Source organism: Chanodichthys erythropterus, chromosome 17 (assembly GCF_024489055.1).
Source record: "Chanodichthys erythropterus isolate Z2021 chromosome 17, ASM2448905v1, whole genome shotgun sequence".
NCBI classification, from domain to species: domain Eukaryota; kingdom Metazoa; phylum Chordata; class Actinopteri; order Cypriniformes; family Xenocyprididae; genus Chanodichthys; species Chanodichthys erythropterus.
This window is the reverse complement of record NC_090237.1, coordinates 40,723,403-40,795,491: the sequence shown is the minus strand read 5'-3', so window position 1 is coordinate 40,795,491 and position 72,089 is coordinate 40,723,403. Positions and strand designations below refer to the sequence as shown.

Sequence of the window (72,089 nt, the reverse complement as noted above, 5' to 3'; positions counted from 1 at the left end):
GCTGTATGTCCTACAGCTTTCCTATTCTAAAAATGAAACTGGTGCTGTGTTCGTTCCGTAAGTTGAATAGGAAAGGTGTAGGACATACAGCGTTAGCTTTTTGAAGAATACGGAAAGCGGAAGCACTTGGAAGGCGATCTTTTGTTTATAAAGCATATACAGTTGTATTTTTTTCTGAAAATGTCCAATGGTTTCTCTAGATAAGACTCTTATTCCTCGTCTGGGATCATGTAGAGCTCTTTGAAGCTGCACTGAAACTGACATTTGGACCTTCAACCCGTTGAACCCCAGTGAAGTCCACTATATGGAGAATAATCCTGGAATGATTTCATCAAAAACCTTCATTTCTTTTCCACTGAAGAAAGAAAGACATGAACATCTTGGATGACGTGGAGGAGAGTAAATTATCAGGAAAATTTAATTTGAAAGTGAACTAATCATTTAAAAGGCGATTATAGATTTTCAAATAGTTGTATCTCGGCCAAATATTGTCCCATACATGAATGGAAAGTGTATTTATTCAACTTTCAGATGATATATAAATCTCAATTTCAAAAAATTGACCCTTATGACAGGTTTTGTGGTCCAGGGTCACATATGTGCTTGTGTGTAATTCTCACAAAGAGATCTCGCTCAAGCGCGCACTGTTTGTTTGGGATAGCAATAGGTCCTCACATAAAACTTGACACTTAAAACTTTAAAATTTGAAGGTAGGGTAGCCAATTTATTTCATAAACTCTATTTGTGTCTGAATCTCTGTTTCAGAAGCATCAGATTGCCTTTACAAAAAAGCCGGTCTTGTACTCTCCCAGGTTCAGGACACTGTCCTCTGTTAAAAAAATACACTGCACACACACAAACATTTGGGTTGTGCTGTTCTGGAACAGTGTTGTAAATAAATCTTGTAATTTTCAGTCGAAGGTCAACAAGAGAAGCGATGTAAGTCTTCACTGCGTAGGCTTTAACCAAATGCCCAAATATGTATAAATAACGTAAATCTCTCATGGGTTTCTAGCACATATTTCAGTAAGAGACATAATTTACATTATATTGAAACATACAAGTCTCAACACCAGGGGATCCCTTTAATCACTGATTCCTAATTGCATCCACTTTCGGAAGGCCAGATAAAGTACTGCTTTTGCTTTTGCAATGAAACACACAGTGTCTCAATGCAGCATTATGCAGATATTTTCACCTAGTGATGTCGGTCAGTGAGGGGGACTGTGATCGAGGCGTTCTGCCTTCTCTTTCAGGTGGAATCAATCTTTTTGTGAGAGCCTTTAACTCTGATACATGGCTGGGTTTGTATGCGATTCCTGCAGGTGTTCGACAGTGAATTTTATCTGACTCAAAGTACCCATGGGTTATCTAAAATAAACTGTGGTCTGTTCTTCATTTAACTCACAATTGCAGACAAATATGTGAACCGTGCCTCAATCCCAAAAGCATTCGCAGGACTCTTAAACCATATTACAGAGATGCACAAAGCTGAAACAGGCTACAAAAGCACTGCTTAAGACCTGAGTGTTTGTGAACCCACACCATTTACAGATTTAGAAGATTCTGGACTGTCGCTCCTCTCTGTAGACCCTCCTGAAACAGATGAGAAAGAACCCAAGGATCGCAGCACAAGACCTGCAGAAGACTGTGAAAGTCTTTGTTCATGCATCCACCGTCATGAAAACACTGAACAAGGATGGCGTTCATGAAAGCCTTTTTTCATGTTTTCTGGGTTGGTAGATGTAGCAGGGACCCGATTATAACACTTAAACATGGAAAAAGTCTGATTTTCATGATGTGTCCCCTTTAAAAACAATAGAGAAGTCTATGATAAAATAGCATTTTCCTAGTTTCACATTGGTTGTACCAGCTGACAAGGAAAGGCCACAAGGATCAGTCCTCTGGATGATTCATCATCATGTTTACTGTTATTCCCTCATCAATTCATAATAAAAGTGCCATGTGTGCAGTTGTGCCATTTGAGAAAAATATATAAACTGCCGGACAAAAGTTATTCTATTATCTCAACAGCTTTAAAACTACTGATATTTGTACAATTTGTTTATATAAAAGGTTTGAAACATAAAATTATGCCTTAGTCTGTTTATGTGTGCAGACGGATGCGCCACATGATGATTTGGGTTTAAGACACCAAAACATAAAATAATATTTATTATTTGAATGTGCTGAAATGAATTCAATCTAAACAGGTTTTATAGAATAAACTGATACATGTCATGAATTTATCAAATTATTTTAAAAGGATCACAAAAATATTTTTGGAAGCAGGAAGAAGCACATGGATTGTGATATTCTCAGATGGCTTTAGACCTCATGCATATGTGGAAATAAACCTGAAATTAAAGAGATATTTGCATTTGCATCGGTCACGACAGATCGGATATTCCCATCAATCGTACTCGAGTCGTACGCCACTATAAAAAGTGAGGCCAGCAAATGACGTCAACTCAGGCAGACACCAACCATGATCACATGACTCGTTTTTAACTGCAGTGTTTTACTGACCTTTAAAGATGGTGCACAAAGCAAAAGCTTGTATTATTATTTTGTCCATTTCAAATCGCTGCATTTTTACATTTATACATACTCTGAGTTGTTCTGCCACTGTATAGTGTAAATGGGATAGTCAACAAATGGGAATTGTGCATCGAGTTTTCGCTCAAATGCTCACACACACACACACACACACACTCTCATCTCCATTCTCCTCCAGATGCTCGCCCACACCTCATCAAAGCTCACACATGCTCATCTAAACACAAGCGTTCACACGTACACTCGCCCACACATTCACCCAGACACTCGCAAGGCCTAAAATCTCTGCTTATGATGGGGGAAATTCACACAAATATTGATAAACTGTAACGAGTGGGCTGAATGAGTACATTCATCAGCTTCAGTAACGCATACGTAATTACCTGAGGTTATTGGACTGGACCAGGTTTTGTTCGGGAAGATAATATTAGGAGGACTCTTCATTTCACACACCTACATGAAAACAGTTCATCTGCCTTATTAGTGATGCTGAAGATCGTCGTGACTCATCTGGTTCTCTACCAGGAGATGTGAAAACTTTCAAAGTACACTTACTCCAAATCATTACAGTAGACTAAAGGGTCATTTATAGGATCATTTACTTTAAAGTGAAGCACAAAACAAAGCCATTTCTATCTAATAATGCCTAGATGCAGCACTTTGAATTTAAATTCAACAGGTATCTCCAGGATTATATACGAGATAAGAGGGATTGTGTATATCTTGCCTTAACAAAAATACCTGGTCATGTCTATAGTCTCAAATCTTTTTAAAGAAATGCAAGAGTTTTGTTTTTTGGCAGCTGCATATTCTTGTGCTGAACCATATATTCCATGTTTCAGATTTGGCACCATTTTTGCATTCGAATGTGGATTTTTATTTTAAATTCGATGAAGATTCGAAACTATGGTTTCCATATGGTTCCATAACCACGTAACATGTGACTATTTTATTCCAGCTGTGCTACTTGTGAAAAAGAATAAGCAACACACCGAAAAACAGACAATCAATTTTACCTGTGTTCAGTTCAGGACAAAGGACAAAACTTTTTCATTTCTTTTTAATCTACTTCACAAGATCCATGCATTGCTTGTTTAGATGATGCACATTATTATCGGTCGGCGCTCACGGATAGTTCTGGATCCACACTGATGTCAGCGTCAGTCGACAAGCGTTAGTTTGAGGAGCGCGAGTCATAACTGTGATGATGAATGATGAATGTAGAGGATGATCATCACAGTATTTACCAGGGTTAAAATAAACCTGCCTGTCATTTAAATCAATAATAATATGGAAAATTTCAGAAATCTGGTGATCTAATACATACAACTCATGTGTAAAGCAAATAAATAAATAATAATTCTCGTTAAGAGCCGTGAAAAAGAGCTTTATGCAAAAAGGAACTTTATCATTTAGTAAATGAGACAAACCACTTTTCACCACAAATCACTTATGCACAAGAAAAATTATATCAAATAAATGACTAAATCATGATAAAAGGGCAGAAACCGGACAGATATCTGCTAACGCTTAATATATGGGTCATTGACGAATAAAAAAATGAAAATGTAATTAATTTTTTAATAATCAAATCAACACTGCTTTTGTCTTTTTAAACAAGATGGACAAAAAAAAGTCATTCGGTTTAACCAAAATTTAAGTTTTACCGAATGACACTTTTGGTTACACCGAATGACGACATTTTCAATCAATGCTAACAGGCTGATATCTAGCTAGCTAGCAAAAGGACAATCAAATTTATATTTAGCACAAGTTTTTAAAATATTGCAACATTTTTCATGTTTTATAGCGGTTGAACCGAATGACCTGATGTTTCGGGACGTGTGTATGATCAAAACATGAATTTATCAAATAGTTAAGAGAGACAGGTGCCTGATTGATCCTGTCACGTATTGGTTATTGGTTACTCCAATATTATATTATATTAATTATATTATTATATCGATTACTCCAAATGACAACAATCAAATTCATATTTCTGGACATTTTTCTCATAACAAAGCAACGACTTCTACACATTAGTTTAATACCATTTTGCACTGATGTTGATATATGATGTTATAAAATCATACCAGAATAAAATATATATACATTTATTACATTTTAAGATATTTTAACCACAAATGAAATGGCTGTATTGGACAGTTAAACTGAATGATCTTTTGACACTTCAAAATCTTTGCAATATCTTTATATGTAGCAAAATATAATTAAAACCTTTTGGATTCAATAAAAGAGATCTAGTTGTACTACCTTACACACTTTGGATATCATATCTTTGTTTTTTTTATTATTATTAAGGCCTTTGAACAAAAAAAAAAATGACCCGTCACGTCAGTGACCCGTATGAAAGATAGAGAAATCAACATCACACTGACTTACACAAATCAACTCTAGAGAGAAAACAGAGTGTGAGCCACACTGAACTCAGAACAGCTGCTCTTTTCTCCTCAAATCAAAGGCCACAAACATACACACCGCTTGATGCAATGAGGCGTCCAAACCATTCCTACAACCCAGGTGAGAAAAGTGCACTGAAATACACTCTATTTCACTTCCATAATGTACTTAAAGTGCTCTACTTTCACACACTAATTTTGTACTTAATATATTAAAAATTCATCTTAAGAACATCTAAGTGTACTCAACTGTGCTATTTTGAGACACCATGAAATATGAACTAAAATGTGCTTTTAATATACTATCTCTGCATTAAACAAATATATTTAGTTTCCACCTGTAGCACACTTTTAAATATACTCATCAGACATAGAAAATAGACTTATGAATTATTTAAAATATAATACTATAAAATAAATACAAAATGTATTTATAATGTATTGCTCAGGTATTTTCATGTATCATAACTAGGTTAATATTCCCTTCATATGATGTAGTTAAGTATGTGTTAATTGTGTTTTACTGTAATTAATAAATTTATACTGTATTTTCGTGAAAATCCATTAAAACAGAACTTAGTGACAGAAAAAATCCACTAAAATATCATGTAAAGCGTTCATAAAATTCAAAAATACACAAGTGTTTTATTAGTGCATTACTTAAAAGTGTACACTTTTAAGTAAAGCACTAATAAAACACTTCTGTATGTTTGGTTTATTTTATCTGATACACTTAAAATCAATTTAAGTGTTAGTGCTAATTAGTGCATTTATAGTAAGTGTACTGAAGTACCACAGTTGGGAAAATGTACTTATATTTTAAGTGATATATTTTTAACAAAATCAATTTAGTTTAAACTTAGGATTACTATATAAAAGTCTACTAAGACTGAACTCATTTTTAAAGCATTCAAAGCACACTATTAAGAAATACACTAATAAAACTGTCTATATTTGTGTGGTATTTTTGCACTAAAAATCAAATGAAGTATTAGTGGTATAAGTGCACTGTACTACTGAAGTAGAAATATACTTTAATTAGTGCATTTTGTTCAATTTATAGCATACAACGTTTATACATTTTATTAAGCCCTGCTACAAATGTACTTTTATTTAAGTAGCTATTTTTTAGTGCGTTCAAGTATACTTTATTTTTATCTGGGAATATTTAGTACTTTTTGTAATATAGTGTGTAAAAATAATCCTTGACTTTCTCTGAAACATGTTCTGTTGTTCACAGATAAAGGTTATTTTGTCAATATTTCCATAAACACCGAGTATTCAGCATCAAAGCTGAAAAACAAATATGGCACACTCCTCAATTATAATATCAAGACCACACTACTGAATCTGACACATCCAGCTGCTTCAAAGGGATTCTATATGGGATTATCTTGGACCCCTATGCCCAGGAAACCATCCTAATGGAGTTTGCATGTATCTGGTGTGGCTCTCACCACTGACACACTCCAGATGTCAGCAGACAGACAGATGTTTACCTCTCCACCATGCCCATCGAAGACGCCGAAGATGGTCGGATGGCTCTTGTTGAGCGTGTCCGCGAGGATGCCGAACCTGTCCTCCATATGGTCCCTCCTGCCCTGGATGGAGTACACCGCTGCGCCGCTGCTCCGGTACTGCCATGTCTTCGAGAACTCCTCGTCCAGCGCCGCGCGCTCGCTCTGCATCATCTCCGCCACCTTGCCCTTCATCAGGTTCACCGCGTCGCGGCTGGACTGCACGATGGTCTTGACCTCATCCGTGTGGAAGAGGAAGCTCCAGAGGGCCAGACTGACGCACAGCAGCAGCAGAGCCTCGGGCCGCAGCAGCAGACAGCGCATGACTCGAGCCAGCAGCGCCAGCAGACTCATGCTCTCCTCCGGCGAGCGCGCACACACACACGGACCCGCAGCGCATCAGAGGCGCTCCTCCACCGGCACACACTCCGCGCGGGTGACAGCACACATCTGTCAAGCTTGATACTTCCCCTTCGAAGACGATTCGCAGATGAGATGTTTTCGCTTTAGGAAATAATAAGCACATGCAACGCTCTTCTCTTTAAATAAATGGCGTGTGTGTTCAGCGCTCCTCCGACGCGGCAGCGCGTGCAGGTGTTCCGCGTAGTGTGTGCGCGCATCGCGCGTGCTCGCAGCTCGGTGCAGCGCTCTCTTGTGTGTGCGCGTGCGCGTGCATGTTTGACAACCAGATGCCAGAGAGACCCAAGTCAAGCCAGTACCTCTGTTTGTGAAATACACTAAATCAAACTGCCTGTCAAAATAAAAGTCCGAACTTTGTGCTAGAAGAGTTGATGATTAAAAAGGAAATGGATTGTACATTACATCATCTCTATTATTATGCAGCTACCTACCGAATTAATAAATAAATGAACAAAATATTGGACTATATATGCATGGATCGTGCTTAAAGGGGTGATGAACTGAGAAATCAACTTTTCCTCGAGCTTTTGACATAGAAGAGGTCATCATACTTTAAGAATATCCTGTAAACTTCCTTGTTAGTCCAATAAAAGCTGCTTTAATTGACACCAGACCCAGCAAACGACAGGATTTACAAAGTGGGGATCTATGACGTCAAAGGGCAGCAAGCACCGCCTCCGCAGAAGAAGATCAACGCCTACTTCATCACTGCCTGTTTAGCCCCGCCCACCGAATCACACATGACATGCAATAGAATAGGTAACCTAAGTAACATAGGCCTATGGTGCTAAACCTGATCGAGCTACCGATAAACATGCAGTTGAGGATTACAAAATATTGTGCAGTGCATGAACTCGACAGTAATGCAACAACATGTCAGTAACTGTGTTCATTCTAATGCCTGATCTGATATTAATGATTCATGTACAGTCACATGATCTTTGTCTGTGTTTCAGTAAATCAAACCAGTGACTAAACGCTCAACTTCACCTTGTTTCTCTTAGTAGGATGAAAATAATCTGTTATTTAACTGTGATTAAATCATATGAAGAAAGCGATCAAAGAACGCTCCCTTTACAATCGCTGGAGCTGTCAATCAAACAGCACGAGTTTATCAGTGACTGACGTGTAAAACTCCCGTTTTATTCAACGAATCTCTTAGTTATATCGCGTTTGCACTGTTGGTGAAGATGAAAGCATTCGTTAGCGTGCAGAAACTGAGTTTCAATGACGAGATCACTGCTTTCATTCGCTAAACATCATGTCTGTGATCGACTACAATGATCATCACTGCAACCTTTCATGCCACGATCTAAATATAATGCCATAGATCTAAATGTAATGCAGCACTTTTCATGATTAGGAAACCTTGAGAGCTGTAACAGTAAAAACGCACTAAAAGTTTTCGAGAGAGTAATACTTGGATATTTCATATGCAAAGATGTCAGCCAATGACAGCAGTGGGCGTTTACACTGCAGTCTCACAGCAGACACGCCCCTTAAAACAGAGCGTTCAAATCAGAGGATAAAATCAGGGTAGGGAAAATGCCTTTTATTCATTAATTGTGACAATGTTGGACGTAAAAAGCATACTAACATTATAAGTGCACCCCAGAAAACATTATAAAACAATAAAACAACGCAGTTCATGACCCCTTTAAAAACTTCTGCAAATTCAATAATATAAGCCAGCTGGAAAACTTGTTGGTGTTTTAAGCATCAAAGGGCGTAATACTTAGTTTATAATCAGAATATAAGAATTCTTGATATCTTAAATATAGTTTCCATGGAAACGTCAAACTTTTTTAATATTCTTGGGTGTTTTTTATCTCTTAGAATACTTCAAATTGCATGAAACTCGAAACACGCTTGACAGATGTCAGCCAGTAGACATGGGCAAAGCCTTAGAAATGGGCGGGAGGAGGGGCTCTATAGCGCCACCTTTTGACAAAAGTTGGGGGGTTAGTTTTATCTACAGTTACTAAACTCGGTACACATATTGTTCTCATCAAGTCGGACAACTTTCTAATTTACACTCATTAGCTCCGGCCAACAGGAAGTCAGATATTTTGGTTTAAATGTGGATTTTTTTGAATAATCAGGCTCTGAGTTTTTAAGTACTCATCGTAGGAGATTCATGCAATCGCCACCAAACTCTGTCAACATGAAACAAAGACACTGAAGATGCTAAATTGCAAACAATTATAGGATATCCTGATCAGTATTGCCATAGCGAGGGATTAAAGTAAGAAGTATGAAAAAAAAAGGGAAACAGGAAGTGTCTCATATCATGTAAAAGCATTGTTTGATTTAAATTATACCTTAAGCCACAGGGGTGGCGGTGGAGCCAGCTATATTTTGCCATTGTTTCTCCCTTGTCAGAAAAAATCCTAAAGGATTCATACAAGACTTTACAGTCATATTACAATACGTTGTTATTACAGTGTCACTGTCTTTGAATTATTTTTTCATTACAATTTTATTAATTATGAATGAATTATTAATTATAATTTTTTTAACACTAGTTAATTAATATTTACCTTTTTATTTAAAGAGGAGATTTCCGATTATAAATAGCATTAAAATGCGGTATGAATAATACCCCTATAATAAATACAACACATATCCTGACTGTGGGGGGAAAGATGACAGACAAGAGGTGTCCATTTCAAACCATGCAAACATTTTATTAAAACACCAAATCACACAAACAATTAAAAATTAATTAAAACAAAACATTCTTAATATTGAACAAAAGGTGAAAAAAAAAAACACTGAAGTAATGGGATTTACCGAAATAATACTGAAAAAATATCAGAAAACAAGGCAGTGTTTTGGCAATGTAGTCCATAAACTGGGCCACATTGTGAATGTAGAGGTAGAGTCGGCTCTTTCATCTGTGCTTTGTGGAGAGATGAGATCCACCTGCACACAGAAATCAACAGGAACGGTTAGGAAGCCTGATGGGAAAGTGGTCTACTCTGGTCTAAGTGCAACCCATGCTGACTGATCACGAGGACCTGGGTTCGAGCCCCATGTGCAACAGTGCACAAACACTATTGACACACACAAAAACGGCGTGTTTTTGCTCACACCAAAATAGGGGCAAATTTGACAAGCTATAATAAATGATCTGTGGGGGATTTTGAGCTGAAATTTCACAGACAATTTCTGGAGACACCAGAGATTTATATTACATCTTGTGAAAGGGGCATGATAGGTCCCCTTTATTATTATTAATAATAATAATAATAATAAAAGCTATTTTGGGCATGCCATGGACCTAACACCTAAAAATAAGAGTCTTTAGAGTTTTGTAAAAGTTATTCTTGTTAGATTACATTTGTAATATTGTTCTTGAATGCATTCACTAAACAAACTTATCAATTAAACTGGATTACTTGTTTTAATTTTCGTTTGATATTAATTTTAGGATAATTGAGCTTAAAATTAAGAATGCTAACCAGACTAAACTAAATGGCATTAAATTAACCTTATGTAATAAAATAATAAATAGTGGACATAAAAAAGTAAAGTAAATCCAACATATAAATTTCAGCTTGTTGGAAAGGTCAGGTCCTCCTGATACCAGCGGTCAGTGTTAGGAAAGTTACTTTTAAAAGTAATGCATTACAATATTGCGTTACTCCCCAAAAAAGTAACTAATTACGTTACTTAGTTACTTTTTTTGAAAAGTAATGCATTACATTAAAATGACTTTAATTTGAATATAACTTTAAGTAAGTCACTGTAAAAATTACTGCAAATTTTACTGGGGGAGTGAGGCTGTAAGTTTGAGTAAGTCACTGTAGTTACACACATAATTACTTGAAAATACACTCGTAGGTATAATTCTCAGTAATTCACTGGAATTGCATGTGAAATTACTCGAAAATATACTAGGGCTATATTTTATGAAAGTAATGCATTACATTACTTTTGCGTTAACTTTTTTCATCTGGTCTGGGCTTGTTTGTTTTTTAATAACAACAAAAAAAAGTATATATTTTTTGTGAAATGTTAAGACTCTTTCACAGCAAAAGTGAAATGAATCAGCCTCAGGCTGAAGGAAATGCATATTTACTCCTGTACAGTAGAGGGCGCAGCTCAAACAAACCTTTCAGCTGATTAAAGAAGAATAGATACATTTCTAAAACTAATCTAAAGTCATTTTTGATAATTAGTATGGTTGGATTGGATCATTGAAGGTCAGCAGCAAAAACATTGATTAATAAAGTGAGATTAAATCCATAAAGCCCTGGTCTAGAACTGCAATAGCATCATGTTCACACAGCGACACACACCTCTGACCTTTATTTCTCTCTACATGAGGACAGCAGAGCTGCAGTCAATTCATGAGGAAAAGTAACTTGTGTCACTTATTTTATCACTTAACCAACTTAGATATTTTGTTGTAAACTGAAAAGTAATGCGTTCCTTTATTAGTTACTTGAAAAAGTAATCTGATTACGTAACTCAAGTCACTTGTAATGCGTTACCCAACACTGCCAGCGGTAACTCTCTGCATTTGACTAAACACCAAGTTGAAAGAGTCGAAGCCTCATACTCACTCATTGGCTCAGCGTGAGGCGTGATTTCCTCCCCCGGCTGACGGAGAGATCCTCGTACGGTTCGTTCGGGGCTCTTGCAGGGGCAGAAGTGTCGTCCCTCTCTTCCTTTGGCCCGGGAGACAAGAGGAGTCTCTGGGTTTCCTGCTTAATACTCGTTGAACCCTTGGCAGCTGACCGCCTCTTGAGCCGGAGGTACCGGCGGGTGACATTTTGCAGGGCTTCTGTCAGCGTGTCCAGCTGGAGATTCAGGTCAGAAATCTGGGATTTCAGCTGATCTGTCTGGCTCTTACACGCAGCATTGACACACTGCTCCTCTTCCCTTTCCTCTTCCTCCAAAGACATCGAAGTGTCTTCCGACTTGGGCTCTTCCTCCAAATCGAGACTGGAGACCATGGGTACGTCAGGGTTAGATGCCCTCAGTGCACTCAGCTGCGATAAGACCTTTTTACGCTTGCAGCTCAACACCACATCCATCCTGGCCGTCATGGAAAGGTCGCTGTGGGTTTGAACGTGCCGGTCCAAACGACTCGTTAGTTTCCCGCAGCCCGGCAGGGGACAGCGGCCCTCACGCACGTTCACACGTCCAGACTCCAGCGAAAGCAGAAGCTTTCTTTCCTCCTTATTTTTGACGTGGTGCCACACCAGCAGGTGCTGGCCAGGCCTGGCATACATGCGGAGGCAAAGAGGGCATAATCCCACTGGCATCTCTGCAGGAAACACTGGAAAGTTCTCCGCTGGGATCAGGAACAAGAGAGTTGTGTTGTGACAAAGTCTGTGAACGCAGGACTGATCACAGGAGTTCCCTCCCACTGGAGGCTTCATTTGAATAAAACTTCAAGTAAGTCACTGTAAAAATTACTGCAAATTTTACTGGGGGAGTGAGGCTGTAAGTTTGAGTAAGTCACTGTAGTTACACACATAATTACTTGAAAATACACTATAGGGGCGTGGAGGTGTAATCCTCAGTAATTCACTGGAATTGCATGTGCAGTTACTCGAAAATATACTAGGGGTGTGGAGGTACAATTTTAAGTAAGTGAACAATTACTTGCAAATGGAGTATAATTTAAAGTAAGTTACTGCATGATCAATTACTCTCTCTATATAAACACTTCCTGACAAAAGTTTGTTTTTTAAATGTTTTTGAAAGAAGTCTCCTATGCTCATTAAGGCTGCTTTTATTTCATTTACATTTATTCATTTGGCAGACGCTTTTATCCAAAGAGACTTACAAGTTTTATAATATAGATATTTCACAATAAATACAGAAAAAACAGAAATATTATTGCAATTTATAAATTTGGTTTTCTATTTTAATATACTTTAAAATGTAATTTATTCCAGCATCATTACTCCAGTCTTCAGTGTCACATGATCCTTCAGAAATCATTCTGATATGATGATTTATTATCAATGTTGGACACAGTTGTGCTGCTTAATATTATTTTATAACCTGTGATACTTTTTCAGGATTCATTGATGAATATAAAATGCTAAAAAGAACAGCATTTATTTAAAATATAAATCTTTTCTAACAAAATAAATATTTACTATCACTTTTTATCATTTTAACACATCTGTGCTGAATAAAAGTATTAAGTTCTTTCAAAAAAAAAAAAGAAAGAAAAAAAAATCACTGACCCCAAACTTTTGAACGGTAGTGTATATTACAAAAGATTATATTTTGAATAAATGCTGATATTTTTAACTTTTTATTCATCAAAGAATCCTGAAAAAGTATCACAGGTTATAAAATAATATTAAGCAGCACAACTGTTTCCAACATTGATAATAAATCATCATATCAGAATGATTTCTGAAGGATCATGTGACACTGAAGACTGGAGTAATGATGCTGAGAATTCAGCTTTGATCACAGGAATAAATGCAAAAGCCTCTAAGTGCCGTCTGAAATTTTCTTCTAAAATGAGCATTTTTATCAAGCTCGTATGTTTAGGTTCAGTAATGCCACTTTAATGGCAATTAATAGGTCCTGTTCATTACCATTAAAGTGAAATAACCGAACATAATCATACGAGCTTGATAAAAATGCTCATTTTAGAAGAAAATTTCAGACGGCACTTAGAGGCTTTTGCATCTGAAGTCTTCATATATTCACATAGAAAACAGCTATTTTGAATTGTAATAATATTTCATAATATTATTGTTTTTGCTGTACAACAATGCATTTGGATGCTTTTTAAATTTTAAGATTCCCATTAAAACACTATGAATCCTGACGCTCTAAAGTTTCATTCCCATGATTGTTTTCATTGTATAAATCGCCTTCATCACTATCTCCAGGCTTGATTTAATGACATTTCCCGATAATTACCTGTGTTTGTGCTTTACTGGTGTTTAATGTGAACTCTGTGTGATTTCAGCGGTGAAAATGATCACACTCGCATTTACATTCAGGCCTATGTCGGGCAGCAATCAGGGGTCCTGTCATTCTGACAGCGTGTCGTGGCGTCATCAGCAGGAGACATCAGCGCAGACACATGTGCATGTGAGGAAATATTGATGTGATTGAATCGGTTATCGCTGATCCTCCGCCACAGTGAGTATTGAGCTAGTGTGTGTGTGTGTGTGTGTGTGTGTGTGTGTGTGTGTGTGTGTGTGTGTGTTTATACTGACAGTCTCAATATAATCAGGCGTGATACCGTCATCTGCATTGATGACAGCAGTCGTCTGCTCTGTTAAAGTGTTTTCTCTGTTGTTGTAGTCATGGAGTACATGCAGGAGCCGCCCTCCAGCAGCCACGGCAACATGTGAGTATCATTACACTGATTCCTGACTCCTTACAGTAGTGACAGTCCAAATAGTGCTGTTTGCTGGAGATGTGTGTCTCTTCCTCTGCAGTCTCTGCTGCACGTGCGGTGTTCCCATCCCTCCAAACCCCGCCAACATGTGTGTGTCCTGCCTGAGGACTCAAGTGGACATCTCTGAAGGGATCCCCAAACAGGTCTCAATCCACTTCTGCAGGCAGTGTGAACGGTACGCCTCACGACTGTGACCCTCTCGAGGAGCTCTGCTGAGAAATACACTCACAACTGATGAATGTCAAAGTGTGGGGGACTTTAAATTTTTGAGTGAGCTATTCCTTTACATCATTAAAAGCAGGAGAAGGAACTAGATCTAGCACTTAATATTTATGTGATACTGTCATGTGAGAGTAGCCAAACAGCATAGATCAGTCACAAAATCAGATCCCGCCCCATTGTTTGGATGCTCAAATAAGCTCCTCTGATTGGCCAAAATTCTCTGATCTCAGAACAGTGCCGCCCTTGCCTCTATAGGTGCACAAACCACTTTCACTCCACATTTCACACAGTTTGCCGGCTCATTCTGTGTCAACTTAATCAGAGGTCCTCATCTCAAATTGTTGATTTTTGTTCACATTTTTTTCTGTAGAAAGGCAAACAGAAATAGTGATCAAAATGACCATTTTCACCTGGAGCCAGATTAGAGGGTGTAAAAATGACATTATTTTATTTTTACACAGTTTGGAATTAGTTTTTATACTTGTTAACACTGGTTAGGAAAAAGTCAGGAGCACCAAAACTAAAAAGCCTTGTCATTCACTTGTCCGAGTAAAAAAGTTGCTTGTCTGGAAAAAATAGGATTTTTGTGTTGTAAATATAATTGTGAATCAATATTCTCCTCAGTGTTCACTCAGCTTTGACTTTAAATCTGCATATTTGTGATGTTTACCCCCAAGGGCGTTTGTCTTTTTACCTTTTTATAAAGGGCTTTTCCCAATAATCTTATGATTCTTCCTTCATTTTAAACTCTTAAATCTGTTCAGTAAATTAAATGTGTAATAAGATACCAGTCAAATTAAATAATTTATGCTGAAAAACTGCATGAAATAAAGTTATGAGATTGATTTCTTTTTTTTTAAAAAAATATACAAATAAGAAATGTTGGAAAGAATGATACTTTCAAACATGACACTAAACTGCCAGTAGGTGGTGGCAGGTGACTGTTTTAGTGAGCGAGTCATTAATTCAAAAGATTCATTCAAATGGACGATTCATTCAAGAATGAGCCAGTTGTTTATGAATGTGTCATTGAATCTTTGACTCAACCGATTCGTTCAATGAAAACACGAGAGTGGTTCTGCTGTGTAACTATTTCACTGCTCAAACAGAACAAATATATTCACTAGTTCGTCTAAAATGACGGTGACGGTCACAATTTCAAGACTTGATTACACAGATTGGTAGATCTATCAGTAAAATCTGTTGACTTTATCAATCTTTGTTTCATTATACGTCAACAGTGACAGTTCACAAAACGCACTTCTTGTGTTTTGGATGCCTGTAACTCAAGAAGTATTAAAGATATCTTAATATCCTTCTAGATTCATATTCTTAACAAACTTTCCTTTTGCAATCTTCATTTTAAAGGCCCTCGATGGTTCTCATATCTTTTTTTTTTTCTATTATCTCAGTTGTATAGCTGATCTAACACACCTGTCTGAGTGCCATAAATACTCCTTTTCCAAAGTATTCAAGATATCTTAATATCCTTCAAGATTCTCATTCTTAATAAACTTTCCTTTTGCAATCTTCATGTTCAAGGCTCTATATAGTTCAGTCCCATAGATATGAGGATCTCAAAGCAGCTCCATGATCAATATGTTGAATTTTACACATTTTCATTGGTCGAAAACCAAATGTGGTTCACTTTGCACACAGCTGATACTCAATGCATTTAAAGAGGAATATCTGAAGAATAAATCATGTTGAAACTAGAAATATGAGTAAATGTGTACAATTGATCAATTTACTCATGGAGCCACATTGAGGCCTTTAAAATTAAGACACCAAAAGGAAAGTTTAAGAACCAGTATCTAAAAGGATATTAAGATATCTTTAATATTATTTGAGTTACAGTCATGCAAATGTGAGGAAAACAACACAAGTGCTTTTTTCCCATTTTTGAACTGTCACTGTTGGCGTATAACGCAGATTATATGATTATAAGATTGATAAAGTCAACAGATTTCACTAATAGATCTACCAATCTCTGTGTAAAAATAAAATAAAATAATGATGCTCCGTCTTTCTAAAGTCATTTTAACACACCTGTAAATTGGCTCCAGGTGAAAATGGTCATTTTGACCCTCCTCTAGTGCATTACTAATAAATAAACATCTGTGATGTTTAATATTCGGGCTTTCATCACTATTTATGTTTGTCTTTCTACAGAAAAAAATTAACAAAAACTTTGAGCCGGGGATGTTTCTGAAATTTGGTTGATTTGACACAGAATGACCCTGGAGTAAAAGAGGAGCGCGCAGAACTTGTCATTTGTTCGTGAAAAAACGTTTGAGACTCGTAGTGGCAGATTGAAGCGTTGTTCCTCAGTCTTTTTTGGAGCTGATTATGGATTGAGAAGATGACACTGAAGCCCTGAGCGCTGGGTCTGACTGTGAGATCATGTCTGGACGAGGTTTTCTTGTGTTCGGCAGGTACCTGCAGCCTCCGGGCACGTGGGTTCAGTGCGCTCTGGAGTCCAGGGAGCTTCTGGCTCTGTGCCTCAAGAAACTGAAGGCTTCCATGACGAAGGTTGGTAACTTACACATCTGATCAGGGACAGCTGCAGGTGACGCTGAGTTCACACTGCGTTTCATTCGTTTCCATGCAGGTGAGGCTCATCGATGCTGGCTTCCTGTGGACAGAACCCCACTCTAAAAGAATCAAGGTGAAGCTGACCATCCAGAAAGAGGTACTGTAAGAGTCTGCGGTCAATCCAGGTCTCCAGGCAGAGCTGTGTTTCACTGAGACCCGTGTGCCCGCAGGTCCTGAACGGAGCCATCCTGCAGCAGGTGTTCGTGGTGGAGTTCGTCATCCAGGCTCAGATGTGCGATGACTGCCATCGAGTGGAAGCCAAAGACTTCTGGAAAGCAGTGGTGCAAGTCAGGCAGAAGGTGAGCGAGGTTTCCATCAGCTCTCAGACCGATGTGTTTGAACCCGTTAGGCCGTTCCAGGGTGACACACTAGTATTTAATACTAGGAGAAGATCCACCAACATGTTCTTTCTGCCAAAACTCTTTATCATTGAAGTATGTTTTATTAGATCGTGCTGGTTTCAACCCTTTGAGAACCTTGTTTTGAAGAGATTTTTAACAAAGTCAAACCAAATATAGTTTGAGTTTTTAGCAAAAATAAATGGTAAAAACCTGATATTGTTACCATAAATTTTTCTCGCCATGAAAATATATTATAAAACTAACAAACAAAAGGTACGTGAGGGATGCAACACAGGATTAATATCCACTGATATATCCATATAACCATTTTTAGTTATTAGCAGAGTTGGAGGCAGGACGTTTATTTTGACAACATCAAACTGTCCTGAAATATTTAATACAACATTAAAGAGGTCCTCGATTATGATTTGACTTTTTTTAACTTTAGTTGGTGTGTAATGTTGCTGTTTGATCATAAACAACATCTGCGAAGTTACGACGCTCAAAGTTCAATGCAAAGAGAGATTTACTTTTTAAAGACTACAAAACGGCTGGTAGGGACTACAATAAGCTTCTTCCTGGATTAGTGACATCACTAGCCCTAACATTTGCATAAACCCCGCCCCTGAGAACACACAACAAAGGGGGCGGGGCCATGTTGTGCTGCTTTAGAGAAGAGGAAGAGTTGTTGTAGTAGTAGAGTGTTGTTCATGCCGTCATTTTACGCCGGACTGCTTCACAAACGAGGGTCAATTCAACACAAAAGATGAACATGACAGCACATGCTAGTGGATGAGTTGAATCAACTCCACAGCAACTACATCAATTTATCCACTAACCATTCAGAAACGTCTAAAAGTTGTAACTTCTTCCTGAGTCTCTCCATCAGTATCTTCTGTTTATTATTTAAACCGTCTTCATTATTGTTCATCTTGTTTTTTCCTTCAGACTGTCCACAAGAAGACGTTCTACTATCTGGAGCAGCTGATTTTGAAGCACAAGCTGCATCAGAACACCGTGCGCATCAAAGAGATTCATGGTGTGTTTCCCATCATCCTCAGTGCTGTATGAAGAGTTCCTGGGCCAGTCATGTGTCTGTTATTTAACCCTTCTTCATCTTTCCTGTGTGTGTTTTCAGAGGGCATTGATTTCTACTACGGCTCTAAGCAGCATGCGCAGAAGATGGTGGACTTCCTGCAGTGCACCGTTCCCTGCAGGTCTGAGTCCAACACAATTCACAGTCATACTCAAGAAATATTCTACAGTTCTTATAATTCAGGGCTGATTTTGTTTGTGCACCTGTACTGTGTTCTGTTCATGAGCATTTGAATCTAAACACGGCTTTTCAGTTTAGTGATTTAAATTCACAGAAGATTGAATTCCAAACGAGCGGTTCACTCGACAGAATCAGTGTGTCAGAATTGAAGTGAAGCATTATGGGAGTTGAGAGAGCGAGCTGATGGCTTGTGAGGTTATTTTGATCTGTTGAACTGACAGTGGATGTTGTTTCTGAAGGTCGAAGGCGTCTCAGCGGCTGATCTCTCATGATGTTCACTCCAACACCTACAACTACAAAAGCACCTTCTCAGTGGAGATTGTTCCTGTGTGTAAGGTGAGATCCAGACATGGACAGTGTGAAGGTCAGGAGAACTCGCTCTGCTCACTGTTGGTCAGTGAGTCTGCAGGGATGTGAACTCATTCTTTAAATGACACTGTACACATTTCTTAGGAAAATGTGCATACAGTCATTTTAAAATGCAGACCTTAAAGGGATAGTTCACCCAAAAATGAAAATTCTGTCATATACAAAGAAAATTATACAGTTTTGGAACAACCTGAGGGTGAGTAAATAATGACAGAATTTTCATTTTTGGGTGAACTATCCCTTTAATTCCATTTAAATGACAAAAGAAAGACTAAAACAAGAAAACAGCATCTCACTCTCACTGTCCCAAGAATCAAATGAACTCAATCCCAGTTATCAGAATAGCTTTGAGAAAGAGGTTTAAGTCACTCCACCCATGTGAAGGTGCCGGACCTGCTAGATTTTCAGTGATTCTTGCCGTAGTTTTGTGTCAGAGCGACGCTCAGTGATTTTGAACAAACCTGAAATGATTTGTTGTTTGAAGAGACTGAATGTATGTAGCCAAAGTCTCTTTCAAGGAAGGTCTGTTCACTCTGCAATTAATCAATCAGCGATTGGCCCTTTTGTTTAGACTGCGGGATCTGTTCCGCCATATTGCGTGTTGTGGTTTTTCCCATTCATACATAATATGAGTGCCGTCTTCGTATATATAAAGTCTTTAAAGGTGCCCTAGAGCCAGTTTTCACAAGATGTAATATAAATCTAAGGTGTCCCCTGAATGTGTCTGTGAAGTTTCAGCTCAAAATACACCATAATGTTTTTTTAATGACTTTTTTTAACTGCCTTTTTTGGGGCATCATTAACTATGCGCCGATTCAGGCTGATGCCCCTTTAAATCTCGTGCTCCCTGCCCTCCGAGCTCTCGACTCTATAATACAGTGCATAAACAAAGTTTACACAGCTAATATAACCCTCAAATGGATCTTTACAAGATGTTCGTCATGCATGCGTCGGATCATGTAAGTATAGGATTTATTTTGATGTTTACATTTGATTCTGAATGAGTTTGATAGCGCTCCGTGGCTAAAGCTAACATTACACACTGTTGGAGAGATTTATAAAGAATGAAGTTGTGTTTATGAATCATACAGACTGCAAGTGTTTAAAAATGAAAATAGTGACGGCTCTTGTCTCCGTGAATACAGTAAGAAACAATGGTAACTTTAACCACATTTAACAGTACATTAGCAACATGCTAACGAAACATTTAGAAAGACAGTTTACAAATATCACTAAAAATATCATGATATCATGGATCATGTCAGTTATTATCGCTCCATCTGCCATTTTTCGCTGTTGTTCTTGCTTGCTTACCTAGTCTGATGATTCAGCTGTGCACAGATCCAGACGTTAATACTGGCTGCCCTTGTCTAATGCCTTGAACATGAGCTGGCATATGCAAATATTGGGGGCGTACATATTAATGATCCCGACTGTTACGTAACAGTGGGTGTTATGTTGAGATTCGCCTGTTCTTCAGAGGTCTTTTAAACAAATGAGATTTATATAAGAAGGAGGAAACAATGGAGTTTGAGACTCACTGTATGTCATTTCCATGTACTGAACTCTTGTTATTCAACTATGCCGAGATAAATTCAATTTTTCATTCAAGGGCACCTTTAATGTAGCACAGTCAGGAAGTACAGTATAATCATCAGAATGAGTATTTTAAAAGCAAGGCACCTTCTTCTGTCCTGTACGTCCAGCTCTACTCACACACACGTGTAATGTCCTGTTTCCTGTTTATATCTCTTCATCCTCTCACTATGAGCGTGTGTCTTGCAGGACAACGTGGTTTGTCTGTCTCCACGGCTCGCTCAGAGTCTGGGTAACATGGGTCAGGTGTGCGTCTGCGTCCGGGTCACCAGCTCCATACACCTGATAGACCCCAACACCCTGCAGGGTGAGTTACTGCCCGACTATAATGACAGGAAGACGGGAATAATACTTTTCTGTCAAGTATAACTGTAGAGCATGGAGTAACCGAGACGCTGTATGTGTTGGGTTCCAGTTGCTGAGGTGGATGGAAACACATACTGGCGTCACCCGTTCAACAGCCTGTGCAGCCCGCGTCAGCTAGAAGAGTTCATCATCATGGACATCGACATTATCAGAGGCCAGAGGTTAGGAGCGGGCGCTGGTCTCACGTCCAATAAGGTATGCTTGTGTAGATATCGGAGTGAGAAGCTCCAGCACACTCCTGTCCAGTGCTTTACTGCTGCGGCCCATTCTGTTACTGCAAGTTATGGATTCAGCTCAGTGAACTAAAGTATTTCACATATAAAAACAACCATGATTTAGGGACTTTTGTTAGTGAATGGACTTAGAAATGCATGAAGATGCAGTGATGTGTGTGTTTGCAGCACACGCTGGCTGAGGTTTGGGTTCAGAAGACGTCAGAGATGGACTCCAGTCATCAGTATCACTGCAGGACGTTCCTGGGTCACCTGCTGAACATCGGAGACCTGGTGCTGGGGTCAGTTTACATGCTTCTCTTCGCTGAACTGATACAGAAAACATCCAGATACATTGATCGTAACACGCTTTTGTTTCTGTACCTCAGCTTTGATTTCGCCAATGCCAATATCAATGATGAGTTCCTCAATAAAATGAACCCTCACCATGTTCCTGATGTGGTAAGATCTTCATCATCACTCTTCATCACATGCACATGTGCTCTGCAGGGCCAGTACAAATACAGCAGCCTAAAAAAGTGTTCTTAATGGCATTGATTAAATGAGACAACATCACTCTCAGGCATTTGGGGGTCAGAAAGAAATTAATACTTTAAATTAATCAAAAGTGACAATAGCCGCGTTTCCATTACAGATTTATGCAAAACTTTTTCAATATTTTCTAAATATCGATAAACTATTGCAAAATGACAGCGTTTCCATTAACCAATTTTTTTTTTTTTTTTTTTGATTCTCGTGATTCCAAAACTCACGGCAACGGATGTTGGTAGGTTTACATATATCCCACCCCTGCACTAGCCATTATTTTTAATTAAAGGAGACATAGGCATGTTATCCAAGCATTTATGGCAAGGAAAGCCCCTTATACTTGGTAGCAACCACGTATGAGGTGTTTCTGGGTGTTTCTCCCTCTTATCTGCTTCGAGTTCTTGATCAAATCAAATTGTGGCATTTCTTTGTTGTTTAAAATCCAGTATTCTCGTAATACTTCAGTCTTTTATGAGTTTAATGAAGAACTCTCATCTTCTGTCCAAATATACCGCACCCTCTTTAAAGAATCAGGTGACCTGTAAATGCAAATGAAATACAAATTTCCATTGCATTTTTTGCGAAATATTCCTTTTTTCGAATTGTCTGAAAAACCACCTCATGTGAGCATAAATCTTTTTTGCGATTATATGGGAGTTTTTGTGAAATTGATGTGTTTTTAGCGTATTTCCAATTTGCAATTTTAATTTGCGCAATTTTAAAGGGTAATGGAAACATGGCTAGTAAAGACATTTAAAATTATTTTTATTTCAAATAATAAATGCTGTTATTTTTAACTTTATATTTATCAAAAAATCCTGTAAAATACATTTCCACAATAATCTGAAGCAGCACAAACATTTTCAACATTTACAACAATCATAAATGTTTCTTGAGCAGCAAATCAGCATATTAGAATGATTTCTGAAGGATCATGTGACACTGAAGACTAGTAGTGATGCTGAAAAGTCAGCTTTGATCACAGGAATAAATTACACTTTACTATATATTCACATAGAAAATAGTTATTTTACATTGTAATAATATTTCACAATTTTTATTTTTATTTATTTTATTTTTTTTGATCAAATAAATACAGCCTTGGTGAGCAGAAGTGAAACCTCTGTATGTGCTGAAAAATATTCAAAAAACATCATCCTTGATATTTGAACATAATATATACCACTGATGATTGAGATAAGGGACAAAACATGTTTGAGAAGTTAGTGTTTATTTAATAATACATTATTTTTATATAATGATATATTTGTGGACAAAGGTCTCAACTAATGATCCATGTAAGGAAAATGTTTTTTTCTAAAAATGCACATTTATTCACTTCAGAACTTGTTTCAAATTCCTTAATTCTCTAACCTTTTTAATATTAAACATATATATATATAACGAATGTTCTTTGGTAAATCAGACATTATATCGTATAGTTCAGTTGATCTCTTAATATTTTAACACAATGAATGAAAAAAAGAATAAGACATTTCCTTCAAAATTAGCAAAAACCTTCACCTGACGGTGTTGACACACACTGACAAATACTGTCCAGCTGGGGCCAAATATACTATATGTAAATAAACAACATTAGAAGAATGCAAAATACATATTAAATCACATTATATAGACTTATTGAGAGCACTTATCAAGCATCAGACATTAAACCTGACGGAGTTGACAAAACAGATATTTTTCCACCTTAACTACGTGTTGTTCAGTGGAGCAGTTTGGTCTTCTTTCTCAGTTTTAGATGCCTTAATAAACATATCAAAAATGCCAAGATTTATCCCACAACTATTTACACAAACTATTACACCGGGATGACGGAGTTGGTGTCCTACTGTGAGATCATCAATGAGCAGGGCAAAGGAATGGGGTCCTCAGAGTTAATGATGACCATGACATTGCCTGATTTATACACAATTATAAAAAATCCTGACAGAGTTGACGCAAAGTGAGGACACAACTTTGATAGGCATTTTTTATGGAAAATATAATTCAAGACTTTGATATAATACAAATCTCTGCCTTTGAATTTAAATGTATATTTTTTTAATTTGTTGCATTTTTAAACACACTGTTTGGCAATTTTACATTGTGACCTCATGCTGAGGACAGGTTAAATTAGTATAGAGCATGTATTTAAAATAATACTAACAAAATTATTTAAAAATGAAAGCAGTAATTGTCCTGAGTATCCAGATTTCCTTTAGATGTAACATTTAAAGCATCTTTATTTTGATGAATTTATTTTTAACATAAAGAGGGCTTTTGTGTGTAGGACATGTTTTGTCCCTTATCTCAGGAATCAGTATTCGTTAGGGCAGAATTTTTCAATAATTTTATCACTCTTTTACCCAAAGCAAGTTACAGTGTATTGAAGATCTACATCAACTCTTGTATTTCTTGAGCGTGATGTTGCTAGCAGGAGTGTTAACCGTGAGCTGCTGGTGTTCAGGTGCTGATCAAGAAGAGTTACGACCGCATGAGGAGAGCGAGGAACAGGGTGTGGAAGCTGAGGGAGCTGGAGCGCGAGAGAGACGCTGCCGACACCGACGACGAGAGGTCAGTGACGCCTGAACACATGTTTAATGGAGCTTTAATAAATCATGGTTGTAGTTGTTAAATGCTGATCTGCTACAAACGTTGACAAACTCTCTTTACTACAATACATGAAAATATTTGAATTGAACTTGGACACATTACAGTAATGAGTTTCTCCTGTGGTGTTGAAATGATCAAGAATATTTATATGAGGTGTAACAAACAACTTCAAATATAATTGAAACGCCATGTTTGTGTCAGAATAGAAATCAATCATTATTCTTCCTGAATCCGCTTTTGTTGCCCGTTTGATGATGATGTTTGTTTCTCATAGACAATACAATGAGTTCCTGGAGGACCTGGAGGAAGATGAGCTTCTGAGGAAGAACGTCAACATCTTCAGAGGTGATGAAACACACCAGCCCTGACCATACATCTCTTGAATTAATATTCTCACTGTACTCTTATCAGAATCATGTTCCCTGTACAGATGCCTCAAAGATCCCTGTGGAAAGTGACACGGATGATGATGGCGCTCCCAGGATCTCTCTGGCCGAGATGTTGGAGGATCTGAGCCTGAATGACGCCACCGGTGGAGAGGGGGCCGATATGATGACTGATTCATGAACTAGTCAGATGATTGTAAAGGATGAAAGTATCCACACATACAGGATGAATTATCGAGGTCTTTACTCTGTGTCCTCGAGAGAATTGTATTGCCTAATAAGCTGATGCAGATCCACAGAGAGAATAAAATAATTGAACCCAGCTGCTGTCTATGTATGACAGGTGGTTGAACAAAAACGAAAATGCTGTCATTTACTTCATTCAAAACCTAATGACTGCTTTTATGCTGCAAGAGAAAATTCGATTGAATTCACCCTGTGAATATTCATTAAACAAAGTGACTGACTTAAACACATGATTGTCAAGAAAAAAACAAATGCTTGCAATATGATTACCATTTTCACTTGTACATTTTCAAGTGCTATAATGGGTTTTCATGATAACACAATATTTAGGGAATTGCACAGTAGTGGTAGGCAATTTTATTTATACGTTACGTTATTCACTTTGCAATAGTCAGTATGAAAGTACATCTTTCCCATTAGTAAACAAGACAAAGCCCAGCTTGAAAATTAAGGTTTTTGTTGTTTTCATATCATATATTTTCAGACTCAAGGTGGCATTGTTTATCCAAAGAAACATGGTATAATCACTGGCGCATAGGTTTTACATAGCCAACATCTCTATCAAATGAGTGTGTAAAGAGGAATCTGAAATGAAATCTAGCAGTTCAACTTGAGTTGGACAAAATTTGGAGTGTTTCAGAGTTAAGACAGGGCTTCAAAATACAATCCTGAGGAGCTATAACATCTTCAGGAACTTCTGTCACAGAAGAAGCCACAGAAACGGTTACTGGAGTCTTCTCCGACCACAGCGGAGTGAGCGTAGAAAGATTTTAACATTTCAACATGACACAGCTGGGTAAGTCTTTTCCACTCAGGAGTTGAAATCAGGTAATTTTGGTCAAAAAGCTGGCATACTACAGTATGTGGACCTGGAAATTTTGTACAAAGGATAATTGGGAAGAGGCAACCAACCCAATTCTAATCACCTGGACAAAAGGCAAGAACCTGTTTCTATCAAACACTTCATTTTCCTTTGGTCAGAAATCTTCTTTAGCCATTTGACCAGCTAAGAATAGATGTTTTGGCTTTCCTGTAAGCTGACCTGTTTAATGCAATTGTTTATATTTATTTTTCTGAGGCCAATAAAAATTGTTTTGTTAACCCCAAAGTGACCAGTTACTTCTCCGTGTGCAGTGATTAAGACAGTATTTTGAAGAGGTGTTGGCACAACTACCTGAATACAGGCCTTACCCAAAGGTACTTCACCACCAGGAAGCCACAGATCCTCATCCTCGACAATACAGCCACTTGCTGCACTCAGGCTCCTCAGGGAACAATGTGGCAGAAAACATTTCCTTCAGAGTAGGATCCTCCCACAACCAAATCCTGGTGAGAAACAGGAGGGGAAAGAAAAGAACAAACACTTTTTTTTTTGGACCACAGTCAGTCTTAGATTCCGTATTTTGAGTTTTCATCTTAACCTAATAGGGGTGGGAATATTTTGAAATAATGGTTTTGATATGAATTTTGATTTGATATATGCATAGATTTGATTCTAAAGTTTTCTAGTTTTATTTTTTAATTTAACTCTAAATGAAACTGAAAAAATAAAAGAAATGATTAATTTAATTGGGTGAGCAACTTCCTAGCGGAACCACACAGGACAAACCCCACAAGGCTGCAGGCCAGACAACACCCCAGGCCGGGTTATGAGAGACTGCGAGTGTGCACACCAGCTCCCAGAGTTATTAACTCAACATCCTGCTCTCCCAAGCAAAGGTATCATGCTTTAAATCTGCCACAATTATCCTTGTTCCAGAGACCTTAGCCTGAATGACTGTCACCCTGTTGCACTAATTCAGATCATGAATTGCTTTGAGAGGTTGATCATGGACCAAATAAAAAGGAAATTCGATAACAGCATTGACCCCCATCAGTATGCATACAGGGGGAATCGATCCACTGCAGATGCCGTCTCATATGTTGTACATCTGGCCCTCACTGTAACGTTCAGAGTGAGCAGGCGAAGGCGAGGATCTAAGTACAAAAGAAAACGTTCAATAAACAAACTAAAACAAGTCCAAAATAGGGAAACATAAGGAACCCCAAACACAGGTACATCCAAACACATGAAACTTCAAACATCGACCGACCAAGCACAAGAGTAACACAAGGGCTATATATACACAGGGGCAAACAAGCTTAACAAGATAATAAGGTAACGAAACACAACTGGGTAGACAAATCAAGGGAAAAACTACAAAGAACTGTATGTGAGAGTAAGTGGACCAGGAGATACAGGTTGAGCAGGGAACCAGGGCAGAGCGGGCGGCCAGGGTGGAGCAGGCAGAGTAGGTGGCCAGGGTGAAGCAGGTGACCATGGTGGAGTGGGTAATCATACCAACAGATGATAATTAATCATAATTAATTATATATATTTCCCTTTAAGCTGATTGTGACATTTTATTCTAAATGATCTTTGTTTCTGGTAATTCAGGGAACAGATACACGTCTATGGATCTGTGATTTATGTGACTTCTGTGACGTCTGTTTGCTCACCTCTGAAGACGTTGACAGCTGCAGTGAAACATGTCACATATGGTTTTTTATTAACCAGGTTTTAGTTTGTTGCGGTCGGATAACGCCACTCCCTACATATTCAAATTCCTTCTCTGCAGGACATAATGAATTGTCAAGATTTATCTTATGCAACAAACACCTTTGTTTGATGGATTTTACAGGGTTATTTATCACATTGAGAACATGTAATTGATAACTATTACATCTGTTCACCAGTCTGCTACAATCTGAAGGTTTGTAGCTTGATTTTTTAGTCATTCAGTTTATTTTCATTTTTTAGCATCTGGATCAATGTATGAAAGATGAGAATGATGAAGCACCTCAGATGAGTCTAAAATTGAATTAATCAAATGGAAAACAAAATTTAGTTATATAAAGATAAATCTACCTGCTGGCCTTAAAGCACCTATTTGTCTGCTCCAAGCCCTTCAGTGTTTTACTCATTAAACACATTCTTTCAAAGGTTTGCCTTGAGTCAACACTGAACGAGGAACACAGAGTGGGTGGGAATGCTGTGTTTTTATTCCCTGTAGACGGTCAGATGAATAGACAGAGTTCAGGGCATGTCTGAATTCAGCTCATTGTCATTTCATTTACAACAGGAAAGCCCAGTACATTAGTGTTTGGGTCTGTTTAATCAAATAGGGTTTATATTTGTTTAGAATCGTTCAGTGCAGCTGCTAATAATGTTTCAGATGAAAATAGCCTGTTCTCAGAGTCTCTAGCAGTCAGCATCATCTGTCCTTCCGTAGCGGGGTTCTTCTTCTTGGCTGGCTCCTTGCTTCCCTTCATCAATTATCGAGGGCTCAGTGACATAACCTTTAAGAAGAGGTACCCCTGCCTTTTATGTCATTAGCCTTCAAAATCTTTCAAGGATTTTAGCAAACCTTACCACTTGGTCTGGATTCGTGAGGGCGATGAATGGAAGACAGCCTTCAGTTCTCTCACAGGACACTTTGAATTTTTTTTGTGTTATGGTCCTGGCTGACAATGATTTTTTGCTCGTCTGCAGCTACCAGGCTGCTTTCAAAAAGTTACAGTCCCATATTACCTCTGCTCCTATCCTTGCTATGCCTGATCTGGTTTGACCGTTCATGGTAGAGATGGATATCAGAGCAGTTCTTTCTGAAAATCCCCTCATGATTATAAGCAGTCTTTCGATGGGGCCATTCCTCCAGATTGACCTGCCACCTGAGACCCCAGTCTCATTTCTGGAGGAAAATCTGTTGGTAGATTGGTGCTAGTCTGTCATCAGGATTCCACCCACAGCCAACGACCAGGTTGAGGATGTGAACCAGGATCTCAAGGGAATGGTCCAATACTTGACCTCCTATAAGTCCTCTTCTTGGAGTTGGTGTAGGCTGAGTATGCTAAGACTCCCTGCCAGTGTTGGTGACTAGGCTGTCTTTATACATGTGCAACCTTTGCAAGCAGCTATCACTCTATAGCCCAAGACTGGTCACCCACTGAAGCTTAACAGGGTTGAGCCTGGTCAGTATCTGGAGAGGAGACCTCCTGGGAAAACTAGGTTGCTACTGGAAGAGGTGTTAGTGAGGCACACCCTGTGGTCTGTGTGGGTCCTAACACCCTGGTACTGTTAAAGGTGCCCTAGAATCAAAAATTGAATTTATCTTGGCATAGTTGAATAACAAGAGTTCAGTACATGGAAAAGACATACATTGAGTTTCAAACTTCATTGTTTCCTCCTCCTTATATAAATCTCATTTGTTTAAAAGACCTCTGAAGAACAGGCGAATCTCAACATAACGCCGACTGTTACGCAACAGTCGGATCATTAATATGTACGCCCCCAATATTTGCATATGCCAGCCCATGTTCAAGGCATTACACAAGGGCAGCCAGTATTAAAGGTGCCCAAGAATGCTTTTTCACAAGATGTAATATAAGTCTAAGGTGTCCCCTGAATGTGTCTGTGAAGTTTCAGCTCAAAATATCCCATAGATTTTTTTTTTAATTAATTTTTTTAACTGCCTATTTTGGGGCATCATTAACTATACACTGATTTTGGCAGCGCGCCGCCCCTTTAATTCGCCTGCTCCCTGCCACACGAGCTCTCAACTATATTACATTGCATTTACAAAGTTCACAAAGCTAATATAACCCTCAAATGGATCTTTACAAGATGTTCGTCATGCATGCTGTATGCATGCTTCGAATTATGTGAGTAAAGTATTTATTTTGATGTTTACGTTTGATTCTGTATGAGTTTGAGGCTGTGCTCTGTGGCTAACGGCTAATGCTACACTGTTGGAAAGATTTATAAAGAATGAAGTTGTGTTTATGAATTATACAGACTGCACGTGTTTAATAATAAAAATAGCAACTGCTCTCTTGTCTCCGTGAATACAGTAAGAAACGATGGTAACTTTAACCACATTTAACAGTACATTAGCAACATGCTAACAAAACATTTAGAAAGACAATTTACAAATATCACTAAAAATATCATGATATCATGGATCATGTCAGTTATTATTGCTCCATCTGCCATTTTTCGCTATTGTTCTTGCTTGCTTACCTAGTCTGATGATTCAGCTGTGCACAGATCCAGACGTTAATACTGGCTGCCCTTGTGTAATGCCTTGAACATGAGCTGGCATATGCAAATATTGGGGGCGTACATATTAATGATCCTGACTGTTACGTAACAGTCAGTGTTATGTTGAGATTCACCTGTTCTTCAGAGGTCTTTTAAACAAATGAGATTTATATAAGAAGGAGGAAACAATGGAGTTTGAGACTCACTGTATGTCATTTCCATGTACTGAACTCTTGTTATTTGACTATGCCAAGATAAATTCATTTTTTGATTCTAGGGCACCTTTAACGTCTGGATCTGTGCACAGCTGAATCATCAGACTAGGTAAGCAAGCAAGAACAACAGTGAAAAATGGCAGGATATTTTTAGTGATATTTGTAAACTGTCTTTCTAAATGTTTCATTAGCATGTTGCTAATGTACTGTTAAATGTGATTAAAGTTACCATCGTTTCTTACTGTATTCACGGAGACAAGAGCCGTTGCTATTTTCATTTTTAAACACTTGCAGTCTGTATAATTCATAAACACAACTTCATTCTTTATAAATCTCTCCAACAGTGTGTAATGTTAGCTTTAGCCAAGGAGCACTATCAAACTCATTCAGAATCAAATGTAAACATCTAAATAAATACCATACTCACATGATCCGATCCATGTATGATGAACATCTTGTAAAGATCCATTTGAGGGTTATATTAGCTGTGCATTAACTTTGTTTATGCACTGTATAACTGCACTTATAGTCGAGAGCTTGCAAGGGCAGGGAGCACGAGATTTAAAGGGGCCGCATCCTGAATCGGTGCATAGTTAATGATGCCCCAAAATAGGCAGTTAAAAAAAGTCATTAAAAAAATCTATGGGGTATTTTGAGCTGAAACTTCACAGACACATTCAGGGGACACCTTAGACTTATCTTACATCTTTTGAAAAGACGTTCTACGGCACCTTTTTAAAAAAAAAAAAAGCATCATCCTTCGGATGAGATGTTAAACCGAGGTCCTGACTGTCTGTGGTCATTAAAAATCCCAGGATGTCCTCTGGAAAGAGAAGGGGTGTAGCCCCGGCATCCTTGACAAAATTGTCCATTGGCCTCTGTACATCATCATGGCCTCCTAATCATCCCCATATACTGATTGGTTTCCTCTCCACCAATCAGCTGGTGTGTGGTGGGCGTTCTGGCACAATATCGGCCCTGTTTACACCTGGTATTAAGATGAATTTTGGTAGATCGGATCACATGTAGACAATGCTAAATACAGGTGTAAACAAGGTGTAAAAAGTTTTGAGCTTGTCCACTTTTCAAGCAGAAATCAGGACAGAAGTGGTTGAAAGTGGACAACAGAGACAGATTAAAACACCACGTGCCATTATCACAAATCTGATTTTACTTTTGTCATTTTGGGTTTTAAAGTGTAGACTGATGTGAAAAAATATAAGCATTTTAGCATATGGTTCCAACATAACAAAATATGAAAAATGAAAGCGGTCTGAATGCACTCTATGTGCAAGCACAGCTCAGTGAGAAAGAATTATATTCAGCAAACATAGACTGTTCTCTGTGTTATTTCATTAGTCATTTAACAATGTGAAGCCTAGAACAAACACTATTATCCTGGATAACAATATAGGCTGTTAATGTCTCCCTGCTGAGGGATGCGGCAGCGCCCACTGTCTCCATCTGATTCATCAGCCACTTTATAAATTGCAATATAAAATGCTCAGTGAGAAGCCAGCATAATCCGATAGATCCAGTCATAAGCAACACATGCGATGTTCAGGTTGCTAGTCTTGTGTTGAGGGCTGAGATCGTCAGTTAACAATGAACTAAAATAGTCTTTCAGTCTTGTTCAGGTCAATTTATTTGTATAGCACTTTTCACAACACCGTTTCAAAGCAGATACATTTATATTGTTAATGTATATCTCAGTGCCAAACATTGAGCAGTTTGGAGCTGGGCGATAATTTTACATTTGATGACAATTTGCTATTAGTATATTTTGCTTTATGTATATGTTTACAGGCAAAGTTGGGTATATGTATAATTGTTGTTAAAGTTAGTAGTTTATTTTGCAGTGATAATGCATTATAACGTACATTATGAATACCTTTTATAATGCATTATCCATAAAGGCTTTAAGTAAAGTGCTACCATTATTATATTATTATCTATCATTGTTTTGTTATTAATCATGTTTTTTGTGAAAGCTTACATGTGTTATGACACCAGCTCTGTTAGAAAAAGACTATTGCAACATCCTAGAGAAAACGCAGATGCAGGTGTAGAAGTACAGAAGTGAAGAAGGAAAGAACAGTTTAGGAGAAGAGAGAAAACAAAAGCATCGTAAGCTTAAGTTGATCGTAGCTCCAATGGAGCTACGATCAACTTAGGCTTACGATGCTTTTGGGAAATGCTGCCCTGATTAGTAGTATTAGTCATTCTCTGCTGCCTGTCCTAAACAAGTTACCAGTAATTCATCCTCAGTTGAACACAAAGGTGTTGGTGGATATATGATATTTGCTGATTCACACAGTGCAGATCACGCTTCAAAAAGAAAAGCGTGTCCTAGAATGCCTTGGAGAGAATTCAGATCCGGCTGTCAGGTGTGCTGGAGTCTTTAGAAAGCCAGGTGGGAAAACCGGATTGTTGGAGTGATATTAGATAAGCCTTCAGGGCACCCATAACGTTAGACTTGGAAAACCAGTTTGGCTGCCTCCATGCTTTACTATCATAAATATATAAACAAATGCTCCCTTTTTTAGTTGAAATCAGTCTTACATCATTTTCAAAACATTGTTTTGAGGCCGAGGAAGTTTTACATCCTAAAAGTATTACAGGGACAGATATTTTGTGAAATTTGTTTATTCCTGAAAAATACATACTGATATAAAACGTGTCACTCAACATTACTTGCCGCTGCGTCATTATTTCAGAGACATGTTAAGACATCACATTGACACAATACAGTTAAGAATACAAAAATGTCACTTAAAGTTAACTAGTGAACATATATAGTATCAAAATAAGACACAAATTAAGTAAAAATGTGTTTTGGTAACTCAAGGCATAATTAGGCATAATTTTTCTGTGCTAGATTTGGGGATAAGTAGGTGGGATGAATTTAAACATGGTAATATGTGTTCAACAGAGCTGAGGGAACAACATTAACCGCTCACACTTTATATTTAAGGATTCGCTCACTTTCAAATAAAACTTTCCTGATAAATAAACTAATTATCCAGGTGTAACTGTAGCAAAACTTCAGTGTTTTAAAACTATAGCACACTAGTGTAAACGGGGCCTTAGTGTCTTTCACTACTATGTACTAACATTTAAATGGATCATCTGATATGTTGCACTCATTATTAAAATACCTGCATGAAGTTACAGCTGTAATTAATTTCTGTAATTACATCTACATCTGTTGACCTTCCCTTACACCTTAACCCTTAAACCTAACAAACATGTCCTAACCTTAATACCTGTTTTGCAATGCATCAACACAAAAAGCACATTGTACCTAACATTTTTTTTTTTTTTTACGTCAGTACATAGCAGTTAAAGACACCCAATATAAACTGTAACTTATTAACCAAAAGTATTTAATAAATGATCGTTCAAGTGCCTATGAATGTGTGAATGCCGGTTATTCCAGACCTGCGGGCCACAGATTCCATGCAAACATTAATGTGCATATCATGCATTTCTGCATCAGCGGCAGAGACTGTAGAAATGATGGAAGAAAATCCCACCACCAGAACAAAGGACTGATCAACACGAGTGTACTAATGCCCTCCACTCATTCCTGATCAAGTGCATTTAAAAAATAAACCTGCATATACCTTCATGTAAAGCATTCACATTGCATAGGTGATTACAAAATTTTCAGAATATAAAATATGTAATAAAAAAGGGGGGTATTTAACAACATTTAATTTGCATGGGGCAAATAATCTCAGTCCAATCAGGGACGCCAAATATAGAGTCAAAATGACGATTTCCATATTATCATCCACATTAATCGCAAAGTAGGGCCAAAGTGTCCTTATGAGGCGGGTGATATCATGCAAAGCCTCAGTATTGGCAATCCATCCAAAACTTTGCTACATTATTCTCATGACGGGGCAGGAGTCCAGGAAGGCGTTGAACATGGCTTTAGCCAACACCTTCTCATTTCATCTGGCTTGTTTGTTCCTGAGTAGAAAAATAAACAAGAGTGACACAGCAGATCAATGAAAGGTCTTTCCTTCATCTTTGGTTCATGAGGGCCACTGTGCTCTCCGGTTGCCCTCGCACCAGCTCAAAGAAGAACTCCAGCGCCAGCCGCACGTGAATCGGCACAAACACATAGGAGGTGTAAATGACCATGGCCACCATAGTACAGAGGACCGTGTTGAAGATGGACTGTTCCCACGGCTCCAGCACATAGATACCTGTGATCAGCAGGTACTGGTAGTACAACCAGCCCATATACTCTCTCATGCTCTTCACATCCATGCGGAGGGCCACACAGCCTCGCTATGAGCTGCTGGGGGAAGACAACAGGGTGAGGTGGTTCCTTACGCTCTGGACACACAACAACAGATCAAATGATGCGTGATAATGCTGCATAGGAGTGCTAGTATGTGTCTTTAAAGGGCCTATCAAATAACGCCACAGGAATTTATGGCTCCGCGGCATTGGATTTGGTGACGTGTGTATTCCATTGTTTATTTTTGGGACTGTAATGTGATACTATTGATAACAATTTCATCATGTGAAACTAAATAAACATGAATGTTACGCACTGGTGTTTTAATAACTTCCTCTGTGCTTCTCATGTCCAGTATAGACAGCGGGGCAGACGTGAGCATGAGATCTGACAGATATGGGCCGTTCTGCAAACTGCTGTACCACAACCAAAAACACATTTAGAAATCATTTAAGTATTCAGATTTTAGATGTTTACTAAGATTATTCTATTATCTATTGAATCCAACAATATTTAAAACATTTGGGTACTTTCAATTTGGAGGTGGCTGTCCCAAACCCCTACATTTTTGTGAAAATGATATTGAAATTATTTTTGCATTTTTTTTCATTGTTGTTTTTAAAAATATATTTTTGATTTTTTTTTTTTTTTTTAACTGAAGTTAAAAAAAATATATTTTTAAATCATGAAACTTTTTGTAAAGAAAAGTGTCCCTCATGTCCACATCACTACTGAAACGGTGTGTGTTTGAGTCGTTGTCTTTAACACACTTTTACATTTCTGATCAGGAAATATTCCTCTCACAGCCTCTCTTTCACAGCAGATAGATCATCATTCTGAGTTAAATGTGTTCAGAAGTCTGAAAATCTGTGTGGAGCTTTAACAAACATCACTAACAAACACCTTTTTCTGCAATTAAGCAAACTTTTTTGGGTGTTATTCCATAAAATTTAGTTTTTATGTTTAACTGTTCAGAACTACGATAGCTAGCCATGTGCTGATAGCTTCATTGAACTAGACTCAAAAGTGTCTAAAATTGTCATTACCAAAACATTCATGACTGAAACATCATTGATTTTTGGGGTTATTTGATATAATTTAGTTTTTTATGTGTTCAACTGTTCAGAACTGTGTTAGATAACCATGTGCTGATTATCATCTTTGAGCTACATTCAAAACTATCAAAAAATTGTCACTACCGAAACACGTGGTGAAATTTCGGTTGTGACATAAATTTTTTTGGGTGTTATTTGATCAAATTTAGTTTTATTCTGTCTACAACTGTTCAGAACTGTGTTAGCTAACATGTTCTGATTATCATCTTTGAGCAGCTCAAATGTGTCTAAAATCGTCACTACCGAAACATTCACGACTGAAACATGTCCTCATTGATTTAGTCGTGATAAAAGTGAACACAATCATTTATTTGGGGATAATAAACAAAATCCTGTAATGTGACGTCACTACAGAATACTGTCACTACCGGAAATGTGCATCACGACCGAAACATGGATGTTTTGTCAGAAATAAAGTATATTGATCCACTAAGATGTTATTATAGTGTTTGATTCAATGTTTATTCAAACTAATGAATCCTTCACTCTGAAATCAGTTTGATAAACTTTATGACTTTTACAAAGAAAGATTGTATTCAGAATACAACAAATCTCAGAAATTACACTTGAAATATTGTTAAAATTGTAATTGTTATTGATTTACCTGTGAAAACTTTTTTTTTTTTTAAAGATAGCAAAAAATATATTTACACGGTAGATGTGAACAAAATCTTAATAAATCTTCTTATTAAATGATTTATTATTGTGTTTCGGTAGTGACAAATTTGAGGAGAGGAAAAATATTCCAGAACTTTCTGAAAATACAATATGAGAATTAACCGAACAATCACTAGAAATGTGTATCTTGGATATTATACAAAAATGTATTTTTCCACAAATTTTGTAAGACGTTTCCCAACTCTGAATTTAAACCAATTCTGTAAAATGGCCCTTATATTATTTAAATCAGTCTTTTGTGTAACCATAGTCAGTCTTCAGAAGTTTATTGTCCCCCCCTCAGTATTCACATCAGGGGTCATCTGACCTCTGTAAGGGAAATGAAGAGAGTGCTATAGGATGAAACGAACCATGTTTCAATGTGCTGAGTGATAATGTGAAGCTCAAGGGCAAGTAAAGGTGAACATGTGTAGCAGTAATGCCCCGAGGGAACAATCTGGAGCACGTCCCGCACACAAAACACCGCAGGAACAGGACTGCTCGCTCACTAACTCGTGTCAACAGCAGGGAAAACATTCACTCTCCTGCTCATAACATGGAAACTAATACAACAACTGGGTTGCCTTAAAATGTTGCCATTATGGTCAATTATTAATCGCATAATATAGTCTTACTGTATAAAGTGAAAGATTACAAATAACATCCATGATTTTATTTTTTACTCAGATCTATTCAGTCATATTAAATAAAAGATGTTAGCTGTTATGAAGCACATTAGGATACCTGGTAAATCAGGACTATATTCAGTATCCCTACAGGCATATTGAATATAATAAGTGTGAAGCCAAGATGACACAAAGAAACCATAAACAAAACTGACATTCCTTAACAACAGTCATCTGATCAGAACAATAACACATGTCAACGTTAAAGCCATATCCAGGCAACAGCAGAAACATTAACATCATTTCATCTGGACCCTTTTGATGCACTGCTTTTACCAAAAAATGTGAACGCGCACACGCGTAATAACAGTTCAAACGTTCACGAGAGGGAAATAGCCGCAACATTATCGCGTTAAGACTTATTAAACTTCTCTTTCAGACATGGTTAATCACTCTGTGTCATAGTTGTTGTGACTTGTACAATAGTTGTAATAACGCGTAATAACAGCATTAGAGTTATATTTGATGATTGTTTTCAAAAGCTGGATCATTGCGCGCTCAAATAAAGCGTTAGTAAATGTTGTCAGGTGTGATGAGAGCCATGTAGAGTCACTCACCTCGGCGTAACGCTGCAGTGAGGAGTGTGTGTGTGTGTGTGTGTGTGTGTGGCTGCTCTGCCTGTTAAACACAGGCACCACTCCCACTTATCGTATTTACTCTCACCTGTGTGTGTGTGTGTGAGAGAGAGGGAGTGTAAAGGACTAGAATGGCAAGAGCCATCTCTCTCTCTCTCTCTCTCTCTCTCTCTCTCTCTCTCTCTCTCTCTCTCTCTCTCTCTCTCTCTCTCTCTCTCTCTCTCTGCGGTAATGATGCTGCAGCCGCAGTACGGTACTCTGTGACGTCACCTGCCGCATGGACGCTTTACAGCAGTGGAGAATCATCATATTCTAGTCACTAAAAAGTCCCTAATGCTTATTAGTTTAATAAAACATTATTGAATCTAATGGAGAATTTCTGTACAGTGGGATTAAGGATGAGGATGTTTACACATTAACATGACTTTTCCTGGTCCAGCAATGTTTGAATGGAGTATGCTAATTGGTTATGGTTAATTAAAAACAACAACAATAATTAATTGTAAATAAAGCTTTCTGCCATTAAACAGTGTTCTGTTTAAATAGGGTTTGACCATGCATCTCATGTATTACCCCTTCAGACTGCTGCTTGTGAATTATAAACACTTCCCTCTAGTGGTGAAACTGAAGGCATCAGGGCTGATATTCACAAATGACACCAAGAGTTTGCTGCTACATGGATCTTTCTCAGGAGGTGTAATCTGTGTACTGTGTTCCTCATGACTATCAGACTCACAGGATATAAAATGATGGTTTGATCTTCCTGACAGCACTGTTAAGGGATGGACATTTCTGACCACATGATTTAAACAGAATGGTTTATTTTATAGTTGACTTATAATGACAGAAATCAGAAATCAAAGTAGATATTTGACCTATAGCCTACTTGTGCTCCAACACAATAATCCATCTTGTGCTCCATCGAGATATTAAAGGTATCTATCTATCTATCTATCTATCTATCTATCTATCTATCTATCTATCTATCTATCTATCTATCTATCTATCTATCTATCTATCTATCTATCTATCTATCTATCTATCTATAATAAAAAAATCTATAATAAAATAAAAATAATAATTGTAATTACAGTACAGTGACCTATTAAACTAGGTTCTTATTTAGGAATTCCTTTTTATATTTGAAATATACCTTTAACTTTATTTTAACTCTTTCTCTGGCAGCATTTTTGACAAAACTTTCACAGCCCCCAGAATATTTTCTTGTATGAGTGTCTGAACATGCAATATATCAAAAGACAGAACAGAGCCTCTGATTTTAAACAAACTTTTTATTCTAGCTTCATGCATTCTTTGGTAACCTTTTATAATACATATACAATAATAAAGTATTTATATATCATTTTCAAACTATAAGTTTATAATTAATTCATATTTTATATGTTGCAGTCTCAGCATTGTCAGTAGTACTTAAATGCAAAAGTAATAGAAAACTATAAGTATGGTGTTAAGTTCACTTAAAAAAACAGTGCATTTGCAGTATAAAACTACAAATCTAGTAGTTTACTGAGAGTATACTTCAAAGTGTACTTTCATATACTAAAAAAAGTAAACTATCAGTCTATCTATAAGTTCACTTGTAGTTAGGGATATTTTTATTTCTGATTGATTTAACTGCTTTTGTTTGCCCTATTCAAATCAAATTCAAATTCAAATCAGTTCCAAACTTACTGAGACATGATTAAAGGGGACCTATTATTGTCTCTGGTGTCTCCAGAATGTGTGTGTGAAGTTTCAGCTCAAAATCATTTATTACAGCTTGTCAAATTTGCCCCTATTTGGGTGTGAGCAAAAACATGCAGTTTTTGTGTGTGTCCCTTTAAATGCAAATGAGCTGCTGCTTTCCAGAAGAGGGCGGAGCTTAAACAGCTCAACAACAACAAAGCTGGAGAATCTCACGCAGCCAAAATGAGGAAAGTGTTCAGCCTTACATTGTTCAAACCGGAGTCGACACTGATGGAGAGACTCAGGAAGAAGTTACAACTTTTAGACGTTTCTGAATGGTTAGTGGATAAATTGATGTAGTTGCTGTGGAGTTGATTCAACTCATCCACTAGCATGTGCCGTCATGTTCATCTTTTGTGCTAAACCCGTATGGGCGCCCACTATACATAGCGTACCTGTTTGCCAAACAGATCCATACACACCCGGCTAACGTTTATGATTGCTATCAGATGCTGTGAATGGTCTAATATTTTTTCCAAAAAACAGAAACACTCTTTTTTTATCAATCGATCTTGCCATGATCCACTTCAGGCTATCCAAGCTAACAAGACCCTAAACAGTGCTTATCTGTGCAGCGACGACAGAACAGTTAGCATGCTTTGCTCCAACTTTTGCCATGCCGTTAAAACTGGTGCACATTTATAATTGTGGGTAATCGCTACAGAAACGGCCTTTGAAAAGCACATAATGTCGAGGAAGAGCAGTGTGCCTGAGGTGTGAAAATATGATTTCCCCACAGTTCAGACGGAAGCTTTTCAAATGAAAGGATACAAAACTGTTATTATCCCCCATAGTACTAGATTAAATGTCTGAGCCTACATGAGAATGAATGAAAAAAGCGAGAAAGAGGGAGGAAATGGGAGGGAATGGGAAGGACGAGCAGGTGAATAGACTGCACAGTGTTCTGTGGGCCTGGGTCAGGTTTCTGGGTCAGTTCTGGTAACACCACTGCCCGGCACTTTGTTCAGGTTCAGTCTGGGTGACTGTGAAGCACTGGGCCAGAACCGTAGTACACACCCCCTGCTCTCGCCTCAAATCCGTGTGTATCCGTGAGCGAGAGACTCACAGACACAGATCTGCTATCTCCACGCTCCTCAGTGTTTTGAGCTCAATCGGAAGGAAACAGCTGAAGCCGCGGGACACGAGTCAAGCCTGCTGTCTGGTAAACACATTTACTGATGCCTTTCATTGACTTGATCTCAGCTCTGTCTGAGGATGCAGTGGTGATGTTCAGTTTCCTACAGTTATCGGTCTTACATTTTAAATCAAAATGCATTTTTAAAGATAATGTGCTGGTAGTTCTGCTATTTTATACATCTAGCAAATTGAGATCTAGACTGCAAATGTCAATTTCCAAGAGCTTTAGCCAAAATGTCATTTTTTTATGTTTTTAGGTGTTTTATGTACATGTATTTTTATCATGTGTTTAACTAGGGCATTCTAAAGTCAGTCTTTATATTGAGTGATATTTGGGTAAATAATTATTGTAGTTGCTTTTATGACTTCATATTTATTGGTCATATTTATCACGGGACTTTTTAAAATGTTCTATAGAGAAACAAGCAAACTTATATTTTGATGTTTCGACATTTAGTTCAATTGTTTATTGTCTTTCTTTTTGTCCATTGTTGTTTATTTTTTCCTTGCTTTTTACATAACCCTGTGAATCGAAAAGTCTTCCAGTCTGTCTTGGGAATTTGAAGAGAAAAAAGTGAGTGGGTGAATAGTCCAAAAGCCTCTCTATTGCTGACAAGGTCATAGTGATCTCCATTAAAGGCTTACCAGCAGAGCACAGCCTTAACCGTTACCAAAGACACCTCCAGCTCAGGTGACACTTCAGCCTCCTTGCTCTTCAGATCCCCTTAAACTGGAGCAAACGTGCTTTACAGATATACCGTGCATTCATGACATGATGCCTTGATAAAATGAATGTCCGTCTCTTGATATGCAATTTTAAACCTCTCGATGTAAGGATCATTTGAACTCAAAACCATCTATTTCTGTCCGCTCTGTTGCTCCTGATTGTGGAGTAGTGCACCAGGGGCTCTGGGGTTGTATTGCGATACGGGCTCCGTGTCCTATGGTTTACCCTGTCTCGCTCCCATAAGGCTTTTCAGGAATGGGGGGGTTGGCGGCCCGGGGCCTGTGTTCAGCAGAGCCTCTCTTTGCATGGGTTGGGGTAAAGCGAGCACTATGGTTGGGTTTGTGTTGAATGGTGGAGTGACACCAGCAGGTCAAGGTGGAGTATTACCCTCCTGAAGCTGGCCTTCCTCTCACGTTTCAGATGGGTATCGGCCCCTTGCCTTGCTGTGCTGTGCATACCTTAGTCTATAGCCTATGCTCCAGTCTGAAACATAAGAGTGACTGGATTCTCCTTATGCCTTTTTCCAGCTTCATTGATTCCAGAGGTTCTTGGATATGAGGATAGAGGTGTAGGCTCCAAAAAGCTATCTTTCTTTACAATAAATGACAATAGCATTGATATTTTTATAAAATGCAAATACATTTTTGTATAAAATGCAATTTATAGATTTCACATCTGAAAGAGAGGTGTACGTGCGTTTGCTGTGCGTACGTTTATTGAATCATGCATATGCACATTTGAGAAATGATTGTAAGATCAAATTTAGGATGGTTTCTGTGCAACATTTTATAAATGAGGCCCAAGAGACTGAACTGATTCAAGGCCCCGATTTACTCACAGCGAAGCTCTTTTTTGTTATTCGCTTAAAAATGAGAATAAATTGGAAATACTGTTGCAGCGATATACTGTTAACGAACATCCAGACACTGTCTATGCTGCTGAGAGCAATGTTTAGATGAATATGAAAATATGTGCTGCATGTAACAAAATAAACAAACAGAAATCATCTGATCATAGTGATGTGAATATGTTTGCACCAACTCTGCAATTCACCGGAATCATGTCCACAGATGAGATCATTAAAATTATAGACGAAATAGATCTAGCTATGTGAAGCCCGAAGTATAGATCACTTTTTACATGAATTTCATCATCAGAAGAGTGCATGTGTACTGTATGCGCACCACCGGATTTTTGTAACCGTGTGTACTTGTACAAGCAGCATTTTATTTTTTTTTGTAGTAATTAGTTTATCCACAAGGTGGCAGCCGTGCCCTTGGGGCGTCAATTCACAAGGTAGTCAAAGAAAAACTGCATAAACAGAACAGACCTGAACACATGAACAGAACACATGCGAGCTACTGAGGCCTACATAGGCGAAAGATTGTGTGAAGAGGTTAGAAAGTTCCTCATTTGTACAACTCTAGCATGAAAGAATACAAAGATGTTTACATGGGTTGTAACTCGTGGTGAGAGACTGCTCGAAACTGCTCATGTGTCAAATGCCTGTGTATGCACAGTATACTTTCCGAGGCTGTGCGTTCGAAAGTGCACGTACTCTAGCGTGTGCGTAAAAAATTAAGTATAGCCAGGGCTTGAGACTACAGTTTGAATTAATACCTTTTCTTTGCATGACACATTGACATTACAGCACAGAATGGATCTTACAGTATTATCCTGAACATTGTATAAGCATTCGTTTCATGTCACTTGCGAAAACGAGCACCGATTTGCCTCCGTTTTCAGGCATTTGTCAGCGATTTTGCAAAATTTGTCTTTGACGGTTGTGCTGCATCTTGCATGCTAAATTTTAAAAAGCCGTCTCTGTGAACGACCCCTAACACATCACACACACATTCACAGAACTAAGCTGGTCATGGTCGCTGGGTGCCAGTAGCCTTCATTTTACCTCAAAAAGCAGCTTCAATGGATAAGCCATTTCCCATCAGAAAACAGTTGATGCTGAAGTGAGCTCCTGAGATTATCGGTGCTCTTTTGGACAAAAGCTTTTTTGGATTGACACCAAACAGATTGGAATGAGACTCTGATTTCCTGACTGAGTCTGTTATATTCAGCTGGCAGGTTCTGGACTCAACGAATGCTGCAATCAAACATCACCTGTAATAATCACAAACTATTCCGTTACAAAGACTGAGAATGAAAACATGACAAGTTTTGATCCAAGTAGCGGGTTTGATAAATCAGTCTCTGAGGTGTTGTTATATTTCTATGAAAGCTGTGTGCTTGGCACCTGTCCATCCATTAGTGCCAGAGAGTTGCAGGAGAAATTCTCCCTAGATCATGTGTCACATTGCCCCCGAGTCCAGCCGTCCAGCTGAAAGACTAGTATTTTTTTTTTGTCCCTGTTTGCTGTTGGTTAGAAGGCTTGATTCATGAGGGTCCAGGATTCTATGTCACAAAAGCACCACACACTAGACATAAAGAAACGTGGCCACTGTAGTGAGGTAGACAGTCGTATAGAAAATGCTACAGAAGCCTGACACTTTTAACATCTTCTCATGGCCTCCTGCTCAACACTTCAAATGAACTTAATCATACTGATCATGTGTTGGAGAATAAAATGCATATATGCATACAAGTGCACGCTGCATGTGTTCTGCACAGAAGCTCTCCAGGAGCAGTGTTGTCTATCTCTGGTCTAGACTTAAACTGAGAGAGTGTGTCTCGAACAATGCTAGAAAGGCTATTCCAGAGCCAGAGAGTAAAAGGATCTACCCCCTTTTGTGGATTTTGATATTCTAGATACTGTCAGCAGTCCAGAACTGTGACCGCAACAAAGAAGATGAATTATATGGCAAATTTCTATTTCAGGGAACACAGATGAGTAAATGGCATTTGTGTAATGTTCTTTAAAATAAACTATGCTCTGTTTAGCCCAGATTACACACAAGTTAACATCACCGACTGGGTATTTTAATGTCTGAGATACAGAAAGACAAGATATGGAAATATAAAAGACAAGATTCATGTGCTGTTTTTAAAGGCATGGTTCATGCAAAAATGAAAATTCTGTCAATACACAAAATAGTATTGTTCTAAAGCTGTATGATCTTTTTTTTTTCTGAACACAAAAGGAGCACACATACTTTGCAGATATGTAACCTAAATTTCAAGGTTAGGTTTTGGATTTTTGTTTCAGTATCAGCTAACTAAAATACTGATGTCCCGTAAATTGAAATTAAGGGCATTATTTTAACAATCTAAGCTCATGGCGCAGGTGCAGTTAGTTAGGGTTCCTGTGTGTGTAATAAGCAGAGTGTATGGCCGTTGTTAAATAACAGAAACATACTGCGTCATTGACTTTAGAGCAGGTTTCAGTTGGTCAATGGTGCATTCGATTTCAGCTCCTCAAAATAGCAACACGCCAACAATTCACCCCAACACACCTCGTTTTCACACCAGCACGCCCATGGGCGAACAGATGGGCACGAGTGCATTTTCTATTTTAACAATGTGGCGCTGGACGTGAAAATGATAACTGCGTCAGGATGAAACTAACAAAAAACACTTTTGTCACGCCTGGCGTCTCATTGCCCTGGGTGTATGATAGGGCCCTTAGTGTACAGTTTCTTTTTTAGTCCTGATTTTGATTTCAGATGACTAAAGCTCACTCAAAAATAAAAATTCTGTCATTAACTCAGGTTCAAGTCGATTCAAACCTGTATGACTTTCTCTCTTCTGTGGAATGCAAAAGAAAATTGACGAGAGTTTCAGCTTTTGTTTATGCAGTGAAAGTCATTGGGGCCCAAAGGTGTCAAGCTTCAAAATGAGCATAAAGTTAGTGTAAAAGGGATATAAACAACTCCAGTGGTGAACAGACTGAAATTTAAGAGGTTATTCTCTCTGAAATCAAATACCAAATACCAACTCACGTATACAGTCAAATTCAAATTCTGACACACCAGTACCATCAAACCTTAATTGTTCTTGCACATCACTTGACTTAAAGGGTTAGTTCACCCAAAAATGAAATCTCTGTCATTAATTACTCGCCCTCATGTCGTTCCACACCCATAAGACCTTCATTCATCTTCAGAACACAAATTAAGATATTTTAATGAAATCTGAGAGGTTTCTATCCCTCCATTGACAGCCTGCACAACTACCACTTTCAAGGTCCAGAACGGTAGGAAAGACATGGAAAGTAAACCATGTGATCCCAGTGCTTTAACCTCAGTTTTATGAAGCGATGCAAAGCATGTGTGCGTTGTGTTGATGCGAGTCTGAACACAACATACATGGATTGTAATGCTTGCCAAAACGCACGTTGCAGAACAATATTTTCGTAAGTAAAGTGCTAAATTATGTTTTTTTTTCGGGCAAACAAAGCACTCGCATCGCTTGATAAAATTGAAGTTAAACCATTGGAGTCACATGGAGTACTTTAATGATGTCTTTCCTACCGTTCTGAAGTAGTTGCATTGGATCTCTATGGAGGGACAGAAACCTCTTGGACTTCATTAAAAAAATCTTCATTTGTGTTCTGAAGATGAACGAAGATCTTACGGGTGTGGAATAACATGAGAGTGAGTAATTAATGACAGAAATTTCATTTTTGGGTGAACTAACCCTTTAACCTCATGACAAGCAGCAGTTATGTTTAATGTTAGTGATATGTTGCCATTATCACAGTAGTTCTCAAACTGGGGGGCGTGGAGTTATAAAAGTAGAGCACAGCAAGGCTAAGGAAAAGTATACAGTCAACAGATTGTCATGCAAAAGAAACCTCTTCAGGATCATACAAGACCCCATTACGAAAATAAGTAAATCAAAGAACACTAAATATTAATTTAGACTTGAGCTGTCAGTAGTGGTTGTTGTCATGGAATTAAAGACTGCTAGATGGCGCAATTTGAAGAATCCGTATTGAGTATTGCAGGGTCCAGTGTAAAAATATGAATGAATGATGCATGGTTCTGCACTAAGCATGCAAGTTTGTGAAAGGACTGCCAGTGTTAGGTAAACGTAAAGCAGACATTAAAACTACATCAGAGACAAAAGCAAATATGCGATGCTGTCTACACTGGATGTTGCGCGCCACAAGACAATAAACTGATTCTCACTTACGCAACCTCTGACACAAATGACAATTGGATTTGTAGCTTTTGCTTTGTTGTGTCCAGTAGACAGCCTCAAGCTGTTGCGGCACAGCCATTGCGTCCGGCGTAGACACAGTGATTTAAAGACAAGAAAATATGACGATGCATATCCTGATCTGGGATTCAGTTGTAGTACTGTATTGATAACAATGTTTCAAATAAATCCTATAGGATTTTGCAAGCAAGGTCATGTCTGACCTTGAGGGTTACAAAAGAAAATGTAATAGAAATGCATCAGTCATTGCCTTGGTAACATAACAGTTTACTGATGACATGAGATGTAAACAGCGACTGTGTTATGGAGGATGATCCGATATTTCTTTTAATTTAATTTTTAATTTGTGTTTACATCACTCAAATAACGTGCTTAGCCAGCTACAACAGAAACAGAAAAGTGACCAATCCTAAGTGGCGACGTCACTAAACGCATTCTAGCAGCACGATTCAGAATGATTAACCGACTGTGAATTCCAGGCTGAGAACGGTTTGTATAACGGGTTGTATCTTGTAAACAGATTGTTTATTATAGCTTGTCTAATTTGGGTGCGAGCAAAAACACGCCGTTTTTGTGTGTGTCCCTTTAAATGCAAATGAGCTGCTGCTCCCGCCCCCTTTCCAGAAGAGGGAGGAGCTTTAACAGCTCAACAACAACAAAGCTGGAGAATCTCACGCAGCCAAAATGAGGATTGTCAGTAACGGTGTTCAGCCTTACACTGATCAAACCGGAGTCGACACTGATGGAGAGACTCAGGAAGAAGTTACAACTTTTAGACGTTTCTGAATGGTTAGTGGATAAATTGATGTAGTTGCTGTGGAGTTGATTCAACTCATCCACTAGCATGTGTCGTCATGTTCATCTTTTGGGTTGAATTGACCCTCGTTTGTGAAGCAGTCCGGTGTAAAATGACGGCATGACAACAACACTCGACTACAACAACTCTTCCTCTTCTCTAAAGCAGCCCAACATGGCCCCGCCCCCTTTGTTGAGTGTTCTCGGGGGCAGGGTTTATGTAAATTTTAGGGTTTGTGATGTCACCAACACAGGAAGAAGCTTGTTGTAGTCCCTACCAGCCATTTGTTGTAGTCCTTAAAAAGCGATTTCTGTAAAAGAAAATATCTCTCTTTGCATTGAACTTTGAGCGTCGTAACTTTGCAGATGTTGTTTATGATCAAACAGCAACATTACACACTAACTAAAGTTAAATCAACCACCCCTTTAACGTTTTAACCAATCACAAGGTGATGTTTGGTCCAATTAGACCCAACATATGATTCTGTCATTATTCACATTTCTCTTCTTTCTCTACAGACAGAAAATGGGGATGTTGTGTGTACACACTTTCTACATAATTGTAATAGCACTGACCTTTATAACCTTGTGTGACACAATCAAGCCCACTCAGAGGCCAAAGTACCAGTACACCAAGAAACCCCCTAGAGAGATGGTCCAAACTACTGCATATGCAGGCAAGCCTACAGTCACAGCACGGATTGTGGACTACACCAAAACAAAAGAGCGCTTCCCTGCATACATCACAGAGAGCACTACACTTCCTGCTGACAACTATATAGACTACCCTACAGATACCACCGCATCGCCAACAACATCAAAAGACAATTACACACTAGACTATAACGAATGCTACTTCAACTTCTGTGAGTGCTGCCCTCCAGAGAAAGGCCCACAAGGGTTCAAAGGAGACATAGGACTGCCAGGTCAGCAAAGTGAAGTCATCCCTATACATTTATTTAACTAAATAATGTGATTTTTACTATAGATGTGGTGGGGGAAAACCTGGGTTCTGTAATTTTGTTTAATGCTGTATTATAGGCATACCTGGGGAAAAGGGAGCACCTGGACCCAAAGGTCTACCAGGTCCACTAGGGCCAAAGGGCATTCCAGGATCTAAAGGGGATAAAGGTAAGTTCTTGAGCAGTAGATTACATAATGACATTATCCTTGTTCAGTCATCAGATTGACATTCAGACATTCCCATTGTAATGCATCAGGAGAGAAAGGTGATCAAGGAAACACAGGACTCTCAGGATCTCCAGGCATCCAGGGAAAGGCTGGAATGAAAGGTGAACATAATTATCCATTAGGTCCCGCTGGAAATATAAATGTTAGAGCAAATAACATGAATATAAGAACTCAATATTTGTACTCAACAGGTGAGATGGGTATTAAAGGTGAGAAGGGTGCAGCTGGCCTGCCAGGATTCAAAGGTTCTAAAGGGGAAAAAGGAGATCCAAATCTGAATGTGTCAAAGGGTGATATGGGAGAGACAGGCAAAGATGGACCACCAGGACCCCAAGGCATGACTGGTGAAAAGGGTGAAAAAGGTGATAGAGGAGAGTGCGGTTTACTTGGTGAGAGGGGCCAGAAAGGTGAGGCAGGTGACCCTGGACCACCAGGTGTGCGTGGAGACCCTGGTCCATCTGGGCAACACGGTATGCACGGAACTCCAGGCATCGCCGGAGAACGTGGGGAACCGGGAATTCCTGGAGCAAAGGGTGAGCCAGGAGCACGTGGACCACCAGGAAACCAAGGTATAAGAGGTCTGAGGGGTATAAAGGGTGACCGTGGCCCCCAAGGGAAACGTGGAGACCGAGGCCTACGGGGAATGAAGGGTGCTATGGGTCAAAGTGAATCGAGAGTACGTTCTGCTTTCAGCGTTGGCCTATATCCCAGCAAGTCTTTTCCTCCTTCGGGATTTCCTGTTCGCTTCGACAAGATCTTCTACAACGGAGAAAACCATTATGACATCATCACAAGCAAATTCAACTGCTCCTACTCAGGAGTTTATGTGTTCTCCTACCAGATCACAGTGAGAAACAAGCCACTTCGTGCTTCTTTGGTGGTGAATGGGGTGCGTAAGGTACGTTCGAGAGACACTCTACAAGGTCAAGACATTGACCAGGCATCCAATCTAGTGGTCCTGAAGCTGGATGTCGGAGACCAGGTTTGGGTAGAGACGCTGAGAGACTGGAATGGTGTCTACTCTAGCAGCGAGGATGACAGCACCTTCTCTGGGTTCTTGCTCTACCCTGACTAACGCCCTCTCTCCATGTATAAACCAGGGCTAGATCTTGAACTGAACTTTACATGAAATGGACATGGGAGGAATTAGGCTTAGTGTTGTTATCATAGAGAGAAGGAAGTGTACTGTTTAAATGAGCATCAGCCTACACTATTGATTTCATTGTGTTAACCACGCCAGATAGGCTAATTTGATTTCAAAATTAAATCTTATTTTGGGGAAAGAACACCTAAAATACATATCCACTAAATTGTCATTCAGTGCACAGTTTGTGTTGTAAGAGCACAGACTGTTTTGGACATTCAGTATATTTTAAAACTTTCTTTTCAGAAAATAATTGTTTGCATAAGGTGATTAGTCTTCTTAGACTATTATTTTATCTCTTGGTATACAGTCTTTATTTACCAATCAGAGATCAGGCATTTTGACAACTGAAAGTGTGACTGAATGATCCTGTACATCAATGAGCCTCTAAGACAGGGCATATTGATTATTCCACTCAACATTTTCAATGGAGGCATCATTCCTTAAACATCTGGTTACTCATAGGGTCAACAAAATAAACAAAAATTGTAACATCAAATCATATGTAATATATTGTATGAAACTTAAATTGCAATGTAGGCTTTGGGTTGTTGGGTTTCTGAGCACATAATAATAAAATCAAGCAAGGAATATCACTTTGATTAAGGCTTCACTTTCCTCACAACAAACTGAAAATGCGCAAAGTCTTTCGATTCTGAATCTTGAATGCATCATCATCAGAAACCTATGTTATGGTTCCATAAGGCTTCCTCAGTTAAAATGATGGTTTTCTGAACACAGAGACAGAAATGAATTTTTATTCTTGTGTTTGACATGTCCTCAGTTTAAGTCCTGTTCCAAAGCCTAATGGGATATTTAATGCAAAGCAAAGCAACTCTTTAGAGTGTTCTCTTCCCAGTGTGTAGCTTATGTATTGGAGGATGAGCCAAGTGTTGTTTTTCATGCAGTAGTATTTAATAATAAGGCTACATGCAGCTGGGTGTTACATACGACCTGCCCAGGCACAATCTCCAACTGGGGAGTGTTCAACTTATCTTGTATAAAACATTTGACACATGGTTAATATTCCAAATTGAGACATTTTGTGTTATGAATTATGTTAAAAACAGACATGAGAAATATAAGAAATATTTTAATTATATCCAAGCACTGAATCTCAGACCCATCCTTATAAAGTTTTGAATGTGTCACGGCAGTATGACAGTATGTTCTATTACTGAAGGTGCCGCTGGTGTCTGGAAGAACACCCATCCTCCTGGAAGAGAAAAAGCCGGCATAACAAAGGAATTTAGCTTTTAGCATGTTCAGGAAACTCAGAAGAAGAATAGACAGGTGTGGCTACTTGTGTGCAGCATCTCACCCTCATGAACACTGGGATAACTGTCCAAAGGTAAGAAGCTGTTTATGCACTATTTGTGATTGTCAGCATTATGTGAAAAATCTCCTCACACTATTTCATTAGAAACCCAAGTAAAGAAATAGTTGACCCAAAACTGAAATTCTGTCTGTATGTTTCTGCCTGTTCTTGGAACTAGTTTCTTTTGTATACTTTCATAGTATGCCAAAAAAAGTTTCTGTTTTTAGGGTTTGAGGGAATAAATGAAGTCAATCAGGTTTGGAACAACATGAGGCCAAGCAAAGGATGACATTTTTATTTTAGGAAGAACTAACACTTCACTATAGGAATAAGAATTTAAAGGGTCATGAAACCCCAGAACACATGTTTTGAGATGTAAACAGATATGTATAAACTGCACATCAATGAAAACACTAAAGGTACTCATTAATTTTAATTAAAAGTTAAAATGAGTTATTTTTGAATTTTTCAGAGCGATTTCTAACTTCCGGTTTGAAAAGCAACCGTTTCCACCGTTTCTACATTTATGCATGACTTAAAGCTCATTCAATCCAATCACTGCGCTGTAGTATACATAGGATTATAATTGCAGTATTATGCATGAGGAAGTATCACTTTTCTCGCCTCGGTCTCTAGACATATCGTCGGTGTTCGTTTCCTCAGTGCCACAACACAATGCGTTTTCCTGCGACGCGACTAGAGCAGAGGTTTGTGTGGATGTGGATTGTTTTGCTGTAATCTACCAGCACAAATGGAAAATATGTTCGCGTGAGATCGCATTACAGAGGAGAATTCAAATGTCACAAAAGTGCGGCTCATTCACCTCTGCCTGCTCTAGCTGCGTTCAAACACGTGAGCGTAGGCTGTTTCCCTCAGCACAGCAGCACATGAGTGTTGTTTTGTGTTTTGCCCGCGATGATATAGAGCTTATAATTGAGCCCTTCTAGAATTGAGCGCCTACAAACTAAAAATGGAAAAATAAAACAGCACAAAAGCAAGCTTATTTTGTATGAGGGTGTGAACTCTCCAGGTCTAAGATCCTATTTCATACAAATCCCAATTGCTAGTTGGTCTGAGTACTTAAGGAAAGATTGCAATAAATATAAAAATTGCATATTATAAGAGTGCATATTCTTCAATTCACAAAGTTCAAAATCACAGAAACAGTCACTATCAGTTGGATTAGCTGCTGATGACATTTACATTAAATTCCACTAAAATGAAAACTAGAACTTCTTGAGTCTTCCATGTTCAATTTAGAATTAAAACCTTGTTTGCACACTCCTGACTTTTACTCCAAAACATTTACGGAGACAAACAAACACAATAACAAAAAGAGAGAAGCAGATCAATCAGACCACGCTGACCTGTTGTGTTCAGTACGGTTGAGCTTCTTTGATGTGCTCCATGTATGTGCGTTGATCAATGTTTATATGTGAAGAATTTAAATCTTCTAAAGCACTTGGATTAAACTGTTTGATTCATATGGATTATGTACAATGTCTTGATAAACTTTTTGATGCATCACCATTTTGGTTGCATGCAATTTCAGTGAAGGTACAGAAATCTTTCAGTTTCAGTTTCATTAGTTTTTCACAATTGCTAAGAGACATTTCTTGAAACCTTCACCCATTTTCTCACAATATTAACTACATTCACAACACCCGACTCTCCTGGCAAAATCAAACATGCTTTCAAAACACTACAGATCGTTCATTAGACGCTACAGCAGAAAAAAAGGTAGATTGTATACAGTTAACAAATATTGCAGTTACATGAAAAAGTATTGCAATCACAACTTCGTAAGGTGTATATTTTATTCTGTAAATATGTACTGCAAGTATAGTATTGAATTTTTGTAAATTCAGCACTTAAAAATACTGTAAAAATACAGTAGTCTAACTGCAAAAACCCAAAAGATTAAAAAAAAACCCCTCCAAATGAAAAGTTACATGTTACAGTACACTCAACTGCAAAATCAAGGTCAGTGAGAGATTTATTCTGCCTCAGCATCACATCCTCATGTTGGGTCCGACCTCAGGACTGTCTACATCACAGGTAATGATGGGAAAAACCCTCTGGTGTGCCGGTAAATCACAGGAAGTTCTTGTAGCGGTGAAGATGGTGTGCAAGCGCAGGTGTCTGAGCAGAAATCCTGTTGCTCGTGAGTGCACAGCTCTTCATAGCAGTTGAATATAGTAGAATTATTATTATATGGCATATTTAACTCAGTATGGCGAGTCACGTGACTTCTCCCCTGCTTTCTCAACACTCAGACAGAAAGAGTGGATCTGCATAGCCATGTACGGAACAGATTATAGTTGTAAATAAAATAAAAGTTTAGGTTTACACACGCTCTTTCTTGTTTGTTTTTTATGTCAAACTACTGGGAAATATTTTAAATTATCCATCAGTGACTTTAAAAACTCAGCAAATGATAATCAATCCTTCCTTCAAAACAAATAAATGCCTTCAAGACAATATCAATGTTTTTATACAGTGGTGTAACATGACATTTTATAGATGAGCATAGTCTAATCCATACTGCTATGCTGTCTGATATTCATTTTAATTCATTAGATTTTTTAATTTGTATGTGCAGTATTTTTCAGCTGTGTCTATTATAAGTTTGTTGTGTACATTTACAGGAAAAGATCAATCCTGCGATGTTAGAGCGCTTTAACAAGTTCAGTGTGTGAAAGTGGCTAATGTTTTCTTTCTTGTATGTATTGCTTTATCCCACATTTTGGCCAATCCGATCACAGGTGGACAGCACTTTATACAGGTGTACGCAAGACCTAAAATGTTTTGAGCGTGTCCACTTTCAACCACATTCAGAGGAGGTCAAAAACCAGTCCATTGAATTTGCAGTGTAAACACTCGTGTGGTCTAATGTGTTTGAACAGCTGCAGAGGACACTAAAACAAGGGTTTGATAACCATCTCAAATACACCTATTTTGTGTTTGCAAACAGCGATGACATTTTTTGTGGGTGGAGACATAAAATGTCAGCTCTGCAGTAGCATTCTGTGGAAGCCACGGAAAAAAAGAATAAAAAAATTGGAAACATGTGTAGCAATTTTCAATTTGAAATGTAAAATAGCAATGCATTTCTGTATTTAAATGTATAAATACTTCATCTGCCAGTTTATGCCTCGCTCTTTAGATCTCTGCTGCTGCCATGTTTGCAACACCTGGCCCCGCCTTAATGCAATGATTGACAGGTTGGGGCGGGTTTCAATTCCTACATTCATTGCCGGACATTTAATGAAAATGCAATCACACTGTGAGCGTAAATCCAATTAAGAAAGATAACATTTAAATGATCATTTTGCTACCATTTTTGCTTGAACTTGTTAAACATATATAATCATTTCTGTAATACATTTTCATTTTAATTTCGCAACTCATAATGCATTAAAATATACGTTTAAATTATATGTTAAAATTATTGTAGGAAATAGCAAATGTGAATTATATTATTAAATTTGAATGATCATTTCATTCAAACATTGCACATATGGTATGGAAAATGTAAATTTAAATACAGAAATGCATTGCCTTCAAATTGCTACACATGTGCTTCCATAGAATTGTGAAATAAACTCACAATTGCAAGTTATAAAGTCATAACTGGGAGATATAAACATGCAATTCAATGCAAAAAAAAAATCTGAATTGTGAGATAATATTATAGGCTATGTTGAAAAGTTATCTGTGTAAAATGTTATAGGTTTAAATATTATTTCATGCTGCAATTGCTATGAACTTACTGTTTACATCAAATTCCTGCTTTAATAGTAGATTAATCACAGGTTTCATCAGTCCAGTCTGTGAATTGCAACATAAACGTCTTTGTTTAGCTTCAAAGAACATCTTCAATGACAGTATTTTATAAAAATGAAGACTATATTTTTGTATTTTGATTCTGACATCCAGAAAAATAAGAAAACATTCTGTTAAAATGTGGATTTTGCCCATTTTCCTCCACTTGCTACTGCTATTTTTCTGCTGCAAGTGACGTAACTGTGACATCTGCTCCATTTTTTTCAATCTGTCTGATATCAAACTAAGGTGAAGCTCAGATATTACAGCTACTCCACTAAAATAAATAAAACAGAGAGAAATGGTGCTCTTTCTGTAGTTATTTCCCCCATTTTCATTTGAATTGATTTGTGTGTAAACGCGGCCGAAGATCAAATTAGACAAGTGTTTTCTGTTCCTTCAGTAGCTCATTTTATTTATCATTTTTAAATAACATATGTCTGGTTTCATACCTAGATCATTTAGATAACTAAATGAGGTTACAATCTGTCCATAATGGGACACTACATACCACAGCAAAACTGTAACTGCATGCATAATTAATATTCTTCATATAATAAAGGGGCAGACAGTAGCTTTAAAAAAGTCGTTGCTTAACTCTCTAAATAAAATAAAATGCGTTTTATTTTCCACTCTGTAACAGCATTTCTGGAAAGTTAAATATACAGAAAATAAATATTTGATTATAGACTTTTTTTAAAGTAATTTGTTATGTTGATTAAATCCATGTTCACTAGTGCGCTGGTGTCTATTAAACCACACCTGGGACTCGAGCTTTGCCTGTAGCAGAATTACTCTTCATCACAGCATGCTGTAACCAATCCTAGCATAACCATAGGAAATATTACATTACAGCAGGTTTTGAGTGACAGGGCAGATATATAACCCTAAGCCACACCGGTTCTGCCGTTGTGTTTAATTCTCAGTTCAAATGACCAGTAATGCCAATAATAATGGCCAGGAAACTTGAGAAGCAGAGGAAAAACGGAAATTAATGACATATGCTAATAAGTTATGTATTGTAATACTTCAGTGGCTTGCATAAAGCAGTTAAAACAGTGCAAAAAAACTATGGTTATTTACGATTCATACCCTCCATCTGTCTAATTTCACACTCGGAAATTTAAAAAGAAGGTCAAGAAGAGAATCTAAATATCTATATCAAAACATTCCCAGAGTAAACTAAATAATAAGAAATATAAATTATGAAGAAATTAAACTTATTTTCTGGGACTATTAAGATTTTTTTGGCATTGTAACATTATTTTCAAAACGATATTAAACATTTATTTATTCTCATTCTCATTACTGAATGATTTTTTTTTTTACATTTATATTTACACAAATTAAAAGCAGTACAGCAGAAACCACCCTGATTTATAAATACTTCATAATGTCAAGTAATATATATTCACAATGACACAAAAAATCGTAATGGTCATAAAACTATACTTAAAATTCTCAAATTCTTTTCGTTGTACTTTGGAGTAAAACATAAGCCAAACCTGACTGCCGATCACCGCATAGAGAACCGAAGTTCGAACGCTTGAGCATCGTGATGCGGATCCAGACACCATCACTACCCTGCGGGGACGAGTCGCCCGTTACTGTCAGTCTGCGGCCGGTTCAGATGGGAGCTAGCTAGCAAACTTCTGCGGCTGTAACGGAGGAGGCAGGCTGTCGCTGCCAATGTTGTCCGAGTCGATGGTGAAGGTGGCAGAGGTGCGTGTCCGTACAGGAGCCGCTTCCAAAATGCCCAGTACAGAGAGTTCCTGCCCTTCCTTCCATTCGATGAGGTCAGCCTCCAGAGCTTGGGGCTCCTCTGCTCTCCGTTCCTGTCGAACACCTGACGGCAGGTCCTTCCTCTGGTCCGGCGGCGGGACGGTCGTGCTGCTCGCTACCGCTCTAGAGCCGCTCTGGGAGCTGTGGCCGGAGGAAGAGGCCTTGGGGCCCAATGGAGACGCCGCACCAGACATGTAGAGCTCAAAGTCCTCCTGGCTCAGGTTCAGCGACTGCGCATCCAGCTTCTCGATGAACGCCACGGCACAGCACTGCAACAGGAACAAGTGTGGAGATGAGCAGCCCGACTCAAGAACCAATCAGGGTTTGTTCACACTCAGGGCCTGATATCAACACTCAAGTGCCAAATGAGAGTAAAAAATTTTTGATCATTGATTAGTTTGTCAATTATTTTTCGATTAATCTGAACTTCTGTAGGGTATGAAGGAAAAGTAATAACTATTAGTGTAACTAATTACTTTTTCCAGAAAGTAATAAATAAAGTAATAACAACTAGTAACAAGTAATAAATTACATTTTTTGAGTAACTAGTCCAACACTGATTATAAATATACAACCCGAATTCCGGAAATGTTGGGACGTTTTAGTTTTCATTTTATTGAATTTTAAAAAAGACTTTCAAATCACATGAGCCAATATTTTATTCACAATAGAACATAGATAACATAACATGTTTAAACTGGGAAATTTTACACTTTTATCCACTAAACAAGCTCATTTCAAATTTGATGTCTGCTATAGGTCTCAAAATAGTTGGGACGGGAGCATGTTTACCATGGTGTAGCATCTCCCCTTCTTTTCATAACAGTGTGAAGACGTCTGGGCATCGAGGTTATGAGTTTCTGGAGCTTTGGTGTTGAATTGTCCCATTCTTGCCTGATAAAGGTTTCCAGCTGCTGAAGAGTTTGTGGTCGTCTTTGACATATTTTTCTCTATAGGTGAAAGATCTGGACTGCAGGCAGGCCAATTCAGCACCTGGACTCTTCTACGATGAAGCCATGCTGTTGTAATAGCTGTAGTATGTGGTTTTGCATTGTCCTGCTGAAATACACAAAGCCTTCCCTGAAATAGACGGCATCTGGAGGGGAGCATATGTTGCTCTAAAACCTTTATATACCTTTCAGCATTCATAGTGCCTCCAAAACATGCAAGCTGCCCATACCGTATGCACTTATGCACCCCCATACCATTAGAGATACTGGCTTTTGAGCTGAATGCTGATAACACGCTGGAAGGTCTCCCTCCTCTTTAGCCCGGAGGACACGGCGTCCATGATTTCCAACAAGAAATGTCAAATTTTGACTCGTCTGACCATAGAACACTTTTCCACTTTGAAACAGTCCATTTTAAATGAGGCTTGGCCCACAGGACACAACGGCGCTTCTGGACCATGTTCACATATGGCTTCCTTTTTTCATGATAGAGCTTTAGTTGGCATCTGCAGATGGCACGGCGGATCGTGTTTACTGACAGTGGTTTAGTTGGCATCTGCAGATGGCACGGCGGATCGTGTTTACTGACAGTGGTTTAGTCGGCATCTGCAGATGGCACGGCGGATCGTGTTTACTGACAGTGGTTTAGTCGGCATCTACAGATGGCACGACGGATCGTGTTTACTGACAGTGGTTTAGTCGGCATCTACAGATGGCACGGCGGATCGTGTTTACTGACAGTGGTTTAGTTGGCATCTACAGATGGCACGGCGGATCGTGTTTACTGACAGTGGTTTAGTCGGCATCTACAGATGGCACGGCGGATCGTGTTTACTGACAGTGGTTTAGTTGGCATCTACAGATGGCATGACGGATTGTGTTTACTGACAGTGGTTTAGTCGGCATCTACAGATGGCACGGCGGATCGTGTTTACTGACAGTGGTTTAGTCGGCATCTACAGATGGCACGGCGGATCGTGTTTACTGACAGTGGTTTAGTCGGCATCTACAGATGGCACGGCGGATCGTGTTTACTGACAGTGGTTTAGTTGGCATCTGCAGATGGCACGGCGGATCGTGTTTACTGACAGTGGTTTAGTCGGCATCTACAGATGGCACGGTGGATCGTGTTTACTGACAGTGGTTTAGTCGGCATCTACAGATGGCACGACGGATCGTGTTTACTGACAGTGGTTTAGTCGGCATCTACAGATGGCATGACGGATTGTGTTTACTGACAGTGGTTTAGTTGGCATCTACAGATGGCACGGCGGATCGTGTTTACTGACAGTGGTTTAGTCGGCATCTACAGATGGCACGGCGGATCGTGTTTACTGACAGTGGTTTAGTCGGCATCTACAGATGGCGCGGCGGATCGCGTTTACTGACAGTGGTTTAGTCGGCATCTACAGATGGCGCGGCGGATTGCGTTTACGGACAGTGGTTTAGTTGGCATCTGCAGATGGCACGGCGGATTGTGTTTACCGACAGTGGTTTAGTTGGCATCTGCAGATGGCACGGCGGATTGTGTTTACAGACAGTGGTTTAGTTGGCATCTGCAGATGGCACGGCGGATTGTGTTTACCGACAGTGGTTTAGTTGGCATCTGCAGATGGCACGGCGGATTGTGTTTACAGACAGTGGTTTAGTTGGCATCTGCAGATGGCACGGCGGATTGCGTTTACAGACAGTGGTTTAGTTGGCATCTGCAGATGGCACGGCGGATTGTGTTTACTGACAGTGGTTTAGTTGGCATCTGCAGATGGCACGGCGGATTGTGTTTACTGACAGTGGTTTAGTTGGTATCTGCAGATGGCACGGCGGATTGTGTTTACCGTCAGTGGTTTCTGGAAGTATTTCTGGGCCCATTTAGTAATGTCATTGACACAATCATGCCGATGAGTGATGCAGTGTCGTCTGAGGGCCTGAAGACCACAGGCATCCAATAAAGGTCTTCGGCCTTGTCCCTTACGCACAGAGATTTCTCCAGTTTCTCTGAATATCTTGATGATGTTCTGCACTGTAGATGAGGAGATTTGCAAAGCCTTTGCAATTTGATGTTGAGGAACATTGTTTTCCACAATCTTCTTACGCAATCTTTCACAGCTCTGCCCATCTTTACTTCTGAGAGACTCTGCCTCTCTGAGACATCCCTTTTATAGCTAATCGTGTTACAGACCTGATATCAATTAACTTAATTAGTTGATAGATGTTCTCCCAGCTGTATTTCTGCATTTTCAGCCATTTGTTGCCCCCGTGCCAACTTTTTTGAGACCCGTAGCAGGCATTAAATTTAAAATGAGCTCATTTAGTGAAAAAATGTATAAAATTTCTCAGTTTAAACATGTGTTATGTTATATACGTTCTATTGTGAATAAAATATTGGCTTATGTGATTTGAAAGTATTTTAGTTTTCATTTTATTCAAATTTAAAAAACGTCCCAACATTTCTGTAATTTGGATTGTACTTAATTACCCTGAAAACACCAGGGAATGCTTGAAGTACTCAAACCATACATTATTGTCAGAGTCGTGTGTTTATTAGTCATGTTTAATCAATCAAAATGTTTCACTCTCTTGTGTATTAAGCTACAGTGATAGTGTGATGCCCATAGGGATTTCCTGGGACTTTTCTTCACAAGAGCGCCCTCTGGCTTTCAGATGGAGCAGCATTTAACCATACTTCACTGACAAGCTGCGCATTAAAAAAAATAAATAAATAACAACCCCAACCAAAGCCACTTCAAAATCGTGTGCGGTAAACGCATTAAGTTGTGTCTTAAGTGAATGTAAACAGTCAAAAAAAGACAACGCATGTGTAACAGTATATTTGATCCGTGCATTAGATCTTAAAGTGACAGCATCCTTATATTCCTGTTGCTCTCTGTTTTTAATGTTAATCAAACAAAAAGGACAAAGAAAAAAAAAAAAAGAAAAAAATCACTCACTACTCTTGACTGAGTAACTTTTGAAACTTTAATAAGGATTAATCTATGTGTAATTTATACAGTGAAGACAATCCAGTGTTATCTTACATTTGATTACTTTATTCATTGTCTCTACCTGAAAACTATTGTTACTTATCTGTAATAATGTTTTAAATTTATATTAGTTAGGCTTGTAGTTTTAGCTGTGGTTATAATTGTGAATTTCCACTGGTATCTAAAATTTCGGTCATAACTGGCTGTTTTTTAATGGCCGGTTAAAAATATTTATCAGTGCAGCTTCAAAGGGCTCTACATCATCCCAGACGAGGAATAAGGGTCTTATCCTAGAGAAACCATCGCTCATTTTCAAAAAAAAAAAGTAATTATATACAACAAATGCTTGTCTTGCACTGCTTTGCGATGCACCACGCATTACATAATCACGTTGGAAAGGTCACAGTAGCCACAGTAGCTACCGTGATGAAAAACTACAAAATCGTCCGACATCGTTGTTTTACCTTTTTCTGTAAAGGTCATTTGACTTAGTCTTTGTACGTTCACTTTGTAAACACTGAATCGGTACTTCCACCTCCGTCATGCGTGACCTTTCCAACATGATTACGTAATGCGTGGGTGTGGGAGTGTTGTGGATTTATTCCAGACTCCTGTGAATCATATAGTTCACAATCTGAAAGTATATTGTGTGTCACCCAGTAACACACCAAAAGCCTGAGGTGGATGAAGTCTTACTAGGTTAGTGAAGTAATATCCGTCCTCTCCACTCATGAGGCGGCTGGGGTTGCAGTAGCGGGTGATGTACTGGATGTTGGAGTGTAATCGGGGCGGATTGGCCTTCAGTACTATATAGACGAGAGAGGGCAGGAAGTCGTCTGCTGAGGCGGCAGCTTTCTTACTGCCCTGGATGGCAGTCATGATGTGTTTACTACACCTGGTGACGCATGCCAGCTTCTCCTTAGGAACCTTTTTAGAGTCCAAGTCGATCAGATCTATTCAGGCAAAAAAACAAAAAAAGTAAAAGAAAAAACATTAACACTTTAGAATGGGGAACACATATTCACTATTAACTATGACTTTTACCTCAATAAACGCTTAGTTTACTGCTTATTAATAGTTAGTAAGGTAGTTGTTGTAGTGGTTAAGTTCAGGCACTGGGTAGGATTTAAGGATGTGGAATATGGTCATGCAGAATAATCATTAATTTGTCCTTTATAAGTATTAATAAAAAGCCAATATGCAGCTAGTTAAAATCGTTCCCCATACCGAAATGTTACCGAATAAACAAAATTATAAATATAAATTGGCACCATTTACTTAAAAGTGATATATCATTCCATGTTTAAGTGTTATGATAGGGTCTCCGGTGCATCTACCAACCCAGAAAATGTGAAAAAGGACAATCCAGTAACTCTGTTTTGTTAAGTCTTTCTCTGCAAGCATGTGACAAAACGAGCCGCTCAGATTTCACTCCCCTAGTGACGTAGGAATGGGATCTTATTATAATATTACCACCCCTTATTCTGCACTTTCCACCCACGGTGCCGTCATTTTGATTTCACAAGTGACAACGGTGTACCAGTTCGAGCAAAGCATGTTAACAGTTGCATGAACTTTTATAGGAACAAAATGCATGTATTTGTAATCTTTTATCAAAGTGCAATGCATTTCTCTGCCTTTTAAATCTGATTTATAAATGCTTCTTTGAAATGTAGTTGATATTTGTAATGTATATCTCTCAAAGCATGATCTTGCAAAATGGCACAGACTTCTGACAGAAGCAGCTCAATCTGGAAACCGATCGATGCGAACACTATTTTCTTCAAACATCAAGTCATACAGGTTTGGAAGCTTCAAATGTGTCTCACCAAATCCGATCTGTCTGTGTTATAAAGCGGGTTTTACCCTAAATCTGCTTGTCTGTACCTGTTATGGCTCTCTCCACGCTGTCCGATACTTTAGGGATCTGCTCGTCCACTGGGACACACAGCATCGCAATGGACACCCAGTGCAAGGCCCTGAAACACACACACATGACAGTGTTACACTGCCATTACTCTTCACATCTCAACCGTACAGACGCTTCCAGCACACCTGATTCTCTTCTGGACGACCAGGTCCTTCTTCTCGTCGTCTGTGTGCTCCGGGCAGAAGAGCTGCTCATACAGACGGCCCATCACATAGCGCTCCACCTCCTCCATCACAGTCTCCATCACATCTGGAGAGCCTGACGCACAATTACACACAGCTGTCAGAGAACCGCCAAAACCACCAGTGTGAATATATAGAGCAGTGTCGGTCACGCATCAATAGCGAGAGACGGGTTACAGGTGTGTGTGTTTTATTTAGATAGAGTTTCTCACACCTGCTGCATGACCATCTACTTCATTCTTCATACATCACACAGCCTGTTTTATTAAAGGGGACCTATTATGCAAAACTCACTTTTAAACACAGTGTGTGTAAACAACCAGCCTATACTGGTAAAAATCCACCCACTCCTTTTTTAATCCTCATAAATCATAAGCAGTGTTTCAGAGTAAGCCGTTCACCGTTTCTGAGCAATGTGACGTCATTGGAACATGCCCCGCCCATGACTGATGACAGACTCCGCCCTATGCTCTTAGCCACTCCCCCAGTAAGCTGCACACAGTCTGCCATGTTTATCTCCTCGCCAGATCGTTTAAACGCAGCAATTAAGTAAGACATTTATTCTTATTAAAGCTCCTAAAGTTATTCAGTCAAGAGCAGTGAGTGATTTTGTGTTTTTCTTTTGTTGTTTGGTTCATATTACCAGCAGTAGGTGCTGTATATTACTCTGCTGTCACTTTAATACACAGATCTAATATACACATGTGATTTCTTTCCCTGCTGTTTATGTGAACTTTGTGTGTTTTTGATAGTTTACGTGCAATAAGACGTGAAAGAACTTAGTTTGATACTCACAGGACGCGCCGTCTGACAGACAGCTTTCTGTGTGTGCGCTATCAGAAGTATAAATATATTATGCAAATAATATGATGATGAAGAACTGCAGTGTCACATGAGTGTGATCGCGATAGAGATGATAATCAAAAACAGACAGATGTTTTCATTTTTGACAGAGTATCCAATGCAAAGGTTGTACAAGCTCCGCCCTCTACTGGAAAGGGGGTGGGGAGCAGCAGCTCATTTGCATTTAAAGACACATGCACGAAAACAGCATCCAGCATTCCTTCCACTCAAAAAATTGAAATTTCAACACGCTATAATAAATGATCTGTGGGGTATTTTGAGCTGAAACTTCACACACACATACTGGAGACACCAGAGACTGATATTACATCGTGTGAAAGGGGCATTATAGGCCCTCTTTAAGTGTTATAGTGTTGAGAACTGCACAAGTAAACAGAAGTGTTCAGTCCAAATAAACCAGACTCCTTCACATTTCACACACAAATCACACTGACGGCGATGCGCTACATCATTCACTCACACACACACACACACACACACACACACACACACAGAGGGAGGTTTGTAGGATCAAACGGGAACATTATTCAAAGTCTAATGTAAAAACTGGGAAAATGGAATAATCATGTTTGTGATGGATCATGTTATGCTGGCACCTTTAAAGTTGGTCTGAAGATATTCAGACATGTTTTGATAGAAATCCTGCACAGAGTCTGAGAGATCGTCACAAACAGCAACCTACAACACACACAAAACAAGCAGACATAAAGGTGAATAAAAACTATAAGCTATAAAATGATCCATATGGACTTGTTGCAGCAGCAACCTCAACTGTAAAGTGTAAAGCTGGACGTCTGGGTGTTTTTGACCTTTTTGCGAGCGATATTCTCAGTGAAGGCGTGGCACTGTTTGAAGATCTCATATCCAGGTCTCTGGAAGGTCTTGAGGAAGTCGATGAAGTGCTGCGTGACGTGGTCAGTCTCTGCGCTGGGCTGTCGGCTGAGGGACGAGCTCTGGCCCACGGACGTCTGTGAAGATCCTGCATCTGTGAACAACAGACGGACGCTCATGTGTACGAAATGTGAATTCAGAACGTTTCGATTGGAGTCGATTTGATTCTCACTGATTCGATTCTGCATTCTGTAAGTGGATTGAATTAAATGCTTCCCCTAATGTGTGTTAGTCAGGATGTGAATTACACAGCAACCTTCATGGGGTCAGAGAGTGAGGGCAAAATCAAAACAGTAATTTGTTAAATCCATCGTCTGTCCAACAACGTGACTGCGTGTTTTGAGCTCATATTTTTCTGCTTGTCTGTACAAGGTAAGCTATGTTTTAATAATGTGTGTACTGAATTTGGTGCTTCAATATCACTTTCTTAAGCCACGTTAAGCATCTTGATAACTGCTTGATTATGGTGCTTTATCAGGCAGGTTTTCTTAGACATCTGTGTGTGGATCATGCAAGGCTAACCCAGCGAAATGAAAGTCTCAAAATCCCATTGAATCAAATAGAATTGACTCAGAAACAAGTCAATAAATGCATGTGTGTCACAAATGCAGATCTTACTCGTTGCACGCACAAATTCTGACCTACATTAATACAAAATGGAAGTATTGTATTCACATCTATGTCTCTATTTGTAGAAAATGCTGCACATTCATGTAGTTCTGGATTTTGCACACACAAGTTGTAAAGTATTAGTTTAAATGTAATGCACATTTGTGAATTTGTCAAATAAATTAGTTGTGCACACATTAATAATTAGCACTAGGCTTATTCATTGGTAGTTGTTTGTGTGTGGAATGTGAAATGCTTGAAAACAGAGAAAAGAAAATCTCAAAATCCAATTGAATCAAATTAGATTGACTCGGAAAAGTATTTATTTAGCTCAAAGGAACACTAATCTCTACAACGGTAACTTTAAACTAGATAAAAAAGTTTGAGGACAAACTTTAAGTTGGCTTGAAAAAGCATAGCCAGAAAGTTTGAAGAAGTTTTAAAAGTTTGAAGTTTGAAAGTTTAAGTTTTATTAGATAGATAGATAGATAGATAGATAGATAGATAGATAGATAGATAGATAGATAGATAGATAGATAGATAGATAGATAGATAGATAGATAGATAGATAGATAGTCACAGATGGATACTATGTTTTTTTTATAGAGTTATTAGCATGTTCTTAGCCCACTTTAACACTTAGCTAATCACTATTAGCATGTAGCTATTCACTGCTAGCATGTTGGAAGTCCAGATTGCTAGCATGAGTCAAAAAGCCAACCCCCATGTCTCTACGATGTACTGATGCAGAGAGATAGATTTTGCAAAACGGTTGCTAGGGTACTCTGTTTGTTTGCTAGGGAGTGACTTGCCAGCTACCAATGATGATACTCCAAAGGCTGCTTGACAATATAAACCAACCCCCATGTCTCTATGATGTTCTGATGCAGAGATATAGATTTTGCAAAATGGTTGCTAGGGCACTCGGTTTGATTGCTACGGTGTTGCTATGCGGTTGTTAGGGTACTCGGGGTGGTTGCCAAGGTGTTGCTATGCGGTTGCTATGGTACTCGGGTGGTTGCTAAGGTGTTGCTATGCGGTTGCTAGGGTACTCTGGGTGGTTGCTAGGGTGTTGCTATGCGGTTGCTAGGGTACTCAGGGTGGTTGTTAAGGTGTTGCTACGCGGTTGCTATGGTACTCGGGTGGTTGCTAGGGTGTTGCTATGCAGTTGCTAAGGTACTAGGGGCGGTTGCTAAGGTGTTGCTTTGGCAAGCACCATTAATAATAATAAGCTTAAGACGTAGATCAGTAAGTTGGCTTTTTCAAGCCAACTTAATAACATATCTTCAGAAATACAAATTAATAATAGCACATTGGTGTAACATATTTAGCAAACGATCCAGTGCGTATTCGTGCTAGCGCTCTGAAGAATGACAAGACTTACGTGTTGAGCAATGTAGCCAATCACAAACACAACTGTTGATTTCTTGAACACAATGACCAATCAGAAGTGTTTAAGTTAGTGCTGAACAAAACTCTGACGTTGAGCGGTGAGTGGATTCTGATTATTCATTATATCAAGCAATTATGTAAACAAGAGATTCGTTGTGCAGTCAGTTTCATTTATTGTTACTGAACTCCTTGAGATCGCGATGAACTAAGATGAGTGAGTTTTTAGTGACTATAAAGGGAGCTTTCTGTCATGCCAAACCCCGCGTACATAATCTGTTAAAATTAACAATGTCGTTCCACACCCGTAAGACCTTCATTCATCTTCAGAACACAAATTAAGATATTTTAGTTGAAATCCGATGGCTCCGTGATGCCTTCATAGGGAGCAATGACATTTCCTCTCTCAAGATCCATTAATGTACTAAAAACATATTTAAATCAGTTCATGTGAGTACAGTGGTTCAATATTAATATTATAAAGCCACGAGAATATTTTTTCGAGGAAATGTCATTGCTGGCTATAGAGGCCTCACTGAGTCATTGGATTTCATCAAAAATATCTTGATTTGTGTTCTGAAGATGAATGAAGGTCTTACGGGTGTGGAACGGCATGAGGGTGAGTCATTAATGACATTATTTTCATTTTTGGGTGAACTAACCCTTTAACATAATAATTTATCAGCAGTGTTGATGTTGAGATGTGAAGGTTCTGCGGTGACAAGCAGCTTAAAACTCTTTCAAGGAAATCTATTTAAATGTGTTTTTAAATGGGAATCGCATCTCCTCACCCTGGAGTTGGTTCACCCTCCGCCTATGATCAGAAAATAATCATATTTAACACATTATTGGACTTAGTTGTTTAAAAAATACATGGCATGAAATTACATGTATAGGCAAAAACAATGGGATTTTTTTTTTTTTAATCACCAATCAATTTTTAGGCTTCAGGATTGTTTTTAACCAAACTTTGTATGAAGATGATTCTCAGCTATGTTATGAAAGATATAATGAAAGATATAATTAATTGATATACCATTTTACTTTATGCAATATGTGGGTAAAATAGCCATACATGGATTTTTCCATTCAATGTATCTATACACTGTATCTAATTTGCATATTAATGTGTTCTTGGAGCAACATGTAATGAAAAAAAAAAGAAGTGTAATAATGGGAGTAATAATTGGCAACATTTTCATTAATAGGAATAATTAATAGGAATACTGATATATAATTTCTTTCCCTATTCACTTGTTCACTAAAATGCCTGATAAACCTGATTAGACATGTGTGAAATCAATGTCCTGTTTCATAACAGAAAGTCATATTTTGATTTGAAACCCCATAACATTTTCCTGAGATCAGATGTTGATTTATAACAAACAATTTGAAAATTAATTCGATTTAAATGCTAATGCAAAATAGTATCATATTTCCATAAGAGTGCCAATTTACATTTTCAGTCATATTTAAAGACCAATAAGTTGTTGTTGTCATGGCGAAACCAATAAAAATGTGGTATCTCTGCAAAGCCCTGAATGTGCTCTGTACAGGACATCCAGACTTAAAACTGTGGCATGTATGCTGTCAGAGAAAATCCCTAAAATATAATGTCCACTAGGGAGGACAGAAGTCTATTCCCAGGTCCCAGGAGGATGCAAAAGGGTTTCATTTTTGGTGTAATTTGGTCTAATTAGGATGAATAATCCTGTGATTTGGTTTTAATATAGTACTTCTATTTCATTTATAATAAATAACTCATATTCTGAATTTTTGGCATTTGTTTGTGGAAAGTAAAACATATCTGTAACATTCAAGTTCATGGCAGGGTTCCTACACATTTTCCATTTCAAAATTCCATACTTTTCCAGACTCAAATTTCCAGACCTCCTTCCAAACGTTTTTCTGCCATTGGTTAGTCTCTGTCTCCTTTTCTATGTTTTCTCTGCTTCATGTTTGTAGTAGGGTTCTCACAGTCTTTTAGTGATTTTTAAATCAGTGTTTGATTGTTGAAATAAAGTTTTTAGTATTTACGTCTAGGCCCTTCTCTTCTTAAAACTACGTTGCTGTGTGACTTCTGTTGTGGATTAATTTACAAGTACTAATATATTCCCTGTTTAAAAGGGTAGTGACTTTGTTTCCCTTTCTGACCATACCACTCACTACATGGGTGTAAATATTTAATTTGTTTAACATTCTAATAATTCGACAGATTTACTTCATAGACATTCTTCTCTGATTTATCCATTCTGTTCTGTTGTCAGTATTGAATAAAAACATTTCTATAGAGTAGCCTACAAAAGCACAGTATCAGTTTTAGAAATGTTAGAAATATTTTAGAAATTCACAAGTTTATAAACATCTGCAAAGTAAAAAGAGGTGTAAAAGGTGGTGTGTAGGGGGGTCTGGGGGCATCCTCCCCCAGGAGAAGATTTTTGTGATTTTAACATGTAAATGAAGCATTCTGGTGCACTCTGACAACAAAATAAATGGGAAAACTAACATTTCCTTCAAGTAAAAAAAATAAAAATAATAATAAATTGACAGTATGGCTGAGAATTGACACAAATTTCACAATTGAATGCGATTTTGATTCAGAAGCTTGCTTGATTTTGAAAATTTTGATTTTGAAAATTTTGATTTTGAAAATTTGATTTTGATTTGATTACCTTCGATTCAATATTGATTCATTTGGGGCCTATCAGGTCAAATACTGTACATGGCAAATTTCCTCAAAGAAAAAAAAAATTCAACTAATGCTGTAAATTATACAAGGAACCACAGCTGGTACATCATTATAATAATTGGTTAAAACTGATTTGCAAGCTACTTTCATGTAGGCTAAATTACACATAAGGAAGTTTATATACATTTTTAATGACAATTATTTTTCTCTTTTTTTTTTATTATTTAGGCCTAAACATTTAAATGGTGGCTGTCATGAAACAGATTTATACATTTAATATCGAAGCACATGTTAAGTACAAATACAATGAATATGCAATAGCCTATAGTGCATATATTTAGCAAAATGCTCCTCTTGAAGTTCATTTTTGTAGCTGAATAATGAGTTTTTGGCCATTGAACGGCTTTTCTGAGGTAGGCTAAATGTGATATTTTTACATGATGACAGTTTTATTGATGCCTTTCTGCAGTTGAAACAATGATTGATCGATTGCATGTGATACAGAATTCAGTAAGTTGTACTTTATCTTTCAACATTCCTTCAGATGTTCAATCATGTTTATTTTGTGCTGTAACTAGTAAAGCAGAAGAGATGGTCGGTTCACGAGCGCTACAGTGATCTATCACGCCACAGAGCACCAAGAAAGATCACAACTCACTCCAGTCTATGGGAAAGTAGCCCATTTTCCATTCTTGTGAGAAGCCTGAGACACGCGCTCGCCCTGAAAAAAACCTCTTCGGATCTACACGATTCACATAAATTATGTATTTTGATTCAAAAGAGCTAATTTCGCTGTAAAGTGTCTAGTTTGCAGGTATAATAAATTAGAAAACTGAATAGAGACAATAGTCTGGAAACACAAATATTTTTCCATACTCTGATTTCTTTTTTCCATACTTTTCCAGACCTGGAAATTACTCAAATCAAATTCCATACTTTTCCAAACCGCGTAGGAACCCTGTCATGGATCATTATGAGTCTAATTTCAGCCCATACTCCCCTTTTCCAAAGTGTTATGTCTAGTAAAAGAAATGTAAACATTTCAAAGTGATGAATATTAAAATACATGTGATTTTGTAAGTGTAGCCATGAGACTGTCTGTAAAGTCCATCACATCTCCTGTCCTGACCACGTAAAGCCGCTAACCTTTCAAAAGAAGTGTTTTGATGAAACATATTCCATTAAATTTCCATGAATTGTTAATGTCCAGCGTAAACTCATGGTCGTACCTCTCCGTGCGGGTGTTTTGGGAGCGGGGGTGAAGAGCCTCTTCACCATGGGAACGCTGTTTGTCCTGGAGGATGCGGGTCGAGATTGCGCCCCCTCCTGACTGCTGGCATAGGCGGCTTCCTCCTCTCTCTGTAACCTGACAGACACACAGCAGCTGAGCACAGTCAACAGAGCCGAAGGGACGCAGACGACGAGCCCTCACCACCGCTCACCTCTCGGCCAGGGCCCGGTCCTCCTCGATCTGCTTGGCTCTCGTACACTGGTTCTGCTCTCGCCAGCATTTGGAGCAGTGGCCCTGCCAGACGGCGTTACCATAGAAACCGCATCCCCTCTTACACATGAGGTCGGACTGCTGGACGCTGAAGCCCCTGCGCACCGCCTGAGAGTTCATCACGCTTCACTGAAACACACACAAGACAAGTCAAAGCACATGACACACACACACACACACACACACACACACACACACACACACACACACACACACACACACACACACAGGGCGCTGCCATTCATTCCAATCAGATGAGAGTAATGCTATGACTTTCTCAGTTGTTTTCATCATGAAGTCATTATTCAGAACCACAGAGTGTGAATACCATGATATTATGACCTTAACACCATCTCTGTACCATGGTAAAAACACAGTAGGATTAAACAACAAGAAAGCTCCTCCAGAAAACTCTCGTGTATTTCCAGTGAAATAAACAACACTGAATCAACAGGAATATCAAATTCACGTTTAACAGCTGACAGCTCATAGCGAGATCTTCACAAGTGTTATTATAACAGCAATAATAATGTTCTGCCTTACGTGTGAAGCTTGTAGAGCAGGTGTGAAAACTGAAAATATATATTTGACACTTTCCAGCGAGCTTAACAGAGCACGAATAACCCGTTTCTGCTCGTCATTGATGATTTGATCAAATTTAGTTGAGTTGTTGACGGAAATCCCTTTACCACCGGAAGCGACGTCAGCTTATGCGGCGCTTTATCTGCGTGCCAGTCGTCAAAATAAAAGTCCAGAATAAAATAAAAGTCCACCTGATCATATGTTATACGGATATATCTGGATCATGTAATTAGAGTCTAAAAATGAAGTTCTTGTAATTAGATTATATTACATTTTAAAACACTCGTAATCAGACTAGTTACTTTTCTATTGATTATTATATGTTATTCTCACAATGGCAGTAAATTATTCAGAATTATTTGATTATACTTCTTTGTTATATTTTAAATTTTCCTTTCTACAAAATATATATATATATATCCCTGCAGAGCCACACAGCATTTGATAACTGCATTTACAGGAATCATTTCTCTTTTAACAAGTGTTTTCTCCTCCTGACGAACACATTAATTGTCATTTGAATTCTCTCTCAGTGTGTCATTTAACCATTTATTACAGTCTCTGAAAGGCTTTTGTCTTTCAAATACATTAAAATATCATATTTACATGCGATTCCCCAACTTTTTTGTTAGTTGAACTTCTTTCACCTGATATATTTATTTGAAGTAACCCCTGTGATTTTAAGTTAATAAGTTAGGTTAATAATAAAATTAAATTAACAATAATAATCATAATACAATGAAGTTCATGGTTCTCGGATGTCAGTTACATGACATGCAGGTAAACAAATATTTAAAAAATGTTTTGATTTTATTTTAAAGTTATTAATTAAAATTGTTATGATTTAATTAATAGCTTTTCATGAAACTCACAAACCTGCTGTCCATCATGAACCCCAGTCTGGGAAACCCTGTGTCTCCTCAAACTCATAATGATTATCTTAAGTATACCAATGATATTAATGTAAAATACAGTTGACAATATAATGCATAAAAAATGCTAATCGGGTATTTGTATCGCAGGATTTTGGTCCGTCCTTAATTTTCTTTAATACACTCTGTTAACTTTAGAAATTCAT

General features: G+C 38.3%; 5 protein-coding genes across 9 annotated transcripts in view; 2 read left to right on the top strand and 3 right to left on the bottom strand.

The window, feature by feature from the left end:
• Positions 1 to 7,089, bottom strand: part of ppm1lb (protein phosphatase, Mg2+/Mn2+ dependent, 1Lb) — a 21,331-nt gene extending 14,242 nt beyond the window's left edge. The window contains exon 1 of the mRNA XM_067365407.1: positions 6,479 to 7,089. Coding sequence (XP_067221508.1) covers positions 6,479 to 6,850 — 372 coding nt within the window. The 5' untranslated portion in view covers positions 6,851 to 7,089. The remainder of the gene's footprint in view (positions 1 to 6,478) is intronic.
• A 6,845-nt stretch (positions 7,090 to 13,934) lies between these two features.
• On the top strand, positions 13,935 to 26,210 carry nmd3 (NMD3 ribosome export adaptor). The gene is made up of 16 exons (XM_067365742.1): positions 13,935 to 14,047; positions 14,213 to 14,258; positions 14,350 to 14,484; positions 16,967 to 17,063; positions 17,143 to 17,223; positions 17,297 to 17,425; positions 18,416 to 18,506; positions 18,606 to 18,684; positions 18,983 to 19,079; positions 20,898 to 21,015; positions 21,124 to 21,269; positions 21,476 to 21,588; positions 21,676 to 21,748; positions 24,303 to 24,409; positions 24,723 to 24,793; positions 24,879 to 26,210. The coding sequence occupies exons 2-16, from the start codon at positions 14,215 to 14,217 to the stop codon at positions 25,013 to 25,015; spliced, it is 1,518 nt and encodes a 505-aa protein (XP_067221843.1). The 5' UTR covers positions 13,935 to 14,047; positions 14,213 to 14,214; the 3' UTR covers positions 25,016 to 26,210.
• A 6,805-nt stretch (positions 26,211 to 33,015) lies between these two features.
• sptssb (serine palmitoyltransferase, small subunit B) lies at positions 33,016 to 37,702 on the bottom strand. Of its 5 annotated transcripts, XM_067364855.1 has the most exons (3): positions 37,646 to 37,685; positions 34,947 to 35,046; positions 33,016 to 34,684 (listed from the first exon to the last, which is right to left on the bottom strand). In XM_067364855.1, exon 3 carries the CDS (start codon positions 34,654 to 34,656, stop codon positions 34,408 to 34,410), a length of 249 nt encoding a protein of 82 aa, XP_067220956.1. In that variant the 5' UTR covers positions 34,657 to 34,684; positions 34,947 to 35,046; positions 37,646 to 37,685; the 3' UTR covers positions 33,016 to 34,407. The 5 variants fall into 5 exon arrangements, with proteins under 5 accessions (XP_067220956.1, XP_067220953.1, XP_067220954.1 ...); XM_067364852.1 differs by lacking the exon at positions 34,947 to 35,046 and having other exon boundaries at positions 33,016 to 34,687; positions 37,646 to 37,702; XM_067364853.1 differs by lacking the exon at positions 34,947 to 35,046 and having other exon boundaries at positions 37,646 to 37,700.
• An 8,519-nt stretch (positions 37,703 to 46,221) lies between these two features.
• otol1b (otolin 1b) lies at positions 46,222 to 50,562 on the top strand. Its single transcript, XM_067364454.1, has 5 exons — positions 46,222 to 46,253; positions 47,703 to 48,109; positions 48,225 to 48,314; positions 48,404 to 48,475; positions 48,566 to 50,562. Exons 1-5 carry the CDS (start codon positions 46,222 to 46,224, stop codon positions 49,447 to 49,449), a joined length of 1,485 nt encoding a protein of 494 aa, XP_067220555.1. The 3' UTR covers positions 49,450 to 50,562.
• Positions 50,563 to 54,685: 4,123 nt separating this feature from the next.
• On the bottom strand, positions 54,686 to 71,113 carry rabgef1l (RAB guanine nucleotide exchange factor (GEF) 1, like). The gene is made up of 9 exons (XM_067364850.1): positions 70,973 to 71,113; positions 70,371 to 70,558; positions 70,158 to 70,294; positions 64,160 to 64,335; positions 63,947 to 64,028; positions 62,430 to 62,562; positions 62,262 to 62,353; positions 61,071 to 61,327; positions 54,686 to 56,712 (listed from the first exon to the last, which is right to left on the bottom strand). Exons 2-9 carry the CDS (start codon positions 70,547 to 70,549, stop codon positions 56,299 to 56,301), a joined length of 1,470 nt encoding a protein of 489 aa, XP_067220951.1. The 5' UTR covers positions 70,550 to 70,558; positions 70,973 to 71,113; the 3' UTR covers positions 54,686 to 56,298.
• Positions 71,114 to 72,089: the final 976 nt, after the last annotated feature.

What these genes read in the sequence shown, in the direction of transcription:
- nmd3 (XM_067365742.1), top strand. Translation starts at nt 14,215, where the DNA reads ATGGAGTACATGCAGGAGCCGCCCTCCAGCAGCCACGGCAACAT. An exon ending in TGAAGGCTTCCATGACGAAG is followed by an intron (nt 17,064 to 17,142) that starts GTTGGTAACTTA and finishes GTTTCCATGCAG; the next exon opens with GTGAGGCTCATCGATGCTGG. An exon ending in AGACCCCAACACCCTGCAGG is followed by an intron (nt 21,016 to 21,123) that starts GTGAGTTACTGC and finishes GTTGGGTTCCAG; the next exon opens with TTGCTGAGGTGGATGGAAAC.
- sptssb (XM_067364852.1), bottom strand. Translation starts at nt 34,656, where the DNA reads ATGGATGTGAAGAGCATGAGAGAGTATATGGGCTGGTTGTACTACCAG.
- otol1b (XM_067364454.1), top strand. Translation starts at nt 46,222, where the DNA reads ATGCAAGTTTGTGAAAGGACTGCCAGTGTTAG. An exon ending in AGGATCTAAAGGGGATAAAG is followed by an intron (nt 48,315 to 48,403) that starts GTAAGTTCTTGA and finishes GTAATGCATCAG; the next exon opens with GAGAGAAAGGTGATCAAGGA. An exon ending in GGGAAAGGCTGGAATGAAAG is followed by an intron (nt 48,476 to 48,565) that starts GTGAACATAATT and finishes TGTACTCAACAG; the next exon opens with GTGAGATGGGTATTAAAGGT.
- rabgef1l (XM_067364850.1), bottom strand. Translation starts at nt 70,549, where the DNA reads ATGAACTCTCAGGCGGTGCGCAGGGGCTTCAGCGTCCAGCAGTCCGAC. An exon ending in TCTTCAGACCAACTTTAAAG is followed by an intron (nt 62,563 to 63,946) that starts GTGCCAGCATAA and finishes ATTGTGCGTCAG; the next exon opens with GCTCTCCAGATGTGATGGAG. An exon ending in GATATTACTTCACTAACCTA is followed by an intron (nt 56,713 to 61,070) that starts GTAAGACTTCAT and finishes TTCCTGTTGCAG; the next exon opens with TGCTGTGCCGTGGCGTTCAT.